The 57,014-nt window shown below is 39.4% G+C and overlaps 3 protein-coding genes across 14 annotated transcripts; all 3 read right to left on the reverse strand.

Annotated features, from left to right (window-relative positions):
* Window positions 1–1,529: 1,529 nt before the first annotated feature.
* On the reverse strand, window positions 1,530–10,272 carry LOC145445127 (uncharacterized). Its single transcript, XM_080323265.1, has 15 exons — window positions 10,208–10,272; window positions 9,380–9,442; window positions 9,226–9,303; window positions 8,960–9,142; window positions 8,389–8,439; window positions 7,982–8,089; window positions 7,704–7,757; window positions 6,439–7,078; window positions 6,287–6,379; window positions 5,166–5,303; window positions 4,820–4,884; window positions 4,364–4,409; window positions 3,210–3,374; window positions 2,775–2,905; window positions 1,530–1,622 (listed from the first exon to the last, which is right to left on the reverse strand). The coding sequence occupies exons 1-14, from the start codon at window positions 10,217–10,219 to the stop codon at window positions 2,781–2,783; spliced, it is 1,821 nt and encodes a 606-aa protein (XP_080179391.1). The 5' UTR covers window positions 10,220–10,272; the 3' UTR covers window positions 1,530–1,622; window positions 2,775–2,780.
* LOC145444119 (uncharacterized) lies at window positions 10,224–17,457 on the reverse strand. The gene is made up of 10 exons (XM_080322046.1): window positions 17,415–17,457; window positions 16,801–16,890; window positions 16,587–16,718; window positions 15,830–15,907; window positions 15,666–15,743; window positions 15,178–15,255; window positions 15,014–15,091; window positions 10,498–10,575; window positions 10,336–10,408; window positions 10,224–10,276 (listed from the first exon to the last, which is right to left on the reverse strand). The coding sequence occupies exons 2-10, from the start codon at window positions 16,885–16,887 to the stop codon at window positions 10,224–10,226; spliced, it is 735 nt and encodes a 244-aa protein (XP_080178172.1). The 5' UTR covers window positions 16,888–16,890; window positions 17,415–17,457.
* Window positions 17,458–17,618: 161 nt separating this feature from the next.
* On the reverse strand, window positions 17,619–45,353 carry LOC145444845 (uncharacterized). 12 transcript variants are annotated; one of them, XM_080322875.1, is made up of 32 exons: window positions 45,181–45,297; window positions 36,841–36,922; window positions 36,579–36,644; window positions 36,440–36,514; window positions 36,344–36,376; window positions 34,134–34,193; window positions 33,997–34,077; window positions 33,849–33,932; window positions 33,695–33,760; window positions 33,557–33,637; window positions 33,425–33,496; window positions 33,234–33,302; window positions 32,324–32,395; window positions 31,913–31,999; window positions 29,549–29,617; window positions 28,307–28,381; window positions 27,808–27,894; window positions 26,913–26,981; window positions 22,413–22,472; window positions 21,659–21,718; window positions 21,532–21,585; window positions 21,391–21,450; window positions 21,272–21,325; window positions 21,064–21,123; window positions 20,946–20,999; window positions 20,687–20,770; window positions 18,683–18,742; window positions 18,564–18,614; window positions 18,275–18,334; window positions 18,152–18,205; window positions 17,763–17,822; window positions 17,622–17,693 (listed from the first exon to the last, which is right to left on the reverse strand). In XM_080322875.1, the coding sequence occupies exons 1-32, from the start codon at window positions 45,237–45,239 to the stop codon at window positions 17,637–17,639; spliced, it is 2,115 nt and encodes a 704-aa protein (XP_080179001.1). In that variant the 5' UTR covers window positions 45,240–45,297; the 3' UTR covers window positions 17,622–17,636. The 12 variants fall into 12 exon arrangements, with proteins under 12 accessions (XP_080179009.1, XP_080179001.1, XP_080179000.1 ...); XM_080322874.1 differs by having other exon boundaries at window positions 31,913–31,996; window positions 33,849–33,935; XM_080322879.1 differs by having other exon boundaries at window positions 27,808–27,891; window positions 28,307–28,378; window positions 33,849–33,935.
* Between the last annotated feature and the right edge of the window lie 11,661 nt (window positions 45,354–57,014).

The raw sequence follows: 57,014 nt of genomic DNA on the forward strand, positions 1-57,014 counted from the left end.
TCGAAACCACTCAGTATGGGTGTAGCGGAGGAAAAAGTCTGAGGATGCGATTACAATTCGGCATAAATACAGCTGACCCAAAAAAGTAACTAAATACGTGTTGCTATTGTCACATTCTGATAGATTTTCCGTCGGATTTCGATTTTGGAATGATTGTAAACTCTGCCTCATAAACTAATCTGTAGTGACATCATAATTTTTTACCCCCCCCCCCCCCCGCATACTTACTATGAAGAAGAGGCGAATGCCTGCGCGTACCTTTGCCCGTTGGTCTTGGTCGATATTGGTAATATAGTTTTAAGTCGAGTCATTTTCAATTGACTACCGAGTCAAGTCCGAGTCCAAGTCAGCGAGTAGCAGTAGAGGGTCGAGTCCGAGTAATGGTATTATGACTCGAGTCAGAGTCCAAGTCATTGTGTTGAAAGCTCAGTTGCCAGTTAAAGTCTTGTTAAACCCACTTTTATAACTCTGTTTGGTGATATCGAATGTTTCGCATTTACAATATACTAAATTTCCTTACTTTTAACAGTTTCTGGTCGCATTTTCAAGCGCCAGTACCAATAGACGAAATCTCAATATGGTGGAATAGCGTGCTCTGTCGTGGGCGCGCGTTCTTCTTGGTCCGCGGCTCGATAAGTCAAAGTAGACAAGTCAGCATTGCTCTTTTAATAAAACAACTAAAACATGACGATGCTCGTCCGACGGAGACTAGGAGATCGACTGGCTCGGACGGTGACTAAAAACGCCTGCCTAAAAAAGTGCAACACAACAAGACGTAGCAGTAACATAATCAGTCATCAGCGAGGGTAAATGTGGGTTAATCATGGAGCGGTACGCTCCAGTGGTTAATTAACTGTTCTTCGAAATTACAATGAAATGTCGGTCTTGGCCGTCTGAGTCTCGAGTCATGCGAAATGACTCGAGTCCAATCGAGTCAATACACAGATTGACTCGAGTCGAGTCATTTCCGTATTTTGAGAAAATGACTCTCGAGTCATCAGAAAATCGTGACTCGAGTCTTTACAACCCTGCTAAAATGAGGACATTTTCGATTTCATGAAAAAGGAGGCCAAATCTTCCTCAAGAACATATCGTAGCCCTAGCCCAAGGTTAAGAGCCACTGTTACAAATTTCCTTACCCAAACACTTCTGAAACTAGCTATTTTCAATATTACGTCAGATAAAACAAGTAGTGTTAATTTTGTAAGTATCAATGATATGAAAAACTATTAAGATTTTTGAACTCAGTGCCCCACAAAACATAAAGTGGCATCGAAAGAAATGGAGCCAAACAAATGCTGCTGCGTAGTGTTCTACCAAATTTACTTTTTCAAACTGCTTTCAGAGCTTCATTTTCTGCTCCCACTTAAGTAGTTGTGACATGTTTAGGAAACCTCCACTACTAATAACAATTGATTCGTAATTTACAGTGCTACTTCTAGTTTCATTCAAGTACCAAAATACTTCGCCCCCCCCCCCCACTGGCCTTCTCTGAACTATGAAATTGATTCGCTTGTACGACGCTCAACTTGTACTTTTTATATTTTATTACGTCTAAAATATAAAATCGCATGTAAATCTCAAAATGATAAAGTCTTCAGCGCTGCAGTTGTAGGTCAATGCTGAAAAGAGGAAAGAAGCATAAGAACGTTTTAACTAACAGCACAGTGTAACTAAACCAGTGATTTCCAACCGCGGCTCCAAGGTAGCCTTCTTGCGGCTCTGATTGACCTCTAAATATGCCACAAAAATATACTAGACGACAGCAGTTGTTTGTTTCTGTGAATAGTTATAGTCAATTACTGTATATGAATGCTAAAGTGAGGGATATTCGTGATGTCTAAATCCGTCCAAGGCTGCTTCTGGAAACCGGGAGAGAGAGAGAGAGAGGGAGTCTTTATTTTCATCAAACCAAAATACATAACACACGGGAGTGGTGGTGGTACGGAAAATATGCATGCTCAGTATTCGGTATTAGATAGGAATGATCGATAAGACCGGGAAGGTCATCTAGTCTGATAACACCAGCATCAAACGGGTACACTTGACTCTAAACAGTCTGGCTGTAAAAAATGTTACGGTAGTTAAAAAAAAAATAGAAGAAAAATTAAACGATGGTAGCAAATGATCAATGAAGCAATGTTCGGGCGAGGTAGGGCAACAGTGTTAGTGTAACGACAAGAGGTGATCAAGTAGGGCTTTTTTGAATCTATTATAAGGCAATTCACGGATATGTGGTGGTAATGCATTCCAGATGATAGGTCCCCAGTAGTCGATGGACCTCTTAGTTAGGTTGCTATTGGGTGGGGATAAGTAGATATTTCCTTTAGACGAGGATCTCGTGTAATGGGAGTGGAGAGAATTCTTGGAGGCTATCGTCAAACACGTGGATGAATACCGGTCAGACAAGGATATATCTTGAGTTCTGCTGGTCATAGACCTTTATACAGCGTCTCTGTGAAGAGTGAATTTCGACACAATAATATTCTGCTGTCGTAAGGATATACATTTTCAGTTTATTTTATTGTATAGCACTCGCCAATCTGCGTCTATCAATGCGAAAATAACCGATGTAGAATCTATAGTAGTCTTTTGAATGAGCTGGATGGTGAGATCCAGAGGTAGGCTAGCTACCTTTAAATTATCGTTATAAGTAGTCTACTCAGGTGTGTTCATGCGGCTACATCCAAAAAGGTTGGGAACCACTGAAGTAAACGGTGGGTAGTTATGTAACTGCTTTGTAGACACATCGGCAATCAGTTGATTGAACTTACCACGAATCAAACTTCGTTTGCTCGATCCAAGGCCTCCACCATTTTACCAGCAGTGAAAACGGCATATTCTTTTATAGAGAAATTCATTTTCGCCAATGCCACTTTGAGATCGATTCTTGGCACGCGCTTGCCTGAAATGACAATGGTAGAAACGGCAATGAAAATTTACATAACTTGGACATGACGAGTATGCTATGTGTGTATTGCAGTGACAATCAGACCATTCTACTACAAGTAAGTGTGATTTCTTTACGTTCGGGGTACCCAAGATGGGCCCCTTGGGCAAACAGGCAGTGTTTTTACAAACGTAGACGTCAAACGATGTATAAATTGGAAGGTGAAATCAATAAATTTTAAAACGAACGACACGATTATGAAGTAATAATAATATGCTTCATTGCTTCTGTCGCCCAAATAGGCAAAAAGCAATCTTACACGCAGCACCAGGCATGCAAGGGTGAAAGCACAACACGTAGTCCCACAAGACGTTCAGCCCTTTCAGTTCACGGACTATGTTTCGGTCCGCTGTTTTCAAGAAACAATGGAGCTGCACTTTTTCCGCGGGCTTCAATACGTTCTCTGGAATGGGAACGTTCACGCCTGCGAAACACAAAATGAAGAAAAGATAAGTGAAAACACTCGCAGATGGTAAAATTTTTTTTTCGCTCATTGATCGCGACAGGAGTTGCTAAATTGTTGTTATATGGGGATTTGAACGCTGTCATCTACTGAATAAATGGAAGAGTAAACTATATGGGGATTCAATAATCTACTGTTTGAGATTGTTTCCATGATCATATTACAGTGCCTTTTCATCCTGCTGGGGCCTTATCTTGCGATGTTTTGGTAAATATGTTTCTCTTGTGAAGCAAATTATTTTATGTGGAGCAATGTTGCCACTGAACTGGCTATGATATCAGCGACAAACGAGTAGTAGCCCTGGGCAGTGGTTCCTTCTTGTATGATAGGGTTATCGTATTTTGGAAATCTGAAAAGAGGACACTTTTTCGAAATTTTAAAAGTGGCAAATCCGAGGGAAAAAAAGGTCAACTTTCGCGCTCAGCACCAAAAATACAGTTTTTTCCTTCACATTATCAGGTGGTTGACTAAAAAAAAGGTCAACTTTCCGGCTCAGCTCTCGAAATACCCGCCGTTGCGATACTTCGGTGCTGATTTACGGCATCTCAGTCGAATTTGGCCGTAAATTTGACCAAGATTCTCAAAAAAGAGGATAGAAGGGCATCCTCCGAGGACACTTTCAAAAAAGTCAAAAAAGAGGACAAATCCTCTTAAAGGAGGACGTATGGTAACCCTATTATATGACATTATTATGAAATGTACATAGTTACAGAAAATTTCTTTTGCCACTAAGTATCAGTCACTCCCTGTCCCAGACACCATACTACATGCTGCGTTTGTTTATCTAGTAATATTATACTTTGAAGATATTGATAGTGTATTTTGATTGTTCGAAGAATAAATCTTTCTTTTTTAAATTGCTTTTTTTAAATCTCGATGGTGCCGATAGTTTTGTTACATTCCTTGAAATCCTCGTGTGCACGACATCATAGCAGCGATAGAACACTTACATCTCTTGAAGTATTCATCAGGATAGTAGCCCTGCTTCTTCGGGATCTAAAAAGAAATAAACAGCAGTTTAAATAATTATTACCCTTTGTTTTCTGATGGAAATCGAGAGACATGGATGCTTTCCAGCCATTTACACTCAATAATGACTGTAACACAGCACAGGTAAAGTCATAAAAGGAAGCACTGAGAAAATGATGTTGATTTCTATTATACCGGCAGACCTAATTTGCAATCCAGGCCGAGTCAAACTAGATCCTTGCTGCTATATGCTTTGCACAAAAGCCCATGTGCTGCGTAATGGTATGGTAACACATTTCTTCTGTCGGGTGAATAAAGAATCTGATACGCAATGACTACAAATAGGCGAACCCTCGAATTAGTACTGCGAAAATGATTGCATCCATGAGTCAAATACGCCCACCAATTTTCAATCAGAATAGAGAGAATGATCTCACCGGTTCGCGAAATGCAAAGAACTCTTTGATCTTTATCCTTTCTTCCTCGCTGCCATTTGACTTGCCTAACAAAACAATGTTACATCTCATGGCATATAACTAGTGTTGTGACAAGTCACCGCTGGCATCTGATGAAAAACCAAAAGCAAAATCGAAATGTATATATTTTGAAAATCGGTATTCAAAGTAAACCACAATGCGCAAGAAATCAATGATAATGATATCGGAGACACAGGTGATGAATTTGCAAAATCAAATCGACTAGTGCTGCTCATTGATTCTATTTTCATGTGAGCATGGATTTAACATTTCCGGATGTCAAAGGCAGTAAATCTTTTATATCTACCTAGAAGCCTCTGCTTCTCGATGATAACGCGAACCCCGGTCTCAATCGTAGAAGCCAGTCGTTCTTCGAATCTCGTGTGCTCGAACACCTTCAGAGGTTCCACCAGCGTGCGTGTCACGTCGCTGCACGAAGGCGTTTCTGCAACAGGAATTTCAAGTGTTCAAACATTCGATTTCAATGCTCAAGTTCATTCCTATTTCATGGACGATGGGAAATTCACAGTGCTTGAATAAGAATTGCGCCAAAAGCAGATGCAAGACAAAAGAAAAAGTAAACTGAATAATGTGTTCATATTGGAATAAACCCAAATATTTTGGGCTGACACTCGTCAGGAGTTTTTGTGAACAGTTTTAAAAAAGTACATTGAGCCGAAGCCATCCGTTTACCTTGTTTATTGTAAATTTTTACACCAGCGCTGTCCTATTTGGTAATAAGATATACAAAGTTCTTTTAAAATGTAAACTACTTGCTGACAATTTCATGGGGTGATAGCGTAGTGGTTAGGTCGGCGTTATCTACGCAGGCGGCCCTGGCTCAAGTCCCACCGTCGCAGGTTATTCTGGGCTCTCTGTTCCCCGTGTCACTGTTCTTAAGGTGGCAAAAAAGTCCAAAGAAATACCCGATAAAGAAAGAAAGAGAAAGAAATAGCGTATAAAAAAAGGACAGACGATGAAAGATTACATCTAAGAAGACTGTGCCATCGGGCACTTTGGCCGAGGTGGATGCCTCTGTTCATTACATCGCATTGTGACTTGCATATCGCATTGTATATTGTGTGTGTGTGTATCTTGGGCCGATGAAAATATGATCTCACGATTGTTATTACCTTTGACGAGTGTCAAATATTCGATTTTTTTTTACTGAACACATTAGGCCTGTTCAATTTTATGTTGAAGTTCTCCACCTCAAGAAGTCTCTTAAAAAAGCCAACTATCAATTTCTGAATAGAACCAGTTTTATATCATTATCAACCGATCGCGTCAGCACGGTCGATGATGATCGAAAACATGTCAAAATTGCGCGTGATTCACCAGCCGACAAATCCGACCAGCTTTGATTTCACGAGTCAGAAATAACCAATACTCTCGTAAGTAAGTCGGCACTAAAAGAATTCCACACACCAGGATAGTCATTTCCTTCCCAAGCTCTGCGGACGGAGTGCTCGAAATACTCGTCGACCGTATGCTCTTTGCTCGGGTATCGATTGTGGGAATCTGAAATTCGACATGCAATTCTCACGCAAGCGCGCGAAGAGTCTACTCCAAAAACTCACAGTGTCTCTGCAAAACCGACTGCTCCCTCAGAAACCTGAAATACTTCCTGCGCGACCTCCTGTCGACTTCTCTCAGAGACAAAGTTATCGCTCTCGCATATTGCTCCAACTTATCCGCCTTTCTTTTTTCCTCTCTCTCTCTCTCTTTCTGCTCCTTCCTCTCTTTTCGACGCTGCTTCGCTATTCTGTCGAACTCGTCCTCAAATTTCAATTTGACGGGCAACCATTTCTGAGGCGTCCGCAAGACTCTGCTCAAAGACATCCCACTGCCGTTGCCTGCCTCTTTCCTTTCTTTTCTCGCTTTTTTCAGCTCCAATTTCATTTGCATTTTATCTTCCTTGTCCTGGTTGCGGAGGAACTCCTTGACTATCCTGCGATTTTCTTTCCTTTGTTTCTGGTTAATTTTTTCAATGAGCTTCCTCTCTTTCTTTTCCTTTCTCTTCTGCTCCTTCCTGAAAGCTTTCTCATCCTTGGATTCTTTCCTTTCTATCTTTTGCTTTTCTTCGCGAACCTCTTTCAAGGCTCTCTTCAACTTCTCTCCGTTAAACTGCTCAACGTTAACGGTCTGTATTTTCTCGTTAGCTTGTTTTCTGAATAGTCCTACGGGATCTGCTTCGCAGTCTGATGAGCTTTCTGAAGGCTAAACAATAATATCTACAGTTTGGTACGCACAAAGTAATACTTTCCAAACTTACCAACAAATTTAATAAATGATAAATTATTTACCGCCCCGGTCTTAGGACCAGCAGTTGAGTACTACTGCTCTAGAGCACTGCCACACATAGCATAGCCACAGATTACTAGAGTTGGTCAGTAATGAAATACTTCTACGTTCTAGGAGTACTCAAACAGATTTTGCCTCTTGAACTCAAGTGCTTTGGTTTTTGATCACTTCCACTTCTACGATTCTACAATTAGATCTAGTACACGCCCTGCTTACTTTTTTGCATAGTAATTGCTACATCTAACTGTGCTTGCATAGAAATTAACGTCCCTACTTCTATTTCGACTTGACTACCAACGGAGACGACCTTAACCAACTCCTCAAATGACTCTACTCTTTTGCATTTTAACATTTCAGATTCTGATATGATTTGTGTTGAATCAAAGTTGGCGACATAGTGTCGATTATCTAGTATAATCGGAAGGTGCGTGTGAATAAATCGAGATGGCGAATGTGGAATGGAATTTTAAAGCAGCAGTGCATTGATATAATAATATATAAATGATATAAAATGAGCAAAGTGATGAGTGTGAACCGTTACCTTTGAAGAGTTCCCGCTACTTGGTCGAGGGGATTTGCTCGTGGAAGCGTAATTCTGAAACACAAATAACGGTAAATATGTGATTCCCAATACAAAAAGCAGTTCTGGAATAGCTTTCTTGTAACCTACACAAATCAAGGCATCAATACGAAATAAAAAATTTGAACCAGACGGCAGTTCACTTGATTGAGCTCCTCCGCACCGTTTTTCTAATTGGAATAGAACTCATCCTGGCTAATCTAAAAATGAACATGCTATTTACCGAACATGCTATTTACCGTCTTAAATTGGGCGTCCACTTTTTCCCCGTATGTCATGGGTTTAGATGAAGTCAGCTCGCTCCAAGACAATTCAGATATTTGGTCGTCGGTGTCCGCATTAGCCGACTGCATAGATAAAATATAAAAATCTCAATCACATTCATATGCAATGACAGAAACAGCTGACATGAAAGCAAAATATCGACAATGCAGCTGACAAGGCAATCAGTTATACCCAAGACATCTCACACGATTGTGAGTAATGGTAAAAATCGTATCCGCATGAAAACTGTTGATGTGGAATTCAACATTGCAACATCGACCTCATTACGATTTGACATTATGTAACATCGATGTGATGAAAGCTTTATTTTGGCTGCATTGAGAACATTGAAACCCCAAGCCCCAAGGTTTGGTAGGCCTACCTCTGAATTGCCATGAGACGAAGCGCTCAAGTCGTCTCCATCACGGTTTTCCTGCAAATTGAGAAGAAGGTTAGTCAGTGTAAAAGAGCGTAACAATGATAACAAACCTTCATTTGTTTATTCTCCTTGAAATCGTCCTGAAAAAAAAGAAGTATTCACAAAAAATTACCCTTTCCAACGCATGCTAGCCCCGAATCATATCGGTTATGCAATGTTGCTGTGTGAGGAAAAACTAAGCACCAGATCTGTCGCACCCAGACACATGCAACATTTTTGGATTAAATTTTGCTACAATATGAATGGACCATTTGCTACAATGTTGAACACAATGTTAAATCGATGAAAAATGAATGACTAACTGTTGAAAATGGTGATTTTGTATTACACGAGATACTGATAAACCATTGCACAGCACATACTGTGCGGTGGGTTCCTGCTGCGTGTCTGTTGTTTCTGTATTGATCTTAGAATGTTCTGGAATTTCGGCGAATGACCATCAAGTCTCCGGTGAGTGTGACGGAAAACCATATATAAATTATCAGATTTTGTGCGATAAAATTATGAAGCTCACCATTATTTTTCTATCGTTCAAAACGCCCATGATCGTCGCCTCGCCTTTTGAAAGTTCTAATTCTGGTTTCTTCCGTTCAATAGAAGGCTTGGTTGTTTCGCGAGATTTGGGGTGTAATTTACGTAACATCTCTGGCTTTTCCGCCAATTTCAAATCGTCAGCGATGTCTGTACCGGAGCGGTCCTGGGAATACAACATGCATATTATATAGTTGCAGAATATAGAAGTTATCGACATAAAATATATACATAAATTAAAAAGTATACCAGTTTTCGCAGGTTCTTTGGAGAGTCTTCTGATTTGAGAATGTCAGAAATGTTCAAAGAGTCGGTATCAGAACGTTCCTAGAAAGTATCAAAGTCATCGAAAATGTCTTCACGACAAAAAAAAACTCGCTTCAGGTAGAAATTTTTCGGATACCTGTTCGGGCGGACTCTGTGTCGTGTCGTTCGGTCTCGAAACGAACGATTTCCCGGCATCATTCTAGAAAAAAAGGGTAATTATTGCATGAATTTGGGAAAACTTAGACTTATAGTGACTGAAGAACTCGAACGCGCACTCCAAATAATATCCATGTCATGAATATTCTGAAGTCTGAAGCAATTCGAGCCTACACAGTTCATAATTGATTATGAGATCTCAGAACAACAAGCGTGTGAAAATGCAGGCAAACAGTCTGTACCAGTGGTTCCAAACCTTTTTTAGAGTCGGGTCGCATTTCAAATCTTGGAGTAGCCTACGTATGGTACCGGATGAAAATACTCGTGTAGTTATGATGAAAATTGAAGGCATGTACCTGAGGATACTCACCATCCGGCTAATTCAAACGCATGCATATAGATTTACATCGTATGGATTCAACATCAGTCATTTTAGTATTGATAGACACAGATTGGCGAGGCAAAACAATGTTTGCGAGAACAATCAAGAAGGTGTGGCTGGTGGAGCAATTTGTTGGAAAACTTTTTGAAACCAGCAATTGAGCATGTTTCATGGCTGCAGTAATTATTTGGAAATAAATACAACTTCTCGCCTAAAGGTTTTGTTGAAGTATAAGCAACCAACTTGAAATACGAAAAAGAGGACAATTGGGCATTTGTGAGCGTCTTCTGAAGACCATTCACTTTTCTTGAGAAGAGGACAGATCCTCGTAAAAAGAGCATCTGATAGGCCTATCTTGAACGCTTCTACATCAAAAGACATGCTGAATACCTATCCACTAATGTAAAAAAAAACGACAAAGCAAACCTGTTTCGACATCTCTTTAGGAGAGTCCTCGGATTTCAAAATATCCGAGATGTCCGTATCTGAAAGGTTCTGAAGAGAAAAATGTTAACCATTGTCGAAGTTCGCAGTGGATGAAAATCATAAATTACCAACCTTTTCTGGCATTTTGTTACTGGTGATATTAGATTTCGAAACGTTCGATACATCTGCGCCGGGAAGTTTCTAAAAAGATAAACGATAATCGTGATAATGTCATTCTTCAACTGAGGTCGAATGTCTGCTGTACCGTAGCAGAAAACCATTGAGCATACCTGTTTTCGTACTTTCCTTGGCGCGTCCTCCGATTTGAGAATGTCAGAGATGTCCGAGTCATAGTCATCACTGTCATTCTGTAAGAAGACAAGCATATTATCTACCCTGCTGATAATTTGAATCTCATGCCTCGAAATAGCCTACTGGTAACCAGACATGGGGTGATTACTTTATGAATGTAATCAATTGCGATTACGATTACTTCGGAATCACGCGATTACGATTACGATTACAGCAAAATCAGGATGTAGTCGATTACGATTACGATTACATTAGAAAAGTAATCACGAATACATTTGTTTTGCTTCTTAAAAGACTATAATCTTAAATGATATATTGGAAGACAATACAAGGATTGCGATGAAAAGCCTTAATGAGATATGAACTCTCTTCATACATCACGCGTCATTTGCTTATTACGTCATAAGGCACACATTGCCCAACTTTATAGTGGATGATTTATCGCATCCAACAATTTGCATTATTGCCAGGTCTTTACCTGCCACACCCCAAATTCCTTAATAGGGTGGGGAGCGTGCTCGAAGGGGACTCAAAAGTATTTCGTAAACCAACATAAATTATAGATTATTTTCGAGAATTTAATTAATTCCTGAAAATGTTTTTCGAGCTTTGCGATTCAAATGTCTCCAGTACAGGGGTCACCAACGCGGACCAAATCAGTCGACCACGGTCGTTGTAGCAGTGGTGGCTTTTGGGGTGGGCGAGGTGGGTGGTCGCCCGGGGCCCCCCTGGTCGAAGGGTCCCCCTATTTGGATTATGCGCTTTTTTTTCAAGGATAATAACGAATATACATGGAAATCCGTGTAAAGCAAGAGCAGATGTGTCAATCATCATCAAATCTCTGCATTTGTCAGAAAAGTACCATATCCCCATAATGATCACGTCTCTGCATGCGGTAATATTACTTAGTTTTGATGTAGTATACCCTTGCATACATGAAAAAATAGACATGGCCTAATCCAGCACCTGGCCAAACCTTGCCGTGGTGAAAGATAGATAATAATAACATATGCGAAAGGGGTTTCTGGGGGGCGAAGCCTCCCATAAGTTACGGATAGATACTTATAGGAGGGCCCCGGTAAGTCTCGCCCAGCCCCCTCTCCCCCTTCCCGTTCGTGGGGCCACCACTGCGCTGTAGCAAATATCCAAATGACAGATTTGAAAGTTGAAGCTGGTTTCATATGAGCAGCAGTTGAACATGGGTCGGCCGACCCCAATGATCATACGAACGCAGTCGCTCGGGGCATTGTTTGTCTTCGCCCACGCGGCGGCTCAACGGGAATCTATAGTTAATATTCCCGAGTGTCAACGCGGAGATTGGCGCTTCCGCGCGCACTGCAGCAACACAACTGCGTCCGGAAGAACTGGTGTGAGTCCCGGTGAGTGAGCGTTTTTTGTTCTTGGTAAGGGGCGGAAACCCGACCCAGTGCTCTGATTGTCTTACTCTAAGTGAAGAAATCCAACTGAACACGGATAAACGGCAGGAGTAAGTGGTCAACTGGTCATCCGTCGGTCGTCGCAATAATCAGTACACACTACCAGACTTGGACAACTAGAAAATTTTCCAAATTAGATTAGAATTAGAGCTACGCAGTTTTTTCCGTATTAGATTAGATTTTGAATTAGAGCTACACAATTTTTCCAACTGAGATTAGAATTAGAATTAGAGCTACACAGCTTTTTCCAAATTAGATTAGAATTTGAATTACTGAATTCGAAAAAACTTGGAAGTTAAATGAAATTGTGAATGACAAATATATACAGCAAAAATGAAGTTCGGTTCATATAAAATCACAGTGCATTCCCATAAACATGAGAACGGTTAACGTCTGTACACCAAGCTTGGCTGGTTTTGCACTATACCAAGGGTCACCAACACGCGGACCAAATGCGGTCGGCGATCTGATTTGTGATTTTGGAACAAGAAGCGAAGTAATGAATTTTGAAATGCTGAAATTGACTTCTGTTTCCAATTATTGTAGTTGTTTCAGAATTAGCTACTCGTTTGTGCTCAACCACACTATTCCTCGCTAACTGAAACGGTTTCGGCGATGGCAACAGCATTCAATCAATGGAGAGTCAGCTGATGTGAGCAATGAGAATATTACCTTGCCGTGCAATGGCCCAGGCACTGCCAAGACCTAGACGCTGAGAAAATGGCCTAAGGATTTCCCTCAAGATCAATCTTGAGGATGAAATAATGTTTCAGCTAGTAGCATGTCTGGCTAGCCCCAATATCGATTCATTAGTCGCTGATAAACGTGGTCAGGAATCGCGGGCAACCTCATAGTTCAAAATAAAATTAAAGTTTATAATGATAATATTTATTGTTGTATTTGTACTTCTTTAATAGAATTACTTCTTTTGTGGTAACCATGCCCATCGCCCATGTAAGTGAGCACGGCGTTGTACTAACTTAAAGTTTTAAAAACGTGATCGAAATAGATGTTTTTGCAGACTGCAAGCATACTATGCCAACATGGCTAACATTCGTCACAATAGCTACTATGATTGCACGGTGTATGTAATGCGATGGCGGCTTGGCACTAGATTTCCCTGTGCGAGAGGGTTATTATTGTTAACTCGGTACATCTGACACTCGGGACTGAGAGAGGTTATAAATGAATAGTAATATAATGCAATTACCAATATTATTGACGAAATTCAGTTTTGAAAATTGACCAACGGTTGGACAGGGGGACGTATTGCTGTTTTGGCTGAATTACTGATTTTAGCTACAACTCACGCTAACATGTCAGGCTATATAAGCGGATGGTTATGGCGGCAGGTCCAAATGCTAAGTAACGAACTGTGAAATAACGATTGACGCTCGTTTCAAGTAGTTATATGAGAATAAGATATAGTGAACATAAAAATTCTGCCTTCAACTTAATACATATACTGCGAGTTGCTGTTACGAGAAACGGCTAATCACGGCTCGGTTATGATATATATCAGCAGCTGTTTATTTGTAATGCTTCGTTGTGGAACCTGCAATGTTTTATTCGACGAGGACGAAATTCCGAATCTTCGTCAGGTGCACGTGCGTACGTAGGCCTCCTGCTCGCCAAGCAGCAACGGTAAACTGCGTTTAAGTAAGCACAACCAGACATCAATAGATAAGTTACTATTTGAAACTATAGGCAGAGTGGTGATCAATATCCTGCTGCGGGGTAGGGGCTTCTGTAGTGTATTGATAACCTGATATACACCACTTGAGGTGTTCTTACAATCACACTACAATGTCCATCGCATGTCTGTTTACTATGTGCGGATACTTCTTACGCAATGACGAGCGGAGCTATTACTTCTGACGTAATAATGAGTCGGTGGCGTTTGAAAACAGACGTTTGAGTTATCGCTAACGTGGTATATTATCTCATTCTTGTTCACGAAATTCAGTTTATGTCATAGTCCTTGTACAAACAAAAAGTAATTGTTCTTTCACAAAAAATCGATTAGATATGGGAAGTAGTCGATTACGATTACGATTACTTCAGATTTTTTTCGAATGTAATCGATTGCGATTACGATTACTTCAAAATGCTGTAATCGTCGTAATCGATTACGATTACTAATCGCGATTACCCCATGTCTGCTGGTAACGCTCAACTCAAAGGCTTATCGGATCATCCGAGATAAGCAAGTATACTCAGCAAGGGTCCAGATACAAAAGTTTAAAATTAGCCAAGTCTGTTATAACTCCCAGGACATAATTTACAGTCATACTAAAATCGTAATATGTGGTATAACTGGTTGCCTGACTTATGAGCATGCGACATAATGAAAAATTACAGATCAGCATGCGTCACTTTGGCATGTGGTTTCACAACCCAAAACTTACACTAACTCCCACTATAACCCCAAAATCAACCCCTATATATATCCTAACCCTAATCCAATCCTCAATCTAAACCAGTGTTTCCCAAACTTTTTTGAGCTTCTGCCCCCTGGACAACTAATAAGGTATCAGCGCACCCCTGACACCCCTCTTCCGTCATCACACCCAGATAATAAAACGAAAGTAGCTCTGCATATATTACAGCTAATAATGGGATGGATGAATTTGGTGTTTTGTCATCATCCTCATTATATTAGGTTTCAGAACCAGCTGCGTTCCAAGCGTGCACCGCCTCCATTTAGTCTCAGTGCCCCCTACCCGCTAGCGCGCCACATGGGGCGCTTGCGACCACTTTGGGAACCACCGATCTAAACCATACCCTGTCCTTACCCCAAATTTTACCCACATGCTTATGTGTTGCATGCTCACATGGACCATGGTCCATGGACCGATATAACTATACATTAAGTCCGGTACAGTGGTATTAGCAAAAGCAATAAGCGAAATGCATTTATTGTTCTGTTAGTCAAATCAGCGATAATGGATTTAAAACAAGTAAATATTGTGGCCGCAGATAAGACAAGGATCCAACACTGAAAAGGTCCGCAGTTGAGTATCACTGCTGTAGGTGAAATTCGTAAAGCATAGCCTACCATTTTTTGCATATTCTTTGGAGTAGACTCCGATTTTGAAATGCTGGAGATCTTCGATCCATCGACACCAGTAATTTTCTATACGAATTAACAACTATTAGTACAATGTTACTTTTAAACTGTAAATTCAAAGGTCTGCTGTGGATAAAAACTATTGAGCTTACCTGTTTTCGTACTTTTCTTGGCACGTCCTCCGATTTAAGAATGTCAGAGATGTCAGAGTCATAGGCCTCACTGTCATTCTGTAGGAAGACAAACATATGATCTATCCAGCCGATAATTTGAATCTCATGCCTCGAAATAGCCGACTGGCAACGCTCAAAGTCAAAGTCTTATCTGGCCTTCTTATCAAAACTGTAGTTCAGAGATACTCAGTTATTCTCAGCAAAGGTTCAGATACAAAATATTGAAATTTGTAAAAGTGGTAAGGTATAACTATGTATAAATTCCGGTACAGTGCTATTGGCAAAACCAATAAGTGAAACACATTTATTGTTCTGTTAGTCTAAGCAACGACAATGGATTTGGTTTTGTTAAAAACAAGTAAAGATTGAGGTAGATAAGGCCACAATCCAACACTAAAATGGTCCGCATTCGGACCGTGGGCCGCCAGTTGAGTATCCCTGCTGCAAGTGAAAGTCATGAAACATACCGGTTTCTGCATTTTCTTTCGAGTGTCCTCCATTTTTGAAATGCCGGAGAGATTCGATTTATCCACAGCAGTACTTTTCTATAAAAATGAACAAACATCAATATGATGTCTCTTTTAAACTGCAAACTCAAAGGTCTGCTGTAGATGAAAACCATTGAGCTTACCTGTTTTCGTACTTTCCTTGGCGCCTCCTCCGATTTCAGAATGTCAGAGATGTCGGAATCGTAGTCATCACTGTCATTCTGTAAGAAGTCGTCAACTCATCAAGACATTAACTCTACCTAACTGAAACAGGCTTTTAGAAGCTCACAGAACTTCAATATTGCAACAAATTATATGTTGATATCGCCAGATATATTGCACACAAAGATTTTTCACGCGAGTAAATGCGGTTAACCAAATTCGATCTATGGAAAGAATTTTGTGGTTGTGAGGTAATAATGACGCAAGAGCCAACAACGCACAGTTAAGAGATAATAGACACATATTTAGTCATAAAATAGCTGAATAACAACAGACACGAATGAAATATTCTCAGCGTAGGGATGCCCTTTCTAGCCGAAGACATTGACATTATAATGGTAGATTCGAGTACCTTTGAATGAAAAAGTGAGTGACCACAAGGAGCTATGGAAATCTGACTTCTATTATAATGTTTGGCGCTCTCCGAGTGTTCAGGAGATGCTGACCAATAGCGGAACTACATGCTGCTATCTAAACATATCTGCGCGCGGCATCTGGAGACTGTGAGGATGAGGAAGAAGTGACATAATTCCGTGATGGCCAAATTTGACGTGGAACATTTCGACAAATTCTTTGCTGCAATCAAACTAATCATCCGAATTCAATGCCTTGTACGAGTTTTGCTTAAACTAAAAGTCCTGTCAGATAATGATATACTTGACTGCTTTGAAAACCTACCTTCTCCTCGGGTGGACTTGTTTTTTCGACTTTCTTCGAAGACGACGCTGGTTGTTCTTCTTTCTGCCGAATATCCTCCTCTATCTGATCCAAGAAATCCGAGAAGCCATCCGAGTCACTGTCGCAGTTGACCTGAGATGAAACACACACAGTTTTGGAAATTTCCACAGCAAGCAACAGAGATATAGGGATAATTAATGTCTGTAACAGTCACCTCGGGTTTCTGCTTTAAAGGACACTCTTTCTTTGACAAGTCCGACAGCTTCGGAAGTCCAGCAATATCATCTTCACTGTCTGACATATCCTACTCACACAGAATCACATATATATCAAATATATCAAAGACAACGTCAGGGAGAATCTGAGTTAAATTTGCCTTCAATGAGAGCTGTGTAATTGGATTTGACCGATTATTTGCTTTATATGGCAATCATCTACATTTCCTGATGAATGGAATCAAAGGTGGCAAATAATAACGAACTTCTCTTCACAAGTGGCTATGTTTTGGACTACCGCCAATTCCACTTCTTTGGCAAAATACTACCTTTTCGCACTTTGAATTTTGAAAATATAAAGGAGTTTTGAGTAATTTTCTCACTTTTCTACACTTCAACACCAAGTACGTTTGACTTGAAAATCACCATTTTCCCTTTTTCCTTTACTTTACCTGGCACTGCATACCAGGGATCAATGTATTGAGGTAGAAACTATGAGTGATTCAGACAAACAAAAGACTATCAGTTTTATCCTGATCGGTAGGGAACATATTTGGAATGTTGAGATTGTGTGACAAATAGAGATTTTCATATTCATTGCTACGCTACTCACCCACGAATTACAATCAGATTCTGCTTTCTGGGAAGTAATTTCGGTCTGAAATTAACAATAGCAATTACTGAAGGGAAGCCAAGTATTTAAAGCAAAAGGTATCAATTCCCAGGTTTTACACCTTCTTTTATAAAATCGGGTATATCTAACCAGATTGCACAGCAAGAAGATTTGCAATTCAGAGTGATTGTAAAATCAACTATTGTTTGTATGGCATGTGCTCTATAGGTAACTTCTCACCGTATTCAATGGTTGCAAGGGAGAAGCTTCTTCAAGGACCTGCAACATTCATCAGGTTCAGAACATTGTAAAAGACGAAATGCGAAATTAACCATTCATGAACCCTACCTGTTCACTGGCATTCTTGTCCTCGGTCGGCAGGTTTTCCGGTTTGGGGAAAGCCTTATCCTAAAAACAAAATACAACTCCATAGTTTATAATCACAAAAACCGGACAGACATTTCAATGACGGATGTCTGAAATAAAACGCAATACTGTAAAGTTGAGGAATTACAACACACCAATAATGGTGACAACCAGATACTTTCCAAACGTGAATGGTAGTAGGGTGTCCTAATATTGGAAACATTAAATATAATGAATCATATTCTCGACTCTTTAATCTTCATAGCTTTTACACCACTCGATACAGCAAAAAGATGTCTATTTCAGGGCAATTACAGCACCAAATGTTATTCAGACGACGTGATGGATTGTATTCAATCAATATTTCTCACCATATCTAATGGTTCCGACGGAATAGGGAGTTCAACAGAAGCGTCTTGAAGTACCTGTGACATTAATTAGGGTTATTACATCGTCAAACTTAAAAAACTTGACCAAGCAAAATGCAACCCCACTTTGTTGCCGGAACATTTGTCTTCAGCAGATTGGTTTTCCGATTTCAGGAAAGGCTCTTCCTGAAACTAGACGATAACTGCATATTTTGCCATTGCAAAAAATGGATATACACTTTGATAACACCGTGTCGATTCGCATGTGCAATCAGCAACCTGATTACATCACACACGGAAGTGTGTGGACTCATATTTAAGTCTATAACAATTGAGAAACGGAAAATTTCGGAATGAAAATGAAGTTGGAAAAAAAGAATAGGTCTCCGAGTCTGAAATAGAAACAGCATCCTACCTGAACCGGTGATATGGGCTCCTGTAACACAAGTTCTGGCTGCTGCTCATCCTACAAATATGTTTCAATCCAGAAATTGAATGAATATTATTGTAACATTTGAATGACAAGATTCGTACCTGATTCTGTGCGGAGCCGGTGTCAATAGGTTTTCTTTTCAATTTGTCGAGCTGCTCTACCTGCAATATTAAAACCTAGTTCAGTTTACTATTTCAGTTTATTATTAACAATTTTATCAGAACAATACACCACAAGACTGCGATACAATGAAAAGATAGGAAGGTGTCGAAACCAGTTCAAGTAGTCTTTGAAATCAGACACCCATCTGGGCATAGGCGACGGGTTCTCAACCAGTGGCCACGGGGGCGTTTTGAGGTGGACCACAGAGCTATTCGGAAAATTGTAGATTTAGTGAAAGTTTTCGCTCGAAATATACATTCATATAATCGAATTGTACGTAAGTGGGCTTTTCAGTCAACTCAGATGAGACGTAGTGACACATATGGAGTGGGGGCAACCGCATCTTTTGTCACCCGGCTACGCCTATGATGTCAACACACGGCATTACGAGGATACACTAACACATTCCTGACATACTAAATGTACTATTATATTAAATCCGACTGGTTATAGAATAAAACAATGCTCTAAAGCAGGGGTTCTCAACCCGCGGCCCGCGGGCCGCATGCGGCCCGCAGACGATTCTTTTGCGGCCCGCGACATCTTTCATCATGAACGCAAATACTAATGGTACGGTATTGTTATGGAAGACTGGTGTGTCATATTTGTCGAAGAACAGTTGTTGTAACGAAGCGTAGAAGCTTAAAATGATACCACGATAGTTTCTTCTGGAGTTATGCATATCGCCTGATCTTAAAGAAAACGTTGCTAGCTAGGTGCCAAGCCCAGAAATCTACACTTCGAAGCATTGTTAAAATTGCCGACAACATTACGGACGCATTGTTCAAAATTGCTAGGAATATCGCTAAACCCAAGAATCTGCTGGAAAAGATGAGACTTCAAGAAAATTTTACCATACTGTGCGTATATTCCCGGTTTCCGGGATTTAGCAGCAAGGCCAACATCACCTGACAAATTTCGAAGCTACAGTTGTCTGATTCAACCGTCATCAGAAGTGTAACAGCAATGTCAGTCGATGTTTTGTCGCATGTTCTTGAACATGTGGCAACGTAGACTAGTTTAGCCTAGCATTGGCCGAATCCACCGACTTCACACACATTGCATTGCTAATCATTCAGGTGCATTTTATTAGACTAGACATATTTCCGGAGGAAATGCTGGTGGGGTAAACGTGGGAAGGGGACCAGTGAAAAACATCAACTTGACAAAGCTGACTTCTGTAACTATTGGTGCAGGGCTCCAGCCATGGAAAAAAAAGGAGAAGTGTTGATGGGTTTGCTCAGAAATGAGCCCGAACGCCTGACTTCTGGTATTACTGAGAGCTCAAAGTGATAATGGTCTCTGTAACGAAGAAGTTACAGTCATTTTAGTCTTGCTCGCTCACGCATTGAGACAGAGAGTTCGGTTCTCTGGTGCAAGGGTTTGGAGGTGCAAATACCAACTTGGCAACGAATGCAATGTACGCTCCATGAAGGGATTTGCTTGCGCCTATGGGGAGATGGATATTCTCACACACAAAAAAAAACAGCAACTGCTAACTTACGAACGCTGTCCATTAATGCTTTAGAATGCATAAAAATGTATTAAATACCCGTATAAGACTGGTAAATAGGCTACAGTAGCTAAAATTTAATAGTTGCCAACAAATAGCATTATAATGTTAATGTGATAATGTTCTGCGGCCCGCAGCATCTTTTGCTGCTAAAATGCGGCCCGTTATACGAGGGAAGTTGAGAACCCCTGCTCTAAAGTAAATATTTGTCGACATAGCCATATCTATTGATGTCAGTCTATCTTTCAACATCTTAAATAAGAAAGATGTTACCAAAGTCTCAATGCAGAGCACAGTATCTCGGTTCCGTAGTTCTTAGTAGTAAATTTTTCCATTATAATAATTTATGAAATTCGTATGCATTTGAGTGTACACTGTACACTCCAATCAATTTTACTAATGAAAATAAGATAATAAAAAAGTAGCTTACATCAGATCGCTCTCCAGGATCTTGATCGAATGTCATTGTGACATCATCCAACGTAACGTCAACAGTTTCATCTTTTTCTTGATCCTAAAGAGATGAAGTAGGACGAAAATATTTCAAAGTACCAACACAAATTTAAAATGAATGTGACAGTGCACTACTTTGAATGCGGATGAACATAATTTAATAATATGACAACCCGCAAATATTACCCTACTTGGAATAATAAATTATCTTGAGAACATAAAAATCAAATTCTTACTTGTTTCAAAGGTTCTTGAGATATCTGATTTTCCCCCTTCAGAACATTCTCGACCTGCAGACCAAAAGAAGAATTTTGATAAATCGCAATTCATGCATAGTAACATCATTTCAGTAACCATTTCCGACGCGACATCATCTATGCCGATCTCCAATTCACATTCTGTGTCTGTCAGAATCTATAAAGCAACACAAAAGTGAGATACTTCGAATATAAATGCTTGCCAAGTCAAAAGAAAAACGGAATTCCAAACTCGCTGTGACAAAGCCATTTGACTGAGATTTGGATTAATGAATTGTTTAGAGAAAATGAAAATCAATTCATACGTAGTCTGAAGGTTCGGGTTCTATGCATTTTTCATCCCTCAGGATGTTCTCCACCTGCAGATCAAAGAATGAATTTTGATTCATTGCAATTCATATAATCCTAATTTTATTTCAGTAACCATTTTTGATGCAGCATCGTCAACGTGCATTTCAAATTCAGGATCTTTTTCTGGCGGAATCTACAAATTAAAAAAAATTAAGATGCAATACGTCACTTCAAAGATAAATGCCTGCAAAGCACAAAGAACGGAATTTCAAACCTGTGGTGGCAACTCAATTTGACTGAGAATTTCGCCATAAGTCAGATGGAACGGCTGAGAATATAACAAGAGTATTGAAACCAGTCACACATGCTCGACTAAACATAAAAAAGATGTTTGTGTCAACCTGCTTCGAAGCACGATTTCCAATCATGGCCCCCACCAATGATGCATTGAATTTTTCATCCTGTAATATAAATAAAATGTGTCAGTTCAAACACTCAAGAGATGCAGCCACAATTGACGAGTAACATGAATTTTTCACTTCAGCAAAAATCATTGTCATAATTTTAGTTGCTCTAGGGGTTAGTTGCTCTAGGGCTCTAGCAATGGTTCTCAACCTTTTTGTTTTCACGGACCGCTTTAGGACTTTCACGCCCCCCCCCCTAATATTGCTCCATTAGTGTTACCACCCCCTTCAAAATCAAAATCGACCTCAGGGGGCTCTGATGACAAGGTTGAGAACCACTGGTCTAGTCTCAGAATGTACAAAGTAATATAACAAAACATCACATGACGTAACAAGCAGATATAGGACGGTATCGGAACGACCAAGTACACTCTCTCAATCTACTATCCACCTCAGCCTAGCGCCCGATTTTATAGGGTTAAATCTTATGACTCTCTCTTCTTGGACGCTTTTCCTTGATCTTTTTATTCGACCTTCACCGGGTCTGTCTCCGGGCTTCTTTTAGTAAAAACTCCATAAGAATAGCGCCGTACGTGAGGAGGCTACCAGATAAAATTACTATGTATTGACACTTCAAAACACGCTACCGCCAAGACTCGACCTGGGGTCTCTTGCAGTGTAATTACCGACTATACCAACTCCCCCAACCGGCTATAGTCACAGCATGATATTAATAAATGACTATCATTACCTCTGTCAAACAAATGCTGTCCATGGTAATCGGTGAAGTTTCCTCGGATTGTACCTTTTTCTGCAAATTGTACGATTGCAATTATTTTTAAATTAGAAACGAACAACTGATCTTCGATTTGGATTTGATTTGATAAGGATCACACATTATTAGCATTTCCAACCGGGAAAAAGTTCTGTTGAAATAAACCCGAATATTTTTGGCTGACACTCGTCAGGCGCAAGAGTCAGCAACTAGTAGAGAACTGGAAAGAACATTGTATATCCACAATCGTATCATACTTTGATTCATCTGCCTGGGACTCGATTTTTAGCGAAATACGCCAACCAAGTCTGTGCCTACAGAAGGAGTTTGCGTACCATCTAAAAGTAGTATATTGAGCTTAAGCACTCTCTTCTCCCCGATTATTCGAAATTTCATGCCGTTTGTTGACATCCTGTTTTGTGATACGATTGTTGAATGTTGATATACAACGTTCTTTCCAATTCTCTACTAGTTGCTGACGATTACCTCTGACAAGTGCGAATATACTATTCAATTGCAAATTGATGTTCTGTACCTCCAAGAAGCTCCTCTAATTAATACAACAACATTCATTAATCTTTGTTTAGCAATATTACAAACACAACTCACTCTGAGTATAGGAAATTCTTTCTGCTGAGGAGGAGAAGGCTTACTGGTGGCAGCAGAGGTTCCTACTTCCTCCATCTTTGGATCCTACACAAAGAACGAAAATATACTTGGATTTTACCGGAAACAAATTATAACTATTCCATTCTACTCACAGGAAGCTTGCCTTCAGAATTCCCAGACACAAACGCTTCGGCAGTAACATCAGCCGATGTCGAAGGTTCCTTAAAAAATCGACGGCATTATTTTGGTAGAAAATCCAATAATTGGCAAAGGAAAGTTAAATAGTTATCTGTGAAAGAGATTTTTCTACTGAAACTTCTTTTCTAGGCATTTTCATCAATTTACTTTCGCATTCCAAAATCTTTTTGGAAACAAGTTTATCATATCAAAATCTATTTAGAAAAACAAGAGTGGGTCCCAACATGGTTACAGCTTAATATACCGGTGCAGGAGAAAGCACGTAAGAGATTGAATTAATTGATTTCAAATTATGCAATGTAAAATTCTAGTCCGTATCAGATTACTGCCCACTGATAAGAACAAGCCCTTTAGCAGTAACATTGAACTTAAATATCGCCAATATTACACATAAGCCCCACTTTCACCATGACCTATTGATTATTCGCGAGGAATCAAACTCTCTCAAATATGTGTGCGCTAACAACAAAATTGATAAAATTTGAGGTAAATCACCAACCATGGATTTTGCTGTTGATCCGTCACTGCGAGTAGAGTCCAGATCCCTTTTTCGGTTTCCAGAGCTCGGAAATTCTGCAGATTGCTAAAATAGAGAAAATTAAAATATATTTCTTAACGTTGATAGTCGTTTAACATCAGAGTTGGGCAAGCTTTCGATGAGGTTCAGCATATTCCTCTTTCTTTGGGACATCATGTCTGTTGTTTATAAAAAAAATTCATCCCGGCTATTTCCAAGACTGAAATCATATCAAACAGTAATATGGACTAGCTCGTACCAGCCTGAAGTACTTTTGTGACAATATCCAGGTCCAAAATATTTGCATAATGACTGATTTCATTTCATTTACTCCATATTTCTTGTGTTATGTTTTTGTATTTATAATATGCTTCATTACCACGTATCTTATAAGGATTATGTATGGAAATACGAAACTTTAGAGTGGTGAATAAATGAATGGAAGGAAGGCCTTGCGGTAGCTAGTTGTCATCAAATCCATACCAGAATTTCTATGTTTGTACAGTTTTGTAAAGCGCTGAAGTAATGAACCACAGACCCATTTATCTGATAATAAGGTAAGAAGCAATTACCCGAGCAGATTTCTCTTTGGAGGGAAGGCTCTCAATCATTTTCTTGTCGGTCTCTTCAGGCTCCAGAATCTGTGCAATTAAAAGTGCCAATGCTCTGGTGATAATTGATTGAAATGACCATGAACTTAATCATAACAGAATTATCTACTCTCAAATATTCGGAACGATCGAAAATCATCACGGTATATAATAACTTCATTGACCCATGGTGCGATTGGGGAGTATTGGGTATCTGATGGATTCAATTGCATGTTGATCGATTGAGTGGCGAGATAGGGTAGTGGTATAATCCACAGATACAACACCAATGGGTTGCGGTTTCGAGTCTGATCGAGGTCGACTCCAGAATTCCTACCTAAGTGTTGCAGGATTAGCTAGGCTCCTCCTCACCATCTCATCCGTGTAAGCAGTATCTTATATAAAAATAGCCTAGAAGTGGGCCGTGCTACAAGTCGACAGCTACGGAATAAAATTAAAGTAAATTGGCCTGGTGTAAATAACCACAGTAGTCGACAAACACCATGAATCTACAAACAACAACATGTTGATCGATTTTTTTTCATGCTAATTTACAGTCCCACATAGAGAAGGCATTCACCGGATTAAACTACTTATAGATGAGAAACCTTAAAATCATATCCATCAGGATTTGCGAAAGCATGTCTGTTACACAAAATAAGTATAAAATATAATAAACCGTACTAATTTGAAAGTTAAAATAATCACTCATTAAGACCGACTATTAGATTTAATTTTATCAACAAAAGGAGTTCTTTACAGTCCGTAAAAATAGCTTACAATAGGAACTTGGCTAGGTTGCTTTCCATCATACTTATGCACCAAAATGCATACTAGTTATTATTATTGCAACAGCACATTCTAATGAATCAAAATAAATAACCAACCTGGGATTTTGCCATGGATTTAGATCGACGTGCAGAGGCCGGTCGGTCGTTTTGACCACTTCCCAAGATCTTGGACTTCCGGGACTGCTGGAGAAAATTGAATAGTAACGATAAATGAGTCTATTATGGATTTATAATCCATTTTAAATTATAACTGCAGTGCAGGAATGTGCAATATACTGGACTAGCACACCACCTTGGGTTCTTGACGTGCGTGCATGAGTTGAGTTGAGTGTCTCTTCACCTTCAGGGAACCCCTGGTGTTCCCATGAACACGGGTTAAAAAACTCAGGATTAAACTATCAGATTCAATTTTATCAAAAAAATAAATTATTTTCAGTCCACAAACAATAACCAACAATAGTCACTTGGCTAGGCTAGTTTCAATCAAAGTAAACATAATACCTAACTATAATTGCAAGAAGAATTATATAGAATCTTTTCGAAACAAAAATTGTCAGGTTAAAGCAGGGCTGGCCAACCTTTTTGGCCAATGGGTCACATTCTATTGACGAATCATCGCGCAGGCCATCAGCCGCGTGAAGCGCGAACATTTTTCAAAGTTTATAGGTCAATATTATTGTTACTTGAGTAGGCCTATATTGAGGGTCTGCTGCATATTGCTGGGCTCAGTTTGCAAGAACCGGACTATTCGGTTCCTGGACATATCGATATCGGAAGCTTCGGCCAACATGCGTCAATCACTCTATGCCTGTATGTTTCATCGTCGACGGTCTTTATGCGAGCGCAAACGCAAGGTCGCATGTTGGACGACACTTTCTCAGGTAATTGCGAATATAATAAAATTTAATCTCGTACATTAGGCGTTCTTTCATTTTTAGGAGGGGGTAACAATATTAAAAGCAAGAAATCGAGTGACAACACATTCATGGCAATCCATTTTTGTTAATATTACTAATTTCTAAAATTACCTCGCGGGCCACTCAAAACCTTCTCGCGGGCCACGGGTTGGCCGGCCCTGGGTTAAAGTGATGAGTTATTATTACGTCCACAACTATTACATATCTGTCATACTTGTATAACACTATAATAAAATTAGTATAAGATAAATTTTAAAACAAGCCTAAAATATTCGGGTGACGATAAAATTCAAAACTAATTACCAACCAGAGATTTAGAGCGACGTTCCGGGAGCGATTGCTCATGTTGACCGTTGCCCAAGTCCTTGGACTTCTTGGCCTTCTAGAAAAAATAAAATTATAACAATAAATGATTTTGTGGAAGAGAATCCGATTTAAAACGTAACTGCAGTTCAAAAATGGACAATATGCTTGAACAGCAAGCTACCTAGGGTTCTAAATATGCAAGACTTAGGAAGCCGTACAAGGCTATATCTGCACTTCCTTGTCCAGCGGCACATGCACATCATGCACTCATGGTACGCATATGCACAGATCGTGTGTATGTATATCATTAGTCGGTGTACATGCCGCAAAAAATCTCGAAGATAAAAACATACAACGTCCTATTTAGCATATGTCTTATAACGATTAGGTACAGAAATACGAAACTTTATAGTGTTGAATGAATGAACGAAAGAACTTGCGGTAGCTGGTTGTCATCAAATCCATGCCAGAATTTGTATATTTATGCATTTTTGTAAAGCGATCAAGTAATGAACCATTTATCTTACAGTAAGGTAAGAAGCAATTACCCGAGCAGATTTCTCATCGGAGGGAAGGCTCTCCGGCACTTGCTTGTCGCTCACTTCAGGCTTCAAAATCTGTGCAATTAAAAGTGTCAATGCTTCGGGGATTATTGATTTCAATGATCGTGAACTTTAAGAATATCGTAATAGATTTATGTACTCTCTCAAATATTTGGAGTGATCGCAAATGATCAGAGTATAAAAACATCATTGACAAATGGTGCGATTTGGGAGGGTATCTGATGGATTTAATTGCATGTTGAATGATTTTAATGCTAATTTACAGTCCCGCACAGAGAAACCATTCACGGGTTTGAACTAACTCCTTATAGATGGCATGAAATCATATCAATCAGGATTTGTAAAAACATATCTGTTACACAAAATAGGTATAAAATATGATACATATGCCGTACTAATTTGAAAGTTGAAAGCGTCACTGATTAAGGCTATTAGATTTAATTTAATCAACAGAATGAGTTCTGTAGAGTCCTTAAAAATAGCTTCCAATAGGAACTTGGCTAGGCAGTTTTTATCGTACTTACGCACCAAAATGCACACAGGAAACTATTATCGCAATAGAAATTCCAATGAATCAAAACAAAATAGTCAAATAAAAAGTAATGACTTCAATATCAATTCACATATATTTCATGAGTTGAATTGTATTGGGCATAATATAATATAACTTCACATCTCTTGTAAATGTTTTACTGTTATGCATGCAAAATATAGGCAAACGATTACATCAGTCCCACCTGCATGTATCACACCAGCACCTGCTGATAAAATTAATAAGCCTATTAGATAAATTTGAGAAGCAATGGAAGTAAATGGAAATTATCGTCTGACGAACTAGAAAATATTCTGCTGGATATCACATTCGCAATAAATGACCAACCTGGGAATTTGCCGTGGATTTCGAGCGACGTGCAGAAGCCGGTTGGTCAATTTGACCGCTTCCCAAGTTCTTGGACTTTTGGCCCTGCTAAAGAGAATTAAATTATAAAGATACATGAGTCTATTATGGATAATGTATTTTAAATTATAACGGTAGTGCAGGAGTGTGCGACATTCTTGACTAGCACACCATCTCGAGTACTGAATTTTTCAACACGTTCGGCCAACCACCATTCGGACAGTATACACATGACGAAAGCATTGCTGTAAAGTTATGGTTGAGCACGTGATTGGACTTGATCACCACAACATTCATTCGACCATTGATTGGGCCTAATTGCCTACAACCAACAATGCCCAAGACGTGCCTGTCATGCGAGGTCTGCAACAATTACATCTGTCCTACCTGTATCACAAAATAATAAAGTTAGTATAAGATAAATTTTAAAACAAGCCATAATATATTGGAGTAGCGAGAAAATTCAAAAGTAATTACCAACCAGGGATTTAGAGCGACGTTCCGGGAGAGATTTCTCACATTGACCGTTGCCCAAGTCCTTGGACTTCTTGGCCTGCTAGAGAAAATCAAATTATGCCAATAAATGATTTCGTGAAAGATAATTCAACATAAAACGTAACTGCAGTTCCAGAGGGAAAATAGGCTTGAATAGCAAGTTACCTAGGGTTCCAAATATGCAAGACTTAGAAAGCGGTACAAGGCTATATCTGTACCTTCCTTGTGCAGCGGCATAATATGCACATCATGCACATTCACAGATTGTGTGAATGTATATCATGAGTCGATGTACTTGCCGCAAAAGATCTAAGATAAAAATATACAATGTCCTATTTACCATAGATCATATAACGATAAGGTACAGAAATACGAAACTTGAGAGTTTTAAATGAATGGATGAAAGACCTTGTGGTAGCTCATTGTCATCAAATCCATACCAGAATTTGTCGGTACGTGGGACGCACATCCCAACGTTTGCTAGAACGTATCAAACAGCACGTTCCTAAGCGTATAAGACCGGTATCGCAGTCTCTCGATTCAGGAAATTTCACTCAGCAATGTAAACATGCCGTCAAACCCTCATCGTACAGCCAAGTGTTGGCATGCAATTCTTCCATTGGCCAGTATTTGATTGGCTTGCGCCTGGAACTATTCTGACGACATGTTCTCAGTGCTATCCAAGGGTAGATCTATATTTCATTTGACAGCTTTGTAATCCTCTTTTATCAAACTGAACAACCCACTCCTTTGTCGCCAAAAAGAAATTTTTTATAAACTTAAAATCATCCCACTAGCTGTCCTTCCTTAGCTGTTGTCTGTGTGTGTTTTTGTTCGAATATTTTCCTCTGTGTTGCTGCATTGTCTCACTGTATCTATCATTGTCTCACTGTGTACTACTTTTTCAAGTTGCTTGTTGCTATATACGCTGCATTGTTGTTATGGTTGAAATTCCATTAATGTTATTTATAAATTTTCATTATTGCGTCACAATTTGTCATTTGGTTTTGAATCCAACTCTGTTCTGTATCCTTTATCGTGCTGGTTGCTCTAGATAACAGACACGCGAAAAGTTCTTTGCGTCAATTAAAATATGAATTTAGTGTTAAAAGATGAGTTCAAGTTCTGTACCACCCATCAGCTATTTGTATAGTTGTACATTTTCGTTAGGCGATGATCTAATGAACCACTTATCCATTAATCTTACAGTAAGGTCATGAGCAATTACCTCAGCAGAATTCTCTTTGAACGGAAGGCTTTCAGGCACTTGCTTGTCGGACTCTCCAGACTCCAAAATCTGTGCAATTAAAATTGTCAATGTTCTGGGGATAATTGATCGAAATGATCGCAAATCATCAGGGTATAAAAAAACTTCATTGACCAATGATGCGATTGGGGAGGATTGGGTACCTGATGGATTCAATTGCAAGTTGATCGATTTTTTTCGTGCTCATTTACAGTCCCACATAAACAAGGCATTCACCGGTTTAGAATCCTTATAGATGGGAAACCTTGAAATCATATCAATCAGAATTTGTGAAAGCATGTCTGCTACACAAAATAAGTATAAAATATAATATACCGTACTAATCTGAAAGTTAAAACAATCACTCATTAAGACAGAGGTCTCAAACTCAAATGTGCTCGCGGGCCATTTCCCAGTTTTTGATGACGCCGCGGGCCGCCGCAGCACCAATCTTAGGGATATTCAATGTATAATTTTTAAAGTAGACCTTATTTGACGGGACCTTGCAGACAGGCATTCCACAACCATCGTGGCAATGTAATTTACTATGGCATTATTCACTCTTGACACGAAAAAAAACATTTTCAAATATTTCAATAAAATTGATTTTGTGTCGGGCATAATTTTTTTAATTAATGAGTAATAGACATCATACAGAGCATGCCTCATGTCGGGCTATAATATTGCAGCTAGTGGACATTTAACGTGCCACAATTCTATGTAAAATATTTTAAAATCTACTGAAGATTGATCTGATATCAGAGCATTTTAGCGGTGTAGCCTAATCCTGGTTTTGATACAGTTGTGATAAGTATCGGCTGTTGTTACTGTCATTGCCAAAGTCAAACTAAATCAGCGTTAGATTTTGCCTTCGATTAATATTGGAATATATCAATAACCAATAACAACTTGAATATAATCATTATTGAGCCATAGTAACAGCATTGCTTCTTAACCTTTTGAGCGATCGTACTTCTTGTGCTTCCGATAAGATTTCTCGTAGCCCCTGTCCATTTACACCACAGTTTCTGGTGGTACCTATATTAAAATCAGAATCCCATTCACATGAAATCGCGCGCAGCGCGGGGACTATTTTCCAGTTCAATCAATTGGCCAAGAAAATATTCCACAGCATATAGGCCTAATTCCACAATGCATCTCGTACACCCTGATGTGGTGCTTCGTACCCCGATGGAGTCTACGGACCCTGGTTAAGAACCCATGGAATTGAAATGTCCAATCGGAGAAGAATTCATTGATGTTACAGCTGTACAGCTGTATCTTACTCGCCAACGATAATAACATGGATAAAGAGAACAAACAACACCTAGCATATATTCAACTATACGTCACGGGGGTCACAGAATACCAATGGCTGCCATACTGACCTGATTAGATAGCTATATACCCCACGCAACTTAAGCTAGAACCTTTTTATATATATTACTATTTCCCATGACATTATCATAAATTGTTGCGTCCGTAGGATTACCAACCAAGTCACCGACCCGAGTCGCAAGTCCTTCTCTGATTTTGACCCGACCCAACTCGAGTCATTTTAATTTAATCACCCAGTCAATCCGAAATCGAGTAACGAAAAGGTCGCAGCAAACCAAATCACAATTTCCAGTCACGAATCATCAACGGGTCATGTCTTATCATTATAAACTAGAAATGAGACGTAATAGTCGATCTTTCACAGCAAGGTAGCTTTTAAAAGTGATGTGATAGTGAAGTTTGTTGAGATTTCGGTTATTTTATAGTAGTCTTAGCGTTAACTTTAAGTTTATATATCTAAAAAAGATATACGGCACTTGAATATATTGGTGAATACTTGAAATTCCAAAATGCCGTCGCGGGCCGCACAAAATGGTCTCGCGGGCCGCGTGTTTGAGACCTCTGCATTAAGACTATTAGATTTAATTTAATCAACAAAATGAGTTCTAGTCTGTAAAAAATTCCTTACAGTAGGTACTTGGCTAGGTTGCTTTCTATCATACTTATGCAGCGAAATGCATACTGGTTATTATTATTGTAGTAGCAAATTCCAATGAATCAAAATAGCATTGTCAAGGAAACACTAATGAGTTCGATATCAATGGGCATGTTTCATGAGTTTAATTGCAATGGGCATAATACAACTTCATATCTCTTTGGTAGTTTTACTATTATGTAAACAAAAAATTAGCAAACTACATTCCTACCTGTATGTATCATACCACCACCTGCTGATAAAATTAGTAAGCATATTAGATAAGTTTGAGAAGCAATGGAATAATGGAAAATTATCGTCTGGCAAACTAGAAAATATTCTGCTGGATATCACATTCAAAATAAATGACCAACCTGGGATTTTGCTGTCGACTTGGGGCGACGTGCAGATGCCGGTTGGTCGCTTTGATCGCTTCCCAAGTTCTTAGACTTTCGGGCCTGCTAAGGAAAATTAAATTACAATGATAAATGAGACCATTACGGATAATCGATTTTAAATTATAATTGTAGTGCAGGAGTGTGCGACATTCTTGACTAGCACACCACCTTGGGTTCTAAATTTTTCAACACATTCGGCAAAGTACCATTTGGACTGTATACACGTGATGAAAGCATTGCTGAAAAGTTATGGTTGAGCACGTGATTGGACTTGATCACCACAACGTTCACATTCGACCATTGATTGGGCCTAATTGCATGCAACCAACAATGGCTAAGACTTGCGTGTCATGACAAATCATACGCATAAATTAAAGGTGTCCTCACCTCCAGGGATTTAGAGCGGCGTTGCGGGAGAGATTGCTGATGACCGCTTCCCAAGTCCTTGGACTTATGGGCCTGATAAAAAAGATCAAATTAAAACGACAAAATATTTTGTGAAAGATAATCCATTTTAAAATGTAACTGTAGTTCAAGATTGGACAATATGCTAGAATAGCAAGCTTACTAGGTTTCTAAATTTTGCAACACAGGTTGACCACACATAAGGCAAAAGCATTGCGGAAAATTCATGGTTAAACAGTTGATTGAGCTTGAGTGAAAAATACCTATATAGTCTGTTTCTTCCTAATTACTTGGCCATCTTAATTATTTCTATTTTCCAATCCTTTTACTAGGACTTGATATGTTGTGTTGAAATTGAAACCATGGGTGCACCGTGCAACTCTAACAAGATCTTTCAGTGTGTCATTTAATAATAGGATACCGGATACTGCATTGCTGCTGTCGAATCTGAGTTTTGCCTGAAGAATGAGCGACGTGTGCAATATCGAGATCATGCGAGTGTTGGGATCAAGTTACTAGCTCGAGTCACAAGTCATCTCGAGTCATTGCAAATTTTTGACTCAAGTCAAGTCAAGTCACTCGAGTTTTGGAGGTGACTCGAGCCAAGTCAAGTCACAAGTCAAGTCACAAAGTCATGTCGAATAAAGTAGAATTTGAAACATCAGACAGTTGAAACAAATCGATATCCCTCAATACACAATCCCAATACACATCCGCATGATTCAATGTATGCCTGCGCCAACTGTTGAAGAGTTATATAAATGTATAACTATATCACTCCGATTTAAGTCATACAAGAGGTTTGCTAAGGTAGACACTGAGCGAGTGTACAACAACATCAGCTCTAATCACTTAGATTGTTTGTGGTCAATTTATCTTTGACGTATCGTACCTGATGATCAACTTTTGGTTCGGTCAAAACTGGTTCAGAACGATGTGATCTTTCTGTCGACTTTGACTTCTGGAAAGCCAATTAAATGACATAGTAAATTCCAGACGAAACAATAACTTGATCTCTGGCGCCAACACGTGAATTTTGCATTAAATTTCCTCGTATCAAACTATATGACAGTGAAATCTTACCCTTTTCTTTTTCGTGGATTTTTTGGGAAGTGGTTGATCTTCAGAGTGTTGAAGATCATTTCCTACCAAATCCTGCAACACAAAATGTATTAAATCCTTGAAAACTAGGAAGTCAACATAAATAATTAATACCTTTGATTTATCCTTCTCCACATTCAAATGGTATTTATTCATATCAGGATTTTGTTGCAATTTGGTATGCATCACACCCTCCTGAAAAACAGAATATGGTTAATGAGTAAATAAAGATGTTCTCTGCAAAGAATTTACCTGATGCTCAATCTGTCCCTCAGTCATGGGATCTAAAGCACTTGGTTTTCTGCGTGCTTTAGACTTCTAAAATGTGTAATAATTACAATTTGACGAAACGAACACTCATTATATCCCCACTAAAGCATGAACTAAACTTTCTTGGAAAACTTACCCGTGACTTAACTGCAGTGTCAGTGTGCCGCCGAGAAGAAGTCGACTGATCTTTAGAGCTGAGACAATCTTTCAGCTCCAAAGCCTGCTGCCAGAGAATGTATCGGATCACCGTCATAGAAAAAAAAAAAACAGAACAGAATACCTACCAATGACTTGCTGGACACAGTGGTGAAATCTGATGTAGGTCTACTCCAACCAGAATCTCGAACCGGCGTACCCAACTCAGCCTTGAGAACATATTACAAATTAGGGTGAATAGAAAATACCTCTGAATTTGCTCTACCTGATCGTCAATGTCCACATTAGTCCAAGTGAGCTTAGATGGTTCAGATCTTCCATTTGACTTCTGGAAAATATATCGGTTTTAAAATTTGTTTTAGATGCTTGCATATCTAGTCATAACAGACATGCTGTTATATAAATGTTCATGATAGAGCCAAAGTGACATTTCGTCGATTTCCCATTGTACCAGAATATATAAAGAGACAGCGTGTAAGGACTCACAGTCCGAAACTAGATTGAAAGTAGGCGTCACGTCTTTGCTACAAATATTAGGGTTGGTGAAGGGGGATATTAGGGTTGGGTTAGAGTATCTCAAGATTAGGGTTCGGGTGATGGATATTAGGATTGAGAGTATCATGAGGTGGGTTAGGGTCAAAGTTGGGGTTACGGTATCCCAAGATTAGGGTTGGGATGAGGGACACGATAATCTCAACCCTAATATCCATCACCCTAATCCTAATATTGGGATACACTAACCCCAACTTTGACCCTAACCTACTTGCAACCCTAATACCCCCCTTCCCCCAACCCTATCCCTACCTCCAACCCTAACATCCCCCTTCCCAACCTACAGTTACAATAACGAGCAGACCAAGCGTGGTCGATATGTGAGCGTTGCGCCATCACCCGCACTTACACAATCCGTGATCACGTGATCTAATCACTTCGTGACCTCCGTACAATGACAGATCACTTGATAATAATATAATTAGATTATTATTTCATAATAATAGTTGGTAATACATTTTAATACAAAATTCTCCGAGGGCCTAATTTACCAAGTGCCAAGTTTACTGGTAATCGATGAGAAACATAGCATGGGGCATGAGTCAGAGTCAGCATGCATCACACAAACAATTTTAAATCTTATGAGTCAGGGGATTTTTTTTACATGTCAAAAAAAGGCATAATTTGTCAAAATTGTAGCGTTAGGTCAAAAAATGTCAAAATTGATTACAAAGTCAAAATATATATGCAACCAGCATTTCGTTTGTACCGTAGATTTTGCACTGTCGGTGAACTTATCATTTTCCATTTTACAGCTTGCAGCCTACTTTATAGGCCTACCGTTGCAGACGGCCCATTCTCTGCTCATTGTGCTCATCTGCTCATCTTTTGTTGAAGTGTTACTGACCGACAGTTGCATGATATAAATGTTCTAACGTTACGCCTTGACTACAGCTGACTTGAAGACTACACATCTTGATGTGGTCATATCGCTGTGTTTGTCTTTTTTACATATTTGTGTGAACAATCATCGTACGAATAAAGAATCTGTCTGTCTGTCTTTGTGAATCATAAACATTCATATGAAACAAATAGATTATCATGGTGTTATGCTCAACGTACCGCAATATCCTAACTGAAGCAAGACTGTGTGGGCATTGCATGATTTTTATATCAAGAAGCGCATGATGAAAAATTGAGATGTAGACACCATTGTCTGAATGAAGCAACACGGTGTGTCACCAGCAGTGTACACACGCACAACTTCAGTGTTGTCAGCCAACAACTGCTGCTGTTGGACGTTCTTTTTCCATTCTTGGCAAGCTACTTAGTAAGGACAGACAGTTTCTACCCGAGAATGTAAGAAGGTATCTTTCGTTGTACTACAACAAGTTTTTATTATTTCTGCCATAATACGTGATGTAACTACTGGAATTCTTCATAGGGCCAGATTTCGTTAAAATATAGTTTTTTCAGGCCAAACTACTTCATAAGGACAGACAGTTCCAACCAGAAATGAAAATAGGCAGTAGCCTACAATTCTAACATTACCTATGTGGGAAAAAAACTAATTTGCGTACGATAGGTCAAAATTTGATCAAAATTAAGTTTTTTAAGGTCAAAAAATATCAAATTTCGATTTTATAGGTCAAAATCTTCTGTTTTAGGTCAAGAAAAATCGTCCAACTTAGAAGATTTAAGAGAGCCACAAAAATTTCTCCCCTGATACAATGGATGTGTCATCACCATGATGAAATGAAAGAAATCAGTCACATGATGTCTTGAAGCAGATTTTGGATCAATACGTGATTTCTCATGGGGTACGGACGAACAAATGGTTAGTTAAGAACCACTGGATTATTTGGGAATCTCAATCATTGGCAACTGCCTAAACAGCGCTTATATCAGCATGGCAGGCTCACAGAATGTACGGATGAAATTCGACAGCTTCTTATTACAAATGCATCAATAATAATATCTCACCTGACACTTCTCCTCAGATGGAGATTTATCGCTCTGCAAATGATATAGATTTGAGGGACTATTTAATACATTACCTCCATGCATCGCTTTCCTTACCTTGCGATTGCGGCATCGTACTATGGATAGCCAAGAAAACCAGCCTACCACTCTGCTCAGAGCTCTCCTGAAAGCCTGGAAAATATCATTCTACATTACAGTACATGATCATGAATCTACGAAATTGAGACCAGCTTACACTGAGATTGTTGGTACTTGGCCGGATATCTTCACTAGGGGGGGAAGGTGGAATATAGGAGGGTACCTGAATAAATGTGTATTATTAGTAGCAGTTCAGAGAATGAATTCAAACATTATCGCAAAATTAAATTCAACCATAGAACACAAATTCTACATTGACACAGAAAAGATTGATTGCAAGCTTAGGTGTGCGCGAAATCGTGTTCATAAAGTATCAGTGATATAAAATCAACATTGGTATATAAAGTAATGCAACCAACCTTAATTTCCTTCCCTTTCGAGTTGAAATGGGACCGAGACGAGGATGGCAGAAATTGATTTTCCATCCACGTCTTTTTGGTGCTGGAAAAATGGCACAATTAACTTTGCGAGAAAACAAAATTGTCTCAGAATAGATATCATGCATTGCCATTCTAATGTATAAAGCAAATAATTGCACTGCTCTGCATACAAAGATTGCAAACACTTGATTTACAAATCTAAGACTCATCTGTGAAGGAAAAGATAAATAATTTTCATGTTCTCTCTCGCCACAGACATCTACCATCACTTAAAACTGGGAAATTCTAGCCAGAGGTGAACAATGTTAGTTTCTAGCTTCTCCGTAATATATTTGATTGAAATATTAATTCTTCGGGTCATGCGAAACAGAAAGGTGTTCAATCCTGTTACATATTTAATCTGGCAAAAATATAGATGCATGCTTCAGTATGTATTGGGGAGCCTAAATCAGCAGTAGGCTACTTAATTCTGAAATAAGCCACGGAGTTTAATCAAGATCACGAATGGCTATTATAGAGATCGGAATTGGTAGACGGGATCAAGTCATAGTAACTTAATATTAAGTCGGTTCGTTTTACACCTGCTGAAAATTCCGAGACTGATTTTACTGTATGCGCAGTTCTGTTTGGGTCTATCTCAGTCAGTCAGTCAGTCAGTATGCTTTTATTCATCTCACCAACAAACACATGTAAATTGGTATGGATTGGGAGACGACGGGGGACCATAAGGTCTTAGATTCAGTCGCCACCCAGCGGAGTTATAAATGAGTAAATATGGCAAGATCAATACTAACAAATATGGCAGTTAACCAATGGACATAAAAATAACAAAAGATAAAAGTCATGGAAAATCAGCAGTTAACATCCAAGCATAGTACTGGTATACAATACACAGCGTACACAGTTTACACAGCAAAAATATGCATCATTGCAAGAACAATGAAGACTTACCAAGTGGAACAGTATTACATCACAGTCATTGCAAATCATGAACCATGACAGTATACTTCAACAACAACAACAACAACAACAACAACAGAATTTCAACTATTCCAGGCGATGCAGATAGCGGCCAATCTCTGCAGCATTATCCCTTTTGCTAGCCTGGACACTGGAATGTGCTATAATTACGTAGTATAGGACTGTATAGGCCTTAACAGTTGGTTCATAATCAATGACTATAACCAGACCATTTGACGGTTAATCATGATATAGGCCTACACACCACACCACCATCGAGTTGGAATACCGGTACGTTTAGCATAATATATTTGGTGTGCAACGGCCGTTCCCAGTATCACACCGTGTGTACATTAGTAGACTCTTGGGTGTGTAAGAGACACCGATTCCATACTGGCACACCGGCGTCTGATTAAAAGGGTAGTATTTCGACAGAACATTGAAAAAAGGTAAAATTTTAAGGTTTTGAAGGTGTTATATGAAAGTAATTCACTATAAGAGAACGCGAATTTACATCAAGAATATTACTTACCTGTTTTCAACATCTATATTGCCAAACGATCTTTTCGACCGAATAGACGACATGGTTATCAATAGAGCATTCGTGAAACATTTCACTACGATATGCACACGAACACGATACAATACAGAATACACACCAAAAAACGCCACGAGAATTCCTTATCATAATGACGTCATAGTTGCATAACATTCTCATCAGCTGAGTGAGCTTACGCATGGGTAGGTTCGTAAACCTGGTTGTAAACCATGGTAGTAAACCAAGTCACAAGGTTCCGTCTCACAAGTCAATCTGACTTATATAGTTTAGATTCGAGTCAGGTCGAGTCATTTGAATTCACCACCGAGTCAAATCCGTATTCTAGTCATTGAGCAGGGCATCGAGTCCAAGTCATAGTGTTATGACTAGGACCATTATTATATGACCTTAAAAAATCAATAATATGACTTTATTTTTTGGATAATATGACGTGGAAATCGTGTATTTTTACATGCAAACAACGTCACTCACGGAACTAAAGAGTAAAACATACGCAACATAACAATAATACACATTCATTTTTTATTTCAAACCACTGTTGTAGTAGTAGGCTAGTAGTTTCATGTAGTGTGGAATGTTAGAGTATAGAACGTAAAACATTCTATAGTTAGAGTCTTTGAAGTTACGATTTGGACGTAAAATTACTTGAGCACTCCACGGACGCTGATGTGGGTTGACACTTCTGCAGTTTTGCATAAAGCGCTGGTGAAATGTCTTGTCTTTGCAATTGCAACTCCATCATTTGTTTCACGTCGTTTTTGTCCAATCGCTTCTTAATTTAATTTCTAAGCTCAAGCGGATCTTTTCCGAAATCAAGGGCATTTATATCAGCATGGGCCTCTTTGATGGTGTACGTATAACTTTCCATTTTGAGTATTAAGTTTGAAATATTGTTATAGTGCAAGCATATTTCTGTTAATTGACTAGTCAACTTTGGATCGTTTACTGGATTTTTGACGCTCTTTACAATAACTCCTTCACCTTCCTATGCATTGAGTATTTCTTTAACTTCTGGAGGTCTCTCGGCATCATATTGAGCAACATTCAACCAGCTACCCCACCGAGTAATTGCCTTATTTTCTTAGTGCTTAATTGCTTCACCGCTTAAATTGGTATTTTTTTAAGTTTACAACGCTATGACTTTATAACTCAAAAATATGACTATATAACTTAAAAGCGGATTTATGACCTAGCAGGGAAAATAGGACTTTTATGACTTTATAACTTTCTTAATATACCTCATACGGATGCGGTTTTTGCGTTAAATTGATTTCACGACTTACTGATGCATAAAAAAATATGACTTTAATGACTTTAAAGGTCCCTAGTTATGACTCGAGTCCGCGTCCAAGTCATTATATTCACTGTTCAGTTTTGAGCTCAATTCGGTCCTACCCACTTTTCCAGCTCTGCTCGAGTGATATAGAATGGCTCGCTTTCATGATGTCGCAATATTCCTCAGTCCTAACAGTTTCTGGCCCTACTTTCCAAGTATGGACTGATAGACGAAATACCAATAATGTGGTGAATCCTACTTAGAGGTGGTCAAAGTAGTCAAGAAAGCTACTCTAGTAGAAGTAGAAGTAGCGACGAAAAAAATCTACTCAAGTACGAGTAGAAGTAATTCTTCCATAAGCAACCTAAAGCTACTTGAAGTAGAAGTAGAATTGACCGACTTTAAATATACTCAAGTAAGTAAGTAGTTGTGAAAACGATCCTAATTCGTTCACATGGATTGTCAAAAGGTGCAAACTAAGCTATGCGAAAGGTGCTGAGCTCGCTTCATATTGATGCATACCAGGAGGTATCCAATTTTCGACAGCATAAGCATTAGTCCGCATCATGCAATGCTCGAGTGATATAGAATGGTTCGCTTTCATGATGTCGCAATATTCCTCAGTCCTAACAGTTTCTGGCCCTACTTTCCAAGTATGGACTCATAGACGAAATACCAATAATGTGATGACTCCTGTCCTACTATTCTGCGACGTTACAATGAAATATCCGTCTTGGCCGTCCTAGTCTCGAGTCGTATGACTAGGTTCGAGTCATGCACAGTGACTCGAGTACAAGTCGAGTCAATACTCAAATTGTCTCGAGTCGAGTGACTTTACGCATTTTAAAAAGTGACCCGAGAAACTGTATACATCCCACTTGAACTCTTTTTATCTGACTTCAGCACGACTTGAAACAATTTCTCCGTATCCAAAAGCAAAGTGGGTTCGCATGCGTATTCGTATATACTGGCTTTATTTAATTTGAACCTGGGTCGCCCCTCAAAAAGATTGCCGACCATTGAGTTCGGAAGAGGAAATGTCTTTATATACCCGAGGACCCACTTGCACCAGTGCTTTTCAACCTTTTTGACCACCATCAGCAATTTTTTACATAAAAGAAAATCATCCGCACAAACTAACCGAAATTTGATGGATATACAATAACGCATACAATGTACAACAATGATGTCTTCTGTACAGTGTTCTAAGTTTACGGCTTTCATTCACATATTTATTCGGTAATATATTTTCCAACATCGATTTCGCAGCAGAATTAGAGAGACAGTAAGCCGTATGTGTTGTGTCGCAGTCTCCATTGCTAAGAGGGAGAGTCTTTTAGTGGTTGTTGTTTGATATTCATGGTGTTTAGACTACATTGGTCATTTTACAAAAGGGCGATATTCTTTAGATCAGTGGTTCTCAACCTGGGAGGCACGCCCTCCTTGGGGGCGCGAGAAATTGACCAAGACTGTATTAATTCCGACTAAACATGTGTTTTACAACTATTCTGAGAAGACCATTGCTGAAGATGAAACTTATTTCGTATTCAAGAAAGCTCGCCAAATTCAAGCTCCAGCAGTCGAGCTCAACGGAGATCAGGTTGATTTCAACTTCATTTGAACAAATTTTTGATATTCTTTGAAGATTTGAAGCAATTCCCGCGTGTAAGTCATTCATTACTTCATAGCTTTCGCCGTAGCCCAAGCTCGGTGTTCGGTGCGCTGGGTGGCTGTTGTTAATAGCTGGCGAACTGCACTGCTTAAGACAGACAGATGCAATATAGGCTGCCCGGTTTCGCCCTCAATTAAGTTACCCCAAATCAACACAATTTAATTCAATTCCAAAACTGATCAAATTTAGCATGACAGTACAGAACGACACCATGCCCTTTGTAGTCACCACCAGCATTAGGATTAGTTTCAGAGCAATCCACCTTGAAATAAATTCATGTCCTGTTCAATGTTTTTTGCTATTTTCAAACAAGTTTTGGGAAATTTGTCAAAAATGTTAAAGACTCAACAACTGGAATGCGGAGTCAAACTTATGGCGTAAGACATACCATATTAGATCAGGGATAGGCAACCTGCTGCCGTAGATGGGAATTTGTGCGGATGTCGACACCTAATTCAATGAGTATGTGTTCGCATCCGTCGACATGCAAATTGAAATTACGAATACACTCCCAAATTTTTTAAAGATTTTAAATAATTTTGAAATTTTCTTCGCGCTCCTCGCAATTCAATTTAACTTCATTTTTTCGATGTAGCGCCCTTCTCAATCTGAGCCGGAATCGGAATCGTGTGCTCCTCACGAAAGAAATTTGTGTATGGTACATTCGGGCGATTTCAATAATTTCCACTACCGATACAATCGACAATCCTGATCGGGGGTCAAGAAATAACAGCATGCAACAAAGTGACTAATAACAATTGGCCCACCCGAAGATGCATTATTATTTATAACTTGTCCTAATTTTTCGAAAGCACTCACTCCTTGAACCCTGACGGTGAATCTTATCACATGGGCTGAGAAAAGATAGATATTTGATAGTAATATGTATGTATATATGTATTAATTACGGAATTCATTCATTATTCTGAAAAGGTTTCGCGCTCCGCGCGACAATATGCAATCCCAGCAACTATTCATAACATTGCCACTCGCGATTTCGGTGCGTACAATAGGCCTTTGTGAAAAGTATAACAGTCAGGAGTTCACCGGTAATGGATATGGACAGATTAACATAGGTATTTTGCGTCCAGTTAGTTCATTACGGCTATGCCCTCGAATGTGGCCTTAGGGTAGGGTGATCGAAATGCGGCCGTGATTAGCAAAAAGGTTGCCTACCGCTGTATTAGATGATGTGCTCTTTTTGAAATGACGATAAGTGCAGGGAGATCAGGAGGGCGCAATTTTTTTGACCGTCGCCAAGGGGGACGCATGTCCAAAAAGGTTGAGAACCGCTGCTTTAGTTGTTTCCGTACTTACAGAAATATAGCACGGCCCACTTCTGGGCTTTTTAAGACACACACCGCTTACGCGGATCAGGTGGTGAGGAGAAGCGTAGATAAACCTCCGACAATTAGGTAGGTAGCCAACACCCCTAGCGCACGGATTTGGTTTCTATGATGCAATGAACATATCATATCAAGATGGAGCCCATACGCCTGCTATATGTTTTACATTAGACAGCCCCCCCCCCCCCCCCCCCCCCCCCTAGTGGGACAAGTTACTATCTCAATGTAATAATAGCTTTCAGATGAGTTTTCATCACGCTGTGAGTTAAACTAGGAAAGTAAACAAAAGATATGTTAGGGTATGTATCGAGTAGATAAAGACTTCATTCCGTATTAAAACCGTAGATTTTAATCAAGATATCTGATCTTGTATGGTTATAGTAGATACAGGAATAAATAATGTTATATACGGCATCCTGTTCAAGTGTTAGTAATGTTAAGTCAGTTATACTGCCGAAAATTCCGAGGCTGATTTCAATGTAGTCGTACACCTAGTTCTGTTTAGCTCTACCTCTGAAGTTCAACTGTTCTAGGCGATACATTGACCAATAGGCCTATTTGCAGGATATCACTTTCGCAAGCCCGTAACTGCACTTCTACACTGGACTGTGCTAGCATCACGTTATAGTGTATAGGAATGTAGGCAGGACCGTAACTGCCTCACCCAAAAAATTGGAGAAGGGCGAGCTCGAATGGAGGGCAAAATTCTTTCGTGAATTATTTCGTGATTTCAAGTGCGAAATATCTTGATTTTTGGGTACTCTTCCTCCAAGAAAAAATGCGCAAGATTTATAGAAATAGGCATATCGGTGTTGGCCATACATAGGTTTAATTGTCCATAGGCGCCTAAATGACTGGCGCCGAATGTTCCTGTCTTGGCAATCTCAACCTCACAAGACAAATACCATCCCGCAGGGAAAAAATATATGCCAGTGATGAAATACCAATTTGAAATCGTGCGCGCCTTTTAGTTTAGTAGCCTACGTTTGGAGGATTCTATATTTTTTTATAATAGCAGACAGGAGGTCACGAAATAGCATCATGTTACGGAGTCATACCAACGGGTATGCCCGCCCGAAGACGTTTAATTTTTATTTGAGGCCCCTGGAGTCTCCTAGACACCTTACTCAGCTCTACTGGTAAATCTGATTGCGTGAGAGAGGACAAGAAATTGATAGAAATATATATATATATATATATGCAATTCCCGATCATATTGACCGATTCAATCATGAATTATAGAATTTTTTCGCGCTGCTCGTGTTTAGGCGAGACAAGCTGACTCAGTAAACGGCCCTCAATATAGATGATAAGTATCGGTAAACAGCGTATAGCCTGAGGGGGGTCTGGGGGCGAAGCCGAAGAAGCGAAGCCCCCCAGAAGTTCGGTTTATCATCATATGCGGAGCCCAGGACCAACGTTTTTAGGGGGGGGGGCTGACGAAGTGCTGTTACAGCCCTAAATGTAGGTCAGGCATGTCAAACATACGGCCCGCGGGGTCATTCTGACTAAATTAAAAAAGTATTGTATTATACAGCGCATTTCTAAGAGAAGTAAATGGCGAACATGTTCATCGGCCAAATTTTAACCATCTATCGACAGTGTTAAGTTCTCACTCAAGTAACCATCAGGAACAAGGACGTGCATTGACACACTACATCGTGGGAAGGCAAAAAAGTGCACACTCTGGTCATAGTTTTCTTGAAAAAATGGACCAAATAATAGTTATTCACAGTGGTGCAAACGACAATCCGAAACCACTACATGTAAAATACATGGAGATATAGCTACACTAAAAATAGAATTCAAATATCTCTGGTCGCGCTACTGCTTATATTATTCTGACCCAAAAGGCCCCAGCTCCAGTCTTCAGAGAAAACGAATGGTGAATTGGTGATATAAAAATGATGAACGAAATTCCAGCGCACTCGTTTACAATCTCTTAGATTCCACACCACGAATACGCAGGGCCAACGACGCATCACGATTAAAGCAAAGATAACATTGCTCGAAACCATGTTTTAGTGGTTTATAACTGTATTCAATTGGCCAATCATCGGATTTTATCAATTCTATTGTTTGCGGATAACGGTGCTGCCAGAATAGAGCCCATATGATCCGTGATATGGCGGTTGATAGTAAAGCATTCCAGTGAAAAACAAGGTATATATTTGGAGTCAACATTTTGGATCATTTGACTGGTCTGGCCCGCAAGCGATCAAAATTTTTGTATCGGGCCCGCGACCCGAGTTGAGTTTGACACCCCTGATTTTGGTATTCAAAACATAGGCTATTGGCATAACAGTTGCTCCTTGACACTGCTGCAGATCAAAGAATTCCATAACTGTAGAATAAATTCGAATTATATTACGACACCCGCGTCGAATTAAAAGGATATTATTTCGTTAAAACCACAAAGACAAAAAAATATTGATTGTTTTGGACGTGACATATGAACACAAGTCACTCCTGGATATCCCAAATTTTAATCAAGATTATTTCTTACCTGACCTCAGCACCCAGATTGCCAAACGAGCTTTTCGATCGAATAAATGACATTTGCATTAACAGAGCGCATCGCGAAACATTGCATTAGATATGCACACGATGCTATAAGATTTCAATAAAGCGCTAGGTGGAATAGTTCTGAACCATTATGACGTCACACTAGCATATAGTCTTCATCAGTAGCGGGATTTTTCTATCTAAAAACGGGAAATTATGCTCTAAGAATTGAATATTTTTACATTTAACACAATTCACTCCTAGCTATTGTAAATTTTCATCAATCATATTTCTTACCTGTCTTCAGCACTCAGATTGGCAAAAACGAGCTTTTCTATCGAATTGATGACATTTGTAATAACAGAGCGTTTCGCGAAACATTTCACTAGATATGCGCACGATACTGTAATACCACAAAAAACGCTCGGTGGAATAGTTCAGAATCATTATGACGTCACACTAGCTTATAGTTGTTATCCGTAGGGCGTTTTTCTCTCTAAAAATTAAATAATTTGACATTTTGGGCATTGGAAAACTTTTTTTGACAAAATTTTGACTTTATGAAGACCTCAAGTAGTATTTTACGAAAATTCGAGAATTATTGCAGTAGCGCTGGAGATAGTATACTTCGCTACATTTTCTGATAGTCAGTCATTTAATCATCTATTGACATTTCAATGATTCAAAATAACCACAAGATTGCGATGTAATAAAAAATGGTACGAACTGTCTGTCCTTAAGAAGTGGCTTAGTACGAATATATAAAAAAACGTGTAACAATTGCTTGCTGGCAGTACTAAAACTCAGCTTCTATTGCTGGTGGCACACCCAGCGGCGTAGGCGCATATGCTGCCGCAAGCCACCCAAATTTTGACAATCAATCAATCTTTTCAATTATATTTACGGGAAATCTTGTGTTGACTAAAACAAAATATGTGTTGACTATGAGTACACACTACACAGCCAAAACATCACTTTGTTAGGGCCCCCATAGGTCACATGGGGTCATCAACCTAACCCCTAACCGGCCTAACCGGTCATTTCATATCTATCGATTGTGACGAGAGCCCGACAGATTATTATCGGTTCGCCGATAATATCGAGACGGAATCACACTTTGAACGAATTATCACTGGGCAACAATTTTGAACGAAAAATCTGTTGACTTTGATTTTGGACTTAATTTGGGCGAATTTAGTCATATTACTTTTCCATATCATATAAAAATCCACACTTTTACCATATAATAAGTGATATAGTCTAAGTGCTCGATCGAATTATGTAGGAAAAAAGTACTGGTATCGATCTATAGGCCGATGTTTTCACCCATTTTTGGTTAGAGGATGCAATCATCCGAGGATATTTCACACACATATTTGATGCGAACTGCAGGATATGGCAAGAAAAATAAACATGACATTTACTATCAGTTATAGGTACAATACCACATTCAGCTTATCCAGTGTAACCTGAAACTCCTATACGCTCGATAATTTGGATCAAGATGAAGATCTTAGAGATAGGCCAGGCCAAATGATGAATATTTTGAAATTGAAGTTGATTCAGAACGTAGAGTAGCCTAGTCCATCAACACGAGTTATTGATCTGACGTAAGCTTTGGGACTTGGAATAGAAATCTTCGGAACTTTTAACATCCTTATGAAGTGAGAAAAGGTTACTTGGCAAGGTTGAGAAGGTATCTCACTTTCGATCAGGAAAAACAGCCTTTTCTTCGTAGGCCTATTCGGCAGCTTTGTGTATTGTCGTGATACTGGCATTGGCATGATACCGTTACCATGGATTACTGGAGGAGTTAGGAATCCCAATTTACAAGTCAAGTGAATGGCAAATGCCTATAGATAGCTCAAAAATGATCCTAAAGTGTGCCATTCTCCAAAATCGCAAAGTGTTAGGTGCAGTAACAATTGCACACTCAGTTAGTCTTCGTGCAGAATACAGAAACATTAAGAGTACAGAAACATTGAATTGTTGCAATATCACGAGCACGATTGGATCATATGTGTCAGCTTTTAAATATTGTGTTTTCTAGTGGTCAGACAATAAGGATACACATGTAACCCTGATACCATGTGTCACTGCCATATCTTTATGTCGGACAGCAGATATTCAAAAAAGCTAAAATATCTAAATAACTTCCCTAAAACCTTGACATAGTCAGAGATGGACAAGGAGAAATATCTCCAAACATCTGAAGACGATGTGGGTAAGATACCAGAGTAGATTGGAGCTTACATATGTTAGCTGACTATTGCTCGAGTATCAAACTAGACAACCTACAGAATTATAGGTTATTAGCGTAAATTTGGACCCTGAAACTCGCACTTTATTTGTCATGTAGAAGCAATATCAGTCTAAATCAACCAAATAAAGCAGTACAAATGTTTATTTGAAGTCTATGATTTACTTTCGACTGCTTGTGGTTTTTGAAACGTTTTATACAACAAACATAAAATATTAAAAATAGTGCTATTATGTGGGTTATGAGACAATGTGGTGGGAGCCTAACCCAAAAAATTGACGTGATAGCGAAAAACGGAAGTCATTTTTGAATTCAGCGCCGAAAAGTTAGTCAAATCATTTGTCTGATCAAAGTCAACAAAAGTAGTGTTGACCAGTGTTATCGGTATCGGCCATTGGAGGTGAATAAATATCGGCAATTTTCGTGACGTCACAACATGGTGATGGAAATTCAGAAAACTATAATCTTCGACCGTCTAGACTGGAAATATTGCTGTATTTCATATAGCTTACACTTTCAATGTGTCCAGATGCAGCGCTTTCTAATTTATTTCATGTTCGAGTATGGCAATGGCCGACCGTAAAGTTGTTGAAAAAATGCACTGAAGTTTTGAAAATGCGTCTTTTGAGGTAGATTCCACCGTATTTGAATATCGGCTGAATATATCGGTGTTATTGGTGAAGGTGTTAGTTATCGGTTTTATCGACACCAGCCCAAAATTTTAATATCGGACGGGCTCTAATTATGATACATCCGATGTGAAGCGAACTAACGACGAACGCCTCGTCCCATAAGGCCATTGCCCCACCTATTAATATGTGTTATCCCGAGTAGTAGACAAACGAATAGGCTGAGCACGTTTCTGGCGACTAGGATAGATTATTCGAAGACTTACTGCTATGTTTATAACGGCCTAGTCCTTGACAGTGACCAGAGACTCGTCTTCAATTATCGGAGAGACAACTTCAACTTGCTTGAAAAGGTCTATATACCTATTGCAGGGGTCACCAACACATGGCCCGCGAGGAAATGAGATTTCGAAAGAACGGTGAGTAGGCTAATAAAGCATTTTGAGATTTGATAAATGTTTCCGTTTCAAAATATTGTTGTTGCTATATTCTCACTGCCACTATTTCTTACTCGACGAAACGGCTTCGGCGATGGATGGAGAGTCATCTGATATGAATGGGCATGAGCATGTTGCCCTGAAGTACTGACGGACACTACCAAGACCGAGACGCTGAGAAAAGTAGGCCTACTTCCCACAATATCAAGCTTCACGAAAAGATGCATGGTCTTTCAGCTTGTACCGCACCTCGCTAGCGTCGATATCGATTCCTTAGTCCAGGGTTGTCAAACATACAGCACAAGTAGCAATTTTGAGCAGATTGAAAAATGCTTGTTTCATCCAGCGCATTTCTAACAAATGTGGAGATTTTTAGTAGGAAATACTTCCATTAAATAATCCTTCAAGACATCAAATGTCGAGCATTTTAATAGCATCTTTATAGCATGTTCACAATTCAAATATCTGTGATCGCAGTGCTGTATCATTTCCGTCTCAAAAGTTTCCGGCCTCCACAAAAACTTGTATCGCGATTTCATGATAATGAACCAAATTGTAACGCCCACGTTTACGGTTAATATCTCTTGTTTTCCACACAACTATAGCAAACCGCTGGTCCTTTTAATGCTATGTCCCTAGTTAACGCCAGGTATCTGTTTTGAGGGAAATATCCTGTGCTCGTAGTCAGACATGGGATGGGGTGATTACTTCATGAATGTAATCGATTGCGATTACGATTACTTCCGAATGACGCGATTACGATTACGATTACGATTACAGCAAATCAGGAAGTAGTCGATTACGATTACGATTACATCGGAAAAGTAATCACGATTACTCACGATTACATTTATTTTGCTAACTAATCTTAGAAGATATATTCGAAGACAATATAAGGATTGCGATGAAAGGGCCTAATGAGATAACAACTTTCATTATCAATGACGCGTCATTTGCTTGTTACGTCATGATGTACCCATTGCCCCACTTTACAGGGGACGATATACCGCACCCAACGATTTGCATTCTTGCGAGGTCCGTAACTGCCGCACCCCAAACTCCCCAACAGGGTGGGGAGCGCGAGCTCGAAGGGGACTCAAAAGTATTTTCTAAACCAACTTAAATTATTCAGTATTTTCAAGAGATTTAATTAACTTGGAAATCTTCTCCGAGCATCGCGATTTAATGTCTCTAGATAATTTGATTTTGAAATGCAATAAAAGTGCCACCCAATGCACCCATAGAGGAACAAAGACATGACAACTTGTGTGTGCGTCTCACGAAGGTTTTTCTTTTAGTCTGTTACATTTGGGCGACTACAATATCTTTTGATTATATATAACAGACTGGAGGCCACGAATTACCAACATACAACAAAGGTATTATAAACATACCGTACTAGATATCATAGTTATGGATTAACTGTCCTCAGCTCTGTCTTCAGGTAACCCTGACCATCGGGGGCTGAGAGAGGATTAAAAATGAATCGTAATATAATGCAATTACCACTATTATTGACAACATTCACTCTTCAACTTGAAAAATGACCTCCCTATTGGGGCCCAAGACCAACGTTTGGAGTGGAGGACTAATTGCTGTTTTGGTCCTGATTCTAGCTATACCCCACGCTAACATGGTGCATAAGCGGATGGCTATGGCGCCAGGTCCAAATGTTTAGTAAGGAATTACGAAATAACGATTGGCGCCCGTTTCAAGTAGAGTGATATGAGAATAAGATAAGTGAACATAATATAGGCTTAAAATACGTCCTCTTTTAAGAGGATTTGTCCTCTTTTTTGACTTTTTTGAAAGTGTCCTCGGAGGACGCCCTTTTGTCCTCTTTTTTGAGATTTTGTCCTCTTTTTTGAAAATTTAGGTCAGATTTAGAGGAAATTGCGAGTGATATTCCGCAAATTTGCGCAGAAGTGAAGCTCCGGCGGCTATTTCGGAGGGAAATGCGGTGATTTTAGCTCTGAGCGAACAGAAGACCTTTTTTTTTTTAGTCATCCACCTGGCAATGTGGAGAGAAAAACGTTTTGAGCTCTGAGCGAAAGTGATGACCTTTTTTTTTTTAGTCAACCGATCACGAAGTGGGAAAAATTTACCGGTTTTTGAGAATTCTTCTCCAGTTTTGCATGTCTGAAATTTCTGAAAAAGTGTCCTCTTTTTACATTTCCAAAATATGGTAAGCCTATCATAATACAGATACTACTACAGAACTTAACACAAGCTGCTACTAGCTGCCGTTTACTAGGGTTACGATATTTTGGAAATCTGAAAAGAGGACACTTTTTCAGAATTTCCAGGCTTGCAAAACCGGAGGAAAATTCTTTAAAAAAATGAAAAGTTTTTCCCACTTTGTTGTCGGTTGACTAAAAAAAAAGGTCAACTTTCCGCTCAGCTCCCGAAATACCCGCCGGAGCGTCACTTCGGTGCTGATTTACGGCATATCAGAAGAATTTTGCTATTAATATGACCAAAATTTCAAAAAAGAGGACATATGGTAACGCTACGTTTACGAGAAACGACAGAGAACGGCTCGGTTATGATATATATCAGCAGCTGTTGATTTTTAATGCTTCGATGTCGAAATGGTAATGTTTTCTTTGACGACTACAAATTTTTTAATCTTTGTCCGATGTGCGTTCGTACGTACTACATAGCAGTGTTGGGATCAAGTCACTGCATCGAGTCAAGAGTGATTTCGGGTCATTGTACATGTACATTCTGACTCGAGTCAGTCAATCGATTTTGGAAGGTGACTATAGAGTCAAGTCAAGTCACTCGATTTTTGGAGGTGACTCGAGTCAAGCCAAGTCGAGTTATAATTCAAGTCGAATTGCTTTTTCGGAGTGTGAGGCATGATTACGTCATTCCATTTTGCTAGCTGTCTGAAAGAGTTGAGTCAGATTGAGTGGTCATTGATTTTGAACCGATGAACGAATATAGAATTAAATATACACGCAAGAAGGCGCTGTATCGATCGCATATGCGTAGAACTGCTAAACTACGTAAGTAATGGCATAGCCTCAATTTATAGTTATTAGCCAAAATGGAGAATAGGGAAACGAATTAATATGATGTAATACATTACCCATTTACAAATTGATATGATACAATTCGAGTCCGTGCCAATGGTTGAGGACTATATAAACTATATTCGAATTCAATTTCAATAAAACAAGTGGTTTGGTTTAGGTAAGAACAGAGAACAGAAATAGACATTTTGCTATTGAATTACTTTACTATACTAGTTTAGGACAACGTAAGCTGTAAGCTTCGATCACTTCGTTTGCGGTCAATATATTTGTGAGAGAACAAGAGGCTCAGTATAACGCATGATAATTGAATGATTGGTCATGGTCATTGGCAGGCCGTGTTATTTTTGGCATTTCAGGAGCCAGATGCCAAAACTGCCAAAAATAAAAATTTGAAAATGCCAAAAATAAGCAATTTTTGGCATATGCCAAAAATAACACGGCCTGCCAAATAGTGTATTTCGTTCATGGTGTTGTGTTAACAGGACCGCGTTACAAGCGAGAAGAGCGTTTGTGAAAGGCAGGTTTCTTAATCTGGGTCCAGCCCACCCATTAGGGGTGAAAGCATGGTGTCCTAAATGGTGTGGGTACAGCGAGATTGAACGGCCGACTGCATTTGGTTTACGTCATACTTTCCATTTGTCAAAAGGCAATTTTACGACCTTTTTTGGCCGGCTTGTCGAGCGCTAAATTTGATAAAACGGGTATCAACGAGAAGCTGCCGCAGTACTGATTATTAAAATATAAATTATATTCTGCTCATGGAACTAGAACCCCCAAAATCAACCACGATTTTTGCATTGTGATCGAGTTGAACATTGTGACGCAACAAACTGTCTGTCTATTTCTGAGCTGCATAGTCTCGTTTTGCCAGACAGTCTTGTTGCGTCCTTCCCAGGACTCTTCCATGCCAGTTGGTAATATTAAAGCCACCTGAAGTGACAAAAGTCCTCCGAAAATATATCGGTAGACTGAAGGAGAAATGATAGTCGGGCTACTAAATAGAATGTGTTGAGAGACAACACAGGAAATTCCTGGGAAAGGATCTGGAAGAAAATTCTTTCCGCTATGAGATCGATGGCACTGGCGAAGTGATCTCTTTTCATGATGCATGGAAGCCGGTTCGGCCCTCCAAAGATTTTGAAGCTCTGAAAACCTTTTGTGGATGACTAGCAACATTCTTTTCCTCAACGGCTACTGTTGAAGCCGATATTTCCCAGACTCGCTGGGCGAGAAATGAATTTATGAGAAACTAAGCTGACCTGAGTTTGGAAGCACTGTTACAGTGCAAACGATTTAAGTCTATTCGACAGCTGTAACAATCAGCTGTTGAGCGTGTTTGTTAGGCTTTTCTTTCTTTCTTTTTTTGCTTATTGGCACCGATTCCGATGGATACTGCACATTTTGAGGTTTCGTTTGATATTATTAACCTATGTAATCGTTAGGTTTTTTCTTCTTATTGTTTGTTGGCACTGACTATACGTGGATGCTGCACATTTTGTGGTGTCTTTTGACAAACTAGCCCAAATAAAGCGTTTTTGTGACTAATTCGAGGCTGAAACTATCTATTTAGATGACGATGCCAAAACTGCCAAAAATAAAAATCGAAAAATGCCAAAAATAAGTTATTTTTGGCAGTTTTGGCATATGCCAAAAATAACACGGCCTGGTCATTGGTCACTCTCACGAGTTGCACCAGCGTTTCGCGAACAATCCGAACATGCAAGATACAGTGATTTTTATCGACAGCGAGTTCTTGATGACTTGAAATTGACTCGTGAATTTTGCTCCGAGTCACGAGTCTATCCACATTTCTGATACGCCGAGTCAAGTCAAGTCATTTTGGCAAAGTGACTCGAGTCAACTCAAGTCATACGAAAAAAGGGACTCGAGTCTGACTCGAGTCAAGTAATGTCTCGAGTCATCCCAACACTGCTATATAGGCCTACTGCTCGCAAAGCAGCAAAGTAAAAACTGCGCTCAACTATAAGCATAACCAAACATCCAATTCATAAGGTACTATCTGAAACTATAGGCACAGTGGTGATTATTATCCTGCTGCGAAGTAGTGGCGTCTCAAGTGTATTGATAATCTGTAATACAGCACGGCGGGTGTTCTTAAAATCACACTACAATGTACGTAGAATCTACGAATATGTATTTACTTTGTGTGGATAATTCTTACACAATGATGAGCAAAGCTAAAACTTATGACGTAATAATGAGCAATGGCGTTTGACAATCAGACGTTTGTGCTATCACTAACCTGGTATAATGTATCTTCCTTGTTCGCGAATGTTAAGTTTATGTCATAGTTCTTAAACAAATCAAAAGTAATCGTTCTTTCACAAAGAAATCGATTAGATATGGGAAGTAGTCGATTACGATTACGATTACTTTGCAATTTTTTCGAATGTAATCGATTGCAATTACGATTACTTGAAAATGCTGTAATCGCCGTAATCGATTACGATTACTAATCGCGATTACCCCATGTCTGCTCGTAGTACTCTAGGATTTTACCATATCATGACAACTATTAGAACTCTACTATCTCTTCTAGTGTTCCGCAAGCTTAGTCACCATTGTTACGCCAAACATAAGTTCTAGCTAGATATTCCTACCTTTTTCGTATGGCTAGAACTTTACAAACCCGTTTTCTTATTCGCCAAAGCTTTACAATTACATGCATTGTTACGCATTTTTTGGTATAAAAATCCACGTTTCCTCTCCTGTCGCCCCCGAGACTTGAGATTCATCTACGAACCTGACGCACTTATCTTCTTCAATACATTCACACCGAGTGAACTGCGAGTTAAGAAGTCGCCAACCTAAAGACAGCAAGTCGTCAGTTCAGCTACCTATTGCTCTAGGCACGACGCAGCCGTCAGTTACATGGCACCCTTGAGTTCGGTAACTCACAGAGCCTCAAGATGATGCAAGGCCGTACGTTCGCCATCGACTTCAGGAGCCATGGAATCATCATCTACCCGGTAACCTGTTCATATTTTCGATCGTTGAGAATAAGCTAGTGCGCCACTACAGTGTTTCCAATCAAACCTTTTGTATTGCAACTGTTTACTCGCAATTCTCATTTTCCGTCATATCCTTTGTCATCTAACATAGCAGTGTACACTAGGGCTGTTCAAAAATAACTTTTTATTCTGGATTCCAGTCGGTCAGTCATTAAATTGTCAGGTTACCCTAAAAAACGCTGCACACCAAATTTGGTTCAATTCTAACAAGTATAGGGCTCCGCAGATCCAATTAAAATTTTTAATTTAAACAGGAAAATTAAAAAATTAAATTTTCAAATTTTTCTGTCAACCCCATGAAATTGTTGAGCTGTCTTCAGAGACTATGCAAAACAAATTTGACTCAATTCCAACTAGTAGAAGTGGAGTTATTGGAGTTTTTCGTTGATATTTCTCGGATAATCCTTGATCGGTGGATAATCCGTTAGCTTAATTAGCTTTTCATTAGCTTACTTTTCATTAGCTTACTTTTTCATTAGCTTAATTAGCTTTTCATTAGCTTAATTAGCTTCATTAGCTTTTCATTAGCTTACTTTTCATTAGCTTACTTTTTCATTAGCTTAATTAGCTTTTTATTAGCTTCATTAGCTTTTCATTAGCCCAATTAGCTTTTCATTAGTTTAATTACCTTATCATTACCTTAATTAGCTTCATTAGCTTTTCATTAGCTTACTTTTCATTAGCTTACTTTTTCATTAGCTTAATTAGCTTTTCATTAGGTTAATTAGCTTCATTAGCTTGCATGTACAAAATAAAGGCACCCGAAATTGCGACAGTCGACAATGGTTGACTCAGCTATTCCGAGTGAGATCGTTGTGTCAGCGCCCAATCCACCCATCGACCAGTGATAGATGATCTGCATCACCTTCTGATTACTGGGTTTAACGTTTTCCCGACTCAAAATGTCGGTAAATGCAAAAAGATGCCAGTCCTCGGGGACACTCGAGTTTTGGAAGAGTTGCAGCGAACCCCAAAACATTTATCGGGGCCTTCGCCTTGCTCGCAGCGATCTTGGGTAGATAGGGGTTTAAGGTTTCGAGGTCTCGCACCCCGACGCAGCTTTCCCCTCCTCCTGTTCGGACATTTCGGAAATGATTTAGGCATGCGAATCAGTCCTTTGGCAGCCAAGAAATCCCGCAAACGGGTTTCATCGCGTAGAAGATTATAGAGCTTGGCCTCCATAGTAGCTTCGAAGTAAAAGAAGACCTCCACGTGCATTTTGCGTTTATACATATATAATGAGGATCATATAGTTGACTGTTACGTCACTGACTACTATTGCTACAGCCATTCTTGAACACTTGTGCTGGTGAAAATGAATCAGACAAGGCATAATAATTCCACCTGTAGACAAACAATGGCTGAGACTTACGCGGTATCGGTACTGCCGGATTTGGTTTGTCTTGGTTAATTACCAAGTACCGGTACTGCTTACAGTAGAATGCGTTATTGCAGTTAAGCTTCAAGTTTTAAAATGGCCTCAAATCAGTCTAACTTCAATGAGGAAACAATTATAGACACCAAAACACGCAATACCTGGACAAACTATTGCGGTGACAGAGAGCTAACGATCAATAACTGTTTACACGTCGCTCGCAACTAGCGACAAAGTTGAAAATTCACGGAGTTGCGCAACCCTGTCGCAGACGGCATGTTGCGAGTTGCTAGCAACTCTGGTGTGCAATTGTGCATCCTGGCCTCGTCGCAGACAGGCGCGATTCTTTGGTTTATCGGGTCGTGAGCTCAGTGTGCAGCGGACTTGATTTGACGGTGATTGCTATTCACGTACCGTTGTATTCATGAAATAAGAGCTCCGTTGGAAGCACTGACATTGCTGGTAGTTGACCGGATCTCTTCAAGCGGGCGGGGAGGTGCAACATAGGAGGGAACCTTAATTTCCTTCCCTTTTGGGTTGAAATGGGACCTAGACGAGGATAGCGAAAATGGATTTTCCATCCACGGCTTTAAGGTGCTGTTTTCAACATCCATATTGGCAAACGCCCAAACGGTCTTATCGACCGAATAGATGACATGCTTATTGATAGAGCGTTCGCGAAACATTTCACTACGATATGCACACGAACAAGATTGGAATTTTTTTTCTCTCATTAACACTAAGCCGATCAGTCGATTTGGCCGCTTCCAAAGATGTTATCACTTAGATCGCTACATGGCGGTCTGAACGACTTCTTCTGTCTTCGAATCACGACTTGTTCTCTCTTCGAATCTTAGTATTATCGCCACGTAACGTGGTCTGGTAACTAGCGCTGCCTAAGTACAAGGACAGTGTCTTTCGAGCTCCGTGTGTTTATAACGTTTGAACTTGGCTCATGACACCTTTGAGGAACCATCTAGTGCTCCGGAACATTCGGCATATGTTCATTGCTTAGTAAAAGTGAACATACTCTAGCTCCGGTGACGTCTTCGGATTTATGT

Source organism: Botryllus schlosseri, chromosome 8 (genome assembly GCF_051294905.1).
Source record: "Botryllus schlosseri isolate E-star chromosome 8, Bs_hap1, whole genome shotgun sequence".
NCBI classification, from domain to species: Eukaryota; Metazoa; Chordata; class Ascidiacea; order Stolidobranchia; family Styelidae; genus Botryllus; species Botryllus schlosseri.

Excerpts from the sequence above, each read along its gene's own strand:
- LOC145444845 (XM_080322873.1), bottom strand. The coding sequence starts at position 45,239 with ATGCAAATGTCATTTATTCGATCGAAAAGCTCGTTTGGCAATCTGGGT. Across the intron at positions 32,396-33,233 it reads AACCAAAAGTTGATCATCAG|GCCCATAAGTCCAAGGACTT; the intron begins GTACGATACGTC and ends CTTTTTTATCAG. Across the intron at positions 28,382-29,548 it reads TCAAAGAGAATTCTGCTGAG|CAGGCCAAGAAGTCCAAGGA; the intron begins GTAATTGCTCAT and ends GATTTTCTCTAG.
- LOC145444119 (XM_080322046.1), bottom strand. The coding sequence starts at position 16,887 with ATGTCAGACAGTGAAGATGATATTGCTGGACTTCCGAAGCTGTCGGAC. Across the intron at positions 15,908-16,586 it reads CAAGTCCACCCGAGGAGAAG|AATGACAGTGATGACTACGA; the intron begins GTAGGTTTTCAA and ends GACTTCTTACAG. Across the intron at positions 10,576-15,013 it reads CAAAGAATATGCAAAAAATG|AATGACAGTGATGACTATGA; the intron begins GTAGGCTATGCT and ends GTCTTCTTACAG.
- LOC145445127 (XM_080323265.1), bottom strand. Across the intron at positions 8,440-8,959 it reads TGAACGATAGAAAAATAATG|GAAAACCGTGATGGAGACGA; the intron begins GTGAGCTTCATA and ends CTCAATTTGCAG. Across the intron at positions 4,410-4,819 it reads TCTTTGCATTTCGCGAACCG|ATCCCGAAGAAGCAGGGCTA; the intron begins GTGAGATCATTC and ends ATTTCTTTTTAG.